At 39.7% G+C, this 61,154-nt stretch overlaps 2 protein-coding genes across 6 annotated transcripts; both read right to left on the reverse strand.

The window, feature by feature from the left end:
• Window positions 1–1,099: 1,099 nt before the first annotated feature.
• LOC109236728 lies at window positions 1,100–34,418 on the reverse strand. 5 transcript variants are annotated; one of them, XM_019402937.1, is made up of 13 exons: window positions 34,117–34,418; window positions 32,354–32,448; window positions 29,473–29,702; window positions 28,664–28,831; window positions 27,300–27,660; window positions 27,078–27,221; window positions 26,109–26,261; window positions 25,912–26,028; window positions 23,801–23,881; window positions 15,067–15,213; window positions 3,027–5,042; window positions 2,574–2,799; window positions 1,100–1,523 (listed from the first exon to the last, which is right to left on the reverse strand). In XM_019402937.1, exons 1-12 carry the CDS (start codon window positions 34,163–34,165, stop codon window positions 2,581–2,583), a joined length of 3,780 nt encoding a protein of 1,259 aa, XP_019258482.1. In that variant the 5' UTR covers window positions 34,166–34,418; the 3' UTR covers window positions 1,100–1,523; window positions 2,574–2,580. The 5 variants fall into 5 exon arrangements, with proteins under 5 accessions (XP_019258482.1, XP_019258481.1, XP_019258480.1 ...); XM_019402936.1 differs by having other exon boundaries at window positions 1,100–1,540; window positions 34,117–34,417; XM_019402935.1 differs by having other exon boundaries at window positions 1,100–1,550; window positions 34,117–34,417.
• Window positions 34,419–39,932: 5,514 nt separating this feature from the next.
• LOC109236716 (neurofilament heavy polypeptide-like) lies at window positions 39,933–41,054 on the reverse strand. The gene is made up of 2 exons (XM_019402925.1): window positions 40,268–41,054; window positions 39,933–40,186 (listed from the first exon to the last, which is right to left on the reverse strand). Exons 1-2 carry the CDS (start codon window positions 41,052–41,054, stop codon window positions 39,933–39,935), a joined length of 1,041 nt encoding a protein of 346 aa, XP_019258470.1.
• Window positions 41,055–61,154: the final 20,100 nt, after the last annotated feature.

Raw genomic sequence — 61,154 nt, forward strand, 5'->3', positions numbered from 1 at the left:
CTTAAACTTTCTTATCCGTTTTATGCACCTTTGTATCCAATACAACAACATTTTCTTTTGCAACTCGATTAAAATTTTTTGGAGTGAAATTTGGCACACAATCCTCCCGCCTCTCAATAATTTTCTCAAATGAACACTCTGTTCGCAACCGCCTCTGGTTCGCATTCCTTGCAGGAGTATCTTGCAACAACTCAAAAGTAGGATGAGTAAGAGGTATGACATTCTCATCACTGTCTGATGTAGAATCAGAGTAGGTATCCCTAATAGCCTTTACAGCTGAGACATTCATTTTCGAACAACTACCCCAATTGTTCTTCGATTCTGTCTTCAATTCTTGTTTTAACTTTGCCATTGTTGCAGATTTTATGGAAAAACAGTTGGAAAGCCTAATAGAAATAATACAAAATAGATATATAACTCAAATATATATACATACCATTTCTACGGATTGTGGATGTTATTTGGAGGGATTGATTGAGCAAATGGATGAAATCATGGACGAAATCTCCGTGAAATATTCTTCAAAATTAAGCGAAATCTCAAACAATTGAGCGAATGGATAAGAAGAGTGGAGCGAAATCTTTGTGAATCTTTGGAATAATTGAGCAAAATCTCCGTGATTTTTCTGAACAACTGGGCGAATTCCGAACATTCATATTATGGTACCATGGAAAAATTCCAAATTTCACGGCAAAAGGCAGAAAGTCTCCGTGATTTACTATTGTGGATAGATTGAGAGAAATATTCATGCCTAATTTAGTGTATATTTTGATAGATTGAGTGAAGATGCTAGAAGGAGATACTATGAAGAGAGAGTGCATCTGATTTCTTTTACGATGAGAGGGAATGTGAAATTGCACAGATCCCATGATTTGTGCCTTTTGCTATGGTAATTAATTATTTGGTTATTTTTATGATATGCTCTAAATGTAAAAAAATATTCCCTTTATGCAATAAATAAAGATTGCTAACATTTTCTTAAATTATTTTTAAAAAGTGACCTGCCATGTATATTTCTCAAACTCGAAAGCTACTGCAGGTACATAATACGCAACAATAGCACTAATAATGCCACAATTCAGACCCAGCACATCTCCACTAAAACAGCACCCGTAATAAATTGTGCTTCTTTTTTTTTGGTAAATAAAGAATTTTATCACCAATTGGTCGTTATGTACATACGGAAAAAAAAAAAAAAAAAGCAGACTGTTGAACATATTGTTCCGACAGCTGGAGCTGAGCAAACATCTATTTACCTGCTACTACAAACTTCTACTACTACCCTAGTGCTAAGGATAAACGTTCAGCATTTCCAATTTCCGAGCTAGCCTGGCTTCATTGATCCCCTGCAACATACTTCTTGAATGATTTGCTTTATAATAAGACCTGGTGCTGAATATTTATGTTGAAACACCCTTTGATTTCTTTCCCTCCATAGTATATACTTGCTGCAAGTGCCGTCCTATAAACTTCTGCTTCAGAGCTTCTCCCCTTTGCATGATCTTCTGCCCACTTTAATTCCTCTGACCAATCCATGGCCCTGTTAACTCCTTGCCAGAACAAGATTTTATTCCAGATATAAACAGCAGTTACATTGAAAAAATTAAGTGTGATCCCACTATTATGTGTATTACAACAATGTCTCAATCCTAAGCAAGTTGAAATCGACTATATGAATTCTTGTTGTCTACTAAGTGTGTATTAATGAGAAAAGAATATGCCCATGCAGGTAACTCACGCCAAATGCATGACCGAATATAAGCTAATCCTGATTTTAGACTCGTTAAAAGAGTACCAATGCAACCCGCCTAAACTCAAGTAGGATAGTTTAGGTCATGACCCATTGCTCAACTAAATTGACTCTACCCATCTTGACTCAACCAAATTCTGAGTAGATTGAATCTGATTTAACCATTTTACCCTGCCTAGATCTCATCCAACGAATCTATTTGACACCCTAGGGTATAAATTTTAACCCATAACGGTAACCAACAACTATGTAAGTTTGACAAGCTAGGATCATGACCTATTCAAGACCCACCCCACCATCTTGACTCAAACAAATCTTTTATCATTGTTAATTAGCTGAACCCACTTTAACCTATTCACAGAGGCGGATTAAGAATTTTAAATTATGGGTTTGACCTTACGAATCTAGAACTTAACCCGGTGCACCTTTAGATAATGGATTTAGAATTTAATATTTGTTTCAATTTTAGAAGTTCTTCACATATAGCTATATTACGTGTCAAAAATACTGGGTTTGGTCGCGCTTGTAGTCAGAACACTACATCCGCCTCTGACTGTGCAAACTTAATCCAACCCTCATTTAACACCTATAATATTCGCCAAGTTTAGACCATTGAGTATCATTGAGGCCCTAGAACAAAACCTAAAAACTCACGATAGACGTTTTGAAAAAACAAGCTCTTCTATTATCGATCTCGTCGCCTTTCCTCTCCAGGTGACTTTCATGTGATGATTCTATCTTGACATTTAGGGGATAAAGAGAACTCGGTTTACAGAACACAAACAAAAATTCTTTAGCAAGAGTAACCAGGGCATGGACATACCCCAATTTCACTTCTCTCGGGAAGAATTTGTCCTCGAAAATGAAGAAGCCTCTGATGCCAATGTGCCGGTACTATGTGAAGGTGATATTCCATGAGCAGGGGCCCGCCTATAAGGGGATACAGAATATTTAGATCTTTCTGTCGAATGTGGTTGCCTTGAAATTTCTGGTGATTCTGATTCAGGAGCAGGAGTTCCCGAAGAATGTTGAACCGCAACCCGTTGGCCCTGTGCATTATAACATGTCAATCTCTAGTGCCATATGATGGTGCCAAAATCACATGCACAAGTTCATGAATTCCAATACCTATACTAACAGAGACTAGTAAAAAATGTCACAAGTTGGAATTCTACACATCCAGTTGAGCACTCAGAAGACACTGAGATAAATCAACGCTTGCAGAGAAACTGTTCATTCAGTTCAATAAGATAATAAGCAATTATAAGGACGGGACCTGATGGGTTTGATTGTATTCCTCATCTGTTTGCTGCTCCAGATGATGATACTGCTGCTGCTGCAGGTGACTGTCTTCCTGTAATTGGAAATGTCCCTGTTGTTGCCATTGTTGCTGTTGCTGCATACTCTGATATCCTTGTTGACGTACTTGGTACTGGTGCAAGAGTAGTTGATAACCATGTTGTTGCATCTGGTATGCAAGTTCTTGTGACTGGCGGTATTGCTGTAGCTGCTGCTCCTGTGCCTGCAGATAGTGCTGCTGTGTTTGCTGGGGTTCCTGTGGTTGCATCTGTTGTGCTTGCTGTTGCCATAGCTGCTGTGACTGCGGTAAATACTGTAGCTGGTTCAGGAGAAATTGCTGTTGTGAATAAGGGAAAGAATGAATTTGCTGGAAATACTGTTGCTGTTGCGATATAAGTGTTTGCTGCTGCTGATACAGCTGCTGACTTGGATGTTGATGCATCTGTTGCTGTTGCATACTAGTGTGGGGCTGTTGCTGTTGCATACTAGTGTGGGGCTGTTGCAGTTGCAGCTGATGCTGCTGATACTGTCCGTGCAAAAGATGCTGCTGCTGGTAATGGTGTTGTGACGTTTGACTCAATGCTTCCTGGTGGTGTGAGGGCCCAATTTGCTGGCTACTCTGCCCAGAATGTTGCGGTGTACTTGGTTGAGAATAAGAAACATGTGAGGAAGAGACTTGAGGGTGGTTTTCAGATAGGGAGATGTCCTGTGATGTTTGATCCAATGCTTCGTAATGGGGATTGGGCCCAATTTGCTGGCTATTGTGCACATTATGTTGAGGTGTACTTGGTTGTGAATAAGAAACAGGTGAAGAAGACACTTGGGGATGGTGTCCAGACATGGAGATCTGCTGTGGCATATTATTCAATGGCCAGCATTGTGTACTTGGGATATTCCCCTGAGAGGTACCTGATTGACACTGCATAGTAGCCTTTTCCAGGACCTGTTGGATCTGCGGATCACTCTGAGAATCAAGCAAGTGCGGTTCTTGTGAAGCAGCTCGTTGTAGCTCCTGTTGCTGATCAAATCCTGCAGGCACCTTTGAACTACCACTTTCAGGAACTGCGACTGTATCATTTACCTGCTGTGAACTTTCAGCAGTAACAGGACCTGGATGCATTTCTGCTGATGCGGAAAACAGACATGTTGCTGGAGATGAACAACCAGCTGGTCCATCTCCATCATTTAGAGGATCTTGCGGTCTGCCCGTGCTTGATGAGGGAATTTGTTCACCACTTTCGAGACCATCAGAGTGCATGGAGGCAAAGCCCTGGGTTTCCTTTTCCTCAGACACCAAGGAAAGATTCTCCAAAGAAACCGGTGTCGGTAGTTGTTCAAGTTCAACATCCTGATCTTGACGGACATTTTCTGAACTTAGATGTTCTTGTGAGGCTTCTGAAACAGAAAGGGGCCTTGAGGGCTCTTTAAAGTCCAGAACTGGCCCTGGAGACTTGGATGCATCATCTCCAGACTGAGGAACGGAATCATAAGAGAAGTCCATTGGTCCAGGCAAATCTTCTCTCCTCTGCTGCCGCGGATCATGACTTAGTTCCATCGACATCGATGTATCATCCTTTGATTGATCAACAGGGTTAAAAGATAACTCATTTTTCCCAGAGCCATCTCCACCGGATAGATCTTCCAGTTTGGAAGATAGCTGTCCCTGTTTATCAGTCGTACCTTTGTCATTATCTACAGCTAAAGACGGCTCTGCAGAAAGCTGGTCTGGTTGCTCACCATCTTTAAACGGCAGTAGATGCGCCTCCTCTCCTTTGGAGTGCTGGATCAAATGGCCAGAGCTTGGTCCTTTTGACGGCTGATTAACTAAGACATTGGAAATGTTTCTCCTTTGTGCAGTAAAGCTGTTCACTGAACTCTTCCCAGTACCTGAGTGTTTCGATGAGCCATTGGTCCTTATGAAGTGAGGAAACAATTTGATGTGTCGACTCCATGCCATTCTTATCTCAGAGATAGAACCACAAAGATCAACTAACTGTTGCATCCATAAATGATTATTATCAGGGACAGGTGAAAGTGGATTTTACACATCCAAAACACAAAATAGCAAAACTGAGTAAATATAATTAAAGAAAGGTAACTTTACTTTATAAAAAACCTAGGGCCAGATTCAGTAGGTACAAGACCATGAGGAAATGTAAAGAAAAACGGGTTAGCATATCTCCTAGCAAAGTGAATCCGAAGTTTCAAGCAAACTAAGTTCTTGATTAAAAGTTGTTATTCCTGTATGCAAGTTGTGAGAAAGCACAGGAGAAATTATATTATTGATGTATTAACATATGTTACAATGAGCCCTATATATATACACACATAACATGTCCTACTCCTAATATATATTGGATTAGGGTTATTTATTTACTCCTATTTACATGACTATTCTAACACTCCCCCTCAAGCTGGTGCATATAAATTATATGTACCGAGCTTGTTACATATGTAGTTAATACGAGGACCAGTGAGGGACTTGGTGAAAATCTCTGCAAGCTGATCATTCGACTTCACAAACTTTGTAGCAATATCTCCCGAGAGTATCTTTTCTCTAACAAAGTGACAGTCAATCTCAATGTGTTTAGTTCTCTCATGGAACACTGGATTTGACGCAATATGAAGAGCAGCTTGATTATCACACACAAGTCCCATCTGACTAATCTCACCAAATTTCAACTCCTTGAGCAACTGTTTGATCCAAATTAGCTCACATGTCGCCATAGCCATCGCTCGATATTCTGCTTCTGCACTAGACCGAGCAACCACATTCTGTTTCTTGCTCTTCCAGGACACCAAATTTCCTCCTACCAAGACACAATATCCAGACGTAGAACGTCTATCAGAAGGTGATCCTGCCCAATCAGTATCTGAGTATCCAACGATCTGCTCATGGCCTCGACCCTCAAACAATAAACCTTTGCCTGGAGCTGATTTTATATACCGAAGAATGCGAACAACTGCATCCCAATGACTATCACACGGAGAATCCATAAACTGACTCACAACACTCACAGAAAAGGAAATGTCAGGTCTTGTCACTGTAAGGTAATTTAATTTACCAACCAACCGTCTATATCTTGCAGGATCGCTAAGAGGCTCCCCCTGTCCTGGCATAAGTTTAGAATTCGGATCCATCGGAGTGTCAACCAGTCTACAACCTGTCATTCCTGTCTCTTCAAGAATATCTAAGGCATACTTTCGTTGTGAGATCACAACACCTGAGCTAGACTGAGCGACCTCAATACCCAGAAAATACTTTAGTTTGCCCAGATCCTTAGTCTGAAAGTGTTGCAAGAGATGTTGCTTCAATTTAGTAATACCATCCTGGTCATTGCCGGTAATAACAATGTCGTCAACATAGACCACCAGATAAATACAGAGACTCGAGGCAGAATGCCGATAGAATACAGAGTGATCAGCTTCACTCTGAATCATGCCAAATTCTCGAATAACTGTGCTGAACTTACCAAACCAGGCTCGAGGAGACTGCTTTAGACCATAAAGTGACCGACGCAAGCGACATACAAGGCCACGAGACTCCCCCTGAGCAACAAACCCAGGTGGTTGCTTCATATAAACCTCATCCTCAAGGTCACCGTGTAAAAAAGCATTCTTAATGTCCAGCTGATAGAGGGGCCAATGGCGAACAGCAGCCATGGATAGAAAAAGGCGGACTGATGCTATCTTAGCCACAGGAGAGAAGGTATCACTGTAATCGAGCCCAAATATCTGAGTATATCCTTTGGCAACAAGACGAGCCTTAAGACGATCAACCTTACCATCCGGACCAACCTTGACTGCATACACCCAACGACAACCAACAGTAGATTTACCTGAAGGAAGAGGGACGAGCTCCCAAGTACCACTCGTATGTAAAGCAGACATCTCGTCAATCATAGCTTGTCGCCATCCTGGATGAGACAATGCTTCACCTGTAGACTTAGGGATGGAAACAGAGGACAAAGAAGATAGAAAAGCATAATAGGGTGATGACAAACGATGATAACTCAAACCGACATAATGGGGATTAGGATTAAGGGTGGCCCGTATACCTTTCCGAAGTGCAATCGGTTGATTAAGAGGAGACAAGTCCGCAGTATTAGCAGGGTCAGGTGCAGGACGTGAATCAGCTGGACCTGATGCTGGGCGCGGACGACGATGATATGTCAAAAGTGGTGTTCCTGTGGCAGGGAGTCTAGGAGGAGCCACACTAGACTCCTCAACGGCTGGAATGGATAAGACTTCTATAGCGGAAGGTGAAGGAGGAGCTATAGTAGACTCCTTAAAGGTCGGTATAGGTAAGACCTCAGATATATCAAGGTGGTCAGAATGGTCAGAAGAGGTAAAGAAAGGTTTAGACTCAAAAAATGTGACGTCAGAGGACATAAAGTACCTACGAAGATCAAGTGAGTAACAACGATATCCCTTCTGAACACGAGAATAACCAAGGAAGACACACTTGAGAGCACGAGGAGCTAACTTATCTTTCCCAGGGGCTAGGTTATGAACGAAACAAGTGCTCCCAAAAACACGAGGGGGAACAGAGTATACGGGTGATTGGGGAAACAATACTGCATACGGTATCTGATTCTGGATGGGAGAGGAAGGCATCCGATTAACTAAATAACAAGCTGTGAGAACTGCATCGCCCCAAAAACGCAGCGGAACATGAGATTCAATGAGAAGTGTGCGAGCAGTCTCAATGATGTGCCTATTCTTTCTCTCTGCAACCCCATTTTGCTGAGGGGTATAAGGACAAGAGGTCTGATGAATAATTCCTTGAGAAGTCATAAACTGCTGAAATTGAGAGGATAAATATTCTAAGGCATTATCACTGCGAAAAGTGCGAATGGAAACACCAAATTGATTTCTAATTTCAGCACAAAAATTCTGGAATATAGGAAACAACTCAGAACGATCTTTCATTAAGAAAATCCAAGTACATCTTGAATGATCATCAATAAAACTAACAAAATAACGAAATCCCAAGGTTGAACTGACTCTACTAGGACCCCATATATCAGAGTGAACTAAAGAAAAAATAGACTCTACGTGACTCTCAATACTACGATGATAGGAGGCTCGGGTATGTTTCCCGAGCTGACATGACTCACACTCTAATGTGGATAAACTAGACAAACCAGGCACCATCTTCTGAAGCTTGGATAAGCTTGGATGTCCTAAACGTCTGTGAATTAGGTCCGGAGGATCTGTAACTAGACATGCCTTGGAGGATTTTAGGGAGTTAAGGTAGTAAAGCCCTTCTGATTCAAGTCCTGTTCCAATCGTCTGCCATGTACTGCGGTCCTGCATAATAAAAGAATCATCAATAAAATATATACCACAATGGAGGGCACGAGTCAAACGACTAACAGATGCAAGATTAAAAGGACAGTCAGGGACATAGAGAACGGAATCTAGAGTGACAGAGGGTAGGGGATTCGCTTGTCCAACTCCTTTTGCTTTGGTTTGAGACCCATTGGCTAAAGTAACAGTGGGAAGAGACTGTGAATACGCAATATTTGACAAAAGTGATTTATTACCAGAGATATGATCAGAAGCGGCTGAGTCCACAACCCATTGTCCAGGAGGACTAGACTGGGAAACACAAGCAAAAGAATTACCAGCAACAGAAGTATTAGTCTGAGCAACAGAAGCTACTTGTGGAGATGTCTGCTTACTTGCTCGATACTGAAGGAACTCATTATACTCCCCTTCAGATAAAGAAAATCCCTGGTTACCTGTAGTCTCAGTCTGAGCAACATAAGCATTTTTGGGTGGGCGGCCATGTAAAGAATGTCATACATCACGAGTGTGTCCAAATTTATGACAATAAGAGCACTTGGGTCTAGATCTTCCAAAACGACCTCCTCCTCGTCTATTCTCCATAGTATGAGATGCCCGATTGTCCACTGATTGGGATACGAGGACAGATGAGTCAAGTGTCTGTGATGACACTTGACTCGTCTATTCTCCATAGTATGAGATGCCCGATTGTCCACTGATTGGGATACGAGGACAGATGAGTCAAGTGTCTGTGATGAGCTCACTGGGTGACTAGGTGCTGCAGCAAGGTGAAGTAATCGAGAGAATAATTCATCAACTGTGGGGACGGTTGGACTAGCCAAAATCTGGTCACGTACTGAATCAAGGTCATTAGGGAGTCCAGCGAGTGTAAGAACTAGAAACATCTTCTGTCGTTGCTCTTGTTGTTTTTCAATACTGGCAGAAACTGGCATCAACGTCTCAAATTCTTCCATGACTGCCTGAACTTGTCCCAAGTAAGTAGACATATCTAATTCCTGTTTCTTCAAGCTTGTCATTCGCGATATTACATCATAGAAACGAGATATGTCATTAGTATATAGATTACGAGCCTTTTCCCAAACTAAATAACATGTATAGAATGGACGGAACAAGGGCATCAACTTGGAATCAATAGATCGCCACAGGATACTACATAACTAGCATCGACCTTCTCCCACTGTGTTTTGGCCTTTTCATCACCTTCGCTAGCCTTTTTTTGTTAAATGATCTTGAACTCCTTGACCTTTACACCACAACTCGACAGATGAAGCCCAATCTAAGTAGTTTGAACCTCCCATTAAAGGTTCTGAGGTAATCATAACACCGGAACTGCCAGAACCCGGGTTTCTAGACCCGAAAGCATCGACTCCCAAAGACATGGTTGGATTATCACCAAATAACAAAAAGAATCAACTGAAAATTCTCTGAAACAGATGAAGAAAACACTGTGTTTGCCGGAAAAGTACTGTAGCTGCCGGAAAAATCAGTGTAGTCGCCGGAAAAACTCAAAGTGGTCGGAATCAAACGAAAACAGGATGGGTAGGGTCGGAATTGCTGTGCGACCAGGCTGTCCTGAAGAAGCTCGGCCAAAAAATGGCCGGAAGAGGCCTCACGCGCCGAAGCGTGACGACGGAGACTCGCCGGAAAATATTTTCCGGCGGCGCGTGAGGGCGCGTGGGAGAGGTTCTGCCGGAGAAATTTTTGTGGTTTGGTCGCCGGAAGCTGATCTATCTCGTGGTGGTGTTGGTTTTTGCACAACACCGACGGATATTGATTTTTTTCTTGCGGACAGTGCTGTTTTGCCGGAAAAAAAAACGGGTTTTTTTTTTACGTTTACCCGGAGTTGCTGGAATTTACGCACAACGATAAATATCTCACGACAGCTCTGATACCATGTGAGAAAGCACAGGAGAAATTATATTATTGATGTATTAACATATGTTACAATGAGCCCTATATATATACACACATAACATGTCCTACTCCTAATATATATTGGATTAGGGTTATTTATTTACTCCTATTTACATGACTATTCTAACACAGGTGGTAATCACAGTTTTGGTTAGTAATAGCTGGAAGTGGTTGGTCTAGAAACATTAAATATCACACAACAATTTGCAATGAACCCATTGTTGAAACTGAAGCCATCCCACATACATTTTGTACTTCCAGATGAGATCTTATTATCTAAAGTAGAAAATCACTATACATGAAAAGAGAAAATCAACTTGTCATGTATGCATACTGAGTATATCTTTTTATATCTCTCAATTTTTAGGTTTTCTCATTGTCTTTAGTACGATCAGGGCTTGGTTTGTGTTGACACAGTCTTCTACCATCCGGACAGAGTACTGAGTAAAACAATTTGGATTTTCTTTCTTATCTGCTTTTTTTTCTTCCTTTTTTATGTTCTTTCATGCCTGCAAATAAAAAGACTTGATTCTTCAAAGAAATTTTGATCATGCACAAATAATGTAATATGCCCTTTAACTAGGAACATTGTCACATAATAAAAAGTCATAGCAAACAATTAAAGTATACCAAGTACGGACCATGAGTAGTTGTAACTCTACTGGACAAAAGAGGTAAGTTCCTAATTCAGTCAAGTCTTATTTGGTCATGGTGTAGATAGGTTTACTGTAACATGCTGCTCTGCATTGAGGAGAAGACGTCATACAGAGATACTTCAGATCATAGTTCACAATAGTGATTCAACAACAACAATAACAACCTAGTAAGATCCCACAAGGTGCCCCTACCTCGAAGGAGTAGAGAGGTTGTTTCCGAAAGACCCTCGGCTCAAGAAGACGAAAAGAGACAATAGATCCGTAACAACAGAAGCCAGAAAAATAATATCAACATCGTAAGAGACAGAAAATAGATGGAAAAGTAATAACAATAACTAGTAATAATAACACAGTACTATGAAAAACGGAAAAATACTGTGAGCACAACATAAACCACTAGCAGTCCAAGCCAAAACACTATTAAACTAGTCCCACCCCCAGTACAAAGTAGAAACACGCTCGACTACCGCCTAACCTTCAACCCTAATGCTTGACCCCCACATCTTCCTACCAAGAGCCATGTCCTCAGAAATCTAAAGTCGCGTCATATCCTACCTAATCACCTTGCCCCAGTACTTCTTAGGTCACACTCTACCTCTCCTCATACCTGCCAAAGCCAACTGTTCACACCTCCTAACCAGGGCATCTAGGCTTCTCCTGTGCACGTGCTCGAACCATCTAAGTCTCGCTTCCCGCATCTTGTCGTCCATAGGAGCCATGCCCACCTTCTCCCAAATATCTTCATTCCTAATCTTATCCAACCTAGTGTGCCCACACATCCATCTCAGCATCCTCATTTCTGCTACTTTCATCTTCTGGATATGTGAATTCTTGACTGGCCAACACTCGGCCACATAGAACATGGCCGGTCTAACCACCGCTCTATAAAACTTACCTTTAAGTTTCGGTGACACATTGTTGTCACACAGAACTCTTGATGCTAACCTCCATTTCATCCATCTCAACCCTATACGGTGCCTGACATCCTCGTCGATCTCTCCATCCCCTGGATAACTGACCCAAGGTACTTGAAACTTCCTCTCTTGGGGATGACTTGTGTGCACGTCCATGTCTGTTTCGCCTGTCACCTCGCTGAACTTGCACTCCAGATATTTTGTCTTAGTCCTACTCAACTTGAAACCTTTAGACTCGATGGCCTATCCCCAAACCTCCAGCCTCTAGTTAACGCCGCCTCGCGTCTCATCAATCAGAACTATATCATCAGCGAACAACATACACCACGGTACCTCCCCTTGAATATGTTGTGTTAGTACGTCCATCGCCAGGGCAAATAAGAATGGACTGAGCGTAGATCCTTGGTGTAACCCCATAACAACCGAAAAATGCTTCGAGTCGCCGCCCACAGTCCTAACCCGAGTCTTAGGTCCATTATACATGTCCTTTATCACACTAATATAAGCTACCGGCACAACTTTCACCTCCAAGCATCTCCAAAGAACCTCCGTAGGGACCTTGTCCTATGATTTCTCTAGGTCAATAAACACCATGGTGCACAATAGGGATTCATTTTTTTTAAAAAGAAAGCTATCCTCTGATAGCAAGACTATGTAGCTATCGTGTGATGACGCCTTTCTCCTAATCACTTTCCATGACTCGTGGGTCTTTTTGTTCGGGCATTATAGTGCAAGGATTGTTTATGCGGTAAATGAGAATGAAGGGACTGCTATATGGTGAATAAAAATGTAGATTTATTATGCGATGAACAATAACACATTCTGATTCTTATGTAGGGATTACTTACTTTCCTCTTATTGCCAATACAAATATTCTTAATTCATGTTGTATCTCGCATAAGAAATATACTCCCTCCGTTTCAATTTAGGTGAGGTAGTTTGACTCGGTACGGAGTTTAAGAGAAAAGAGGGAAATTTTTGAAACTTGTGGTCATAAAAGTTTAAGGGGTAAAAGCTTTGTGGGGCCATGATATTTGTGTGGTTATAAAAGTTTCTCATTAAGGGTAAAATGGGTAAAATGAAAAGTTTAAAGTTGAATTATTTTCAGTTATAGAAATGTGTCATTCTTTTTGGAACGAACTAATGAGGAAAGTGTATGGAACAACTTCAACATAGTTTAGCCTTCAGGCAAGTAACAGTTCAGTTTCCCTTGCATACAGTTGCATTGCAGTCATGCATGCATTGTTTTCATAAAAGACTGGTCTCAGGCTTTTAGGGACGGTCGATGATGTTTACCGGGTATAAATGACTCACTCCCTTGCTTTTGAGTCTAGATACAGAGATAGACCCTGCAACAGACTCCTGAGTCTTTACGCTCCTATCAACGGCAATGGAGAAACTTCCATACTCCCTAGAGATCATTTCAATTTTATGCCATGTCTATTTTTGTTGGGTTGCGTCATTATCTAGTTGACTCAGAATCATATGTGATGCATGCACCTTGTGGGTTGTGGGGACTCAGTTGGTCGGATATTTTCTTGACACAATAGTTCTGTTATCTTGTTTGCCTTTCAGCCAGTTGAGCGATATGACTAAGGGCTCACTTAGTGGGTAGCGACTCACCAAACACTAGTCATGGCTCATCCAAATTTGGGTTGTGACAAGATGATGCAAGGCTGTCATAAGAGACAAACCACATCTTGTAATGAAGGATTATAGCATCCTTCAATTTTGAGCAATACAGAAGCATATGCACCAAAAAAAAAGATATCCAACTGGCACAACTCACCATACAGGTCAAATAAGCATCGTTTATTAACTTGACATGGTCTACGACTACGTCATCAGAATTTCACAACCTTATATTTGCACATTGGCTAGTTAGGAAGATCTGGAAACATGTTGACAGATGTGAACTATTGGATCAGGTTTACAATGTGCCCAGCAGTAGCTAGCTCACTTCCAAACCATTGTTAGTTGTCCCTACATGTTAGCTAGTTAAGTTCTTAAGGTAATAGATGCTAGATTCATGAGTGTGTTGTACTGACAGTTATTCCTATAAGATTTCCACTCCATTAATTATTGATGGTCGCAGCAGCATCGGCAANGGAGATTACAAAACAGAATTAAACCAGATGGAGGATCAAAACGAAACAAAACGTTTGACAGATGAAGAGAACTAAGCTATACAATTAACAGTTATCCGATTTCAGAAACAGTAACTACAGACCTAATCTAAGACCTGACACACTAATTGTAAACCAGTCTAATCTTAACAGCGCAAAAAATCAAACACAAAAGGAAGATGACTCATCTGTACAACTCCCAAAGTCGCATAGCTCTTCAGATTCAAAATTCGACTATTTCTGGTGATATCTGAATGCTAATGATGGCAAATGCCTCATGAGGGAAGTGAAGAGGTCACGTGGTATTAATTTGGTGGGGTTTGGAGAATTTAGGGTTTTGACCCTTGTGGGTTGTGGGGACTCAGTTGGTCGGATATTTTCTTGACACAATAGTTCTGTTATCTTGTTTGCCTTTCAGCCAGTTGAGCGATATGACTAAGGGCTCACTTAGTGGGTAGCGACTCACCAAACACTAGTCATGGCTCATCCAAATTTGGGTTGTGACAAGATGATGCAAGGCTGTCATAAGAGACAAACCACATCTTGTAATGAAGGATTATAGCATCCTTCAATTTTGAGCAATACAGAAGCATATGCACCAAAAAAAAAGATATCCAACTGGCACAACTCACCATACAGGTCAAATAAGCATCGTTTATTAACTTGACATGGTCTACGACTACGTCATCAGAATTTCACAACCTTATATTTGCACATTGGCTAGTTAGGAAGATCTGGAAACATGTTGACAGATGTGAACTATTGGATCAGGTTTACAATGTGCCCAGCAGTAGCTAGCTCACTTCCAAACCATTGTTAGTTGTCCCTACATGTTAGCTAGTTAAGTTCTTAAGGTAATAGATGCTAGATTCATGAGTGTGTTGTACTGACAGTTATTCCTATAAGATTTCCACTCCATTAATTATTGATGGTCGCAGCAGCATCGGCAAACAGATAATCACACATGAAGCTATGAAAATCTTGAACTATTTTTCCACTTAAATAAGAAATTCCCCACTTTCCTTCCACAGCCAAAATGGAGAATAAGAAAACAAAACGATGTAGAACTGAAACATTTAGAGGGGGCTTCTAACCTCCAAAAATAATATAGATATACTCTCTCGATCTTTTATATCCAAACCTTGGGATACGTCTACCGGAGAGATTGCATTAGCTATGACCGAGTCTACTATGCTCAATTGCTTAGTTCCTTCATGCGCCATTGCAAATCTTATCAGTTCCTGCAGAAGTAGAATATATTCATTATTTGGTATTAGTCACAATCTCATGAAGAATAGTGCCAAAAATAGCTTTCATCTTAGAAGAGAGGAGATGTTTTGATGGAAACTCAACTCCTATAGGTTCTTCAAAGGCTATGTGCATTGCCAATTTGTTTTGTTGGTTTGGATTGTACCCTACTAGTAATATTCACCATCTTTTGGATTTCAGTAGTTCTTTGGTTCTGGCTTAATCAGTTATGTATAGGAGCCAGGAATATTTTTTGTAAGCTTAAATTCCAAATCATGTACTTCTTGCATCTTCTTGATGCTTTCTATTGAAATCACTTACTTTATCGGGAAAAAAATAGCTTTCATCTTAGAAGCTTTTTCAGGGCCTTTTCAATTTTTTATCCTTTCAATCAAAAGTCGTAATTTCCTTTTCAAAAAATAATATAGAGATGTGTGTCACTATTGTATGGTGGTCAGAATTCTTAATCCAGATGACCTGCGAAAGTTCTTATTGGAATCACCAATAACACAACAGAATTCTAAGTGCTCAATTGGCGTTTAACCTTCTCAAACTCAAGAGCTCACATATTGTACTACCCTCAATAGAAAACTGAATGCTATTTTCTTTTTTCTTTTCTTTTCTTTTTTTGATGAAATAAGCTGCTTCATTGCAAGCATCAAGAAGATGCAAAAGGATCTAGGGGTGTCGATGGATATTTAAAAATCGACTAAACCGACCGAACCGTACCGCACCGAACCGATTTTTAGGTTTCTTTTAATAAAACCGTTGAGGTAGGTTTTTTATTTTATGAAAATAAAACGAAAAAATATTGAACCGTACCGAATAAATTTACATGTGAAAAATATATTTAAATACTACATTCAAAAATAATAAAGCATTAGATTTTTTCTTGGACCTTGAAATTATGAAAACGGTTACACGCCAACACGTAATTAAACTTAAATCCTAATTTCCAGACCTATTATGGTACTCCTACTAAAACTAAATTATTTCCAACATATTCACTAGTAAGACACAAAGTATTCTAGCGATTATGAGTAGCAAACTATAATGTATTGGGTATGCCTTTCGTATGATTTAGATTTATCTTTTTGAATATTTAATCTTTTATAGACTTTATTCTTGAGTTCCGGCTTTTTTAATATCTTTTCACTCGTTTTATTTATATTTTATTTGTCTTTGCTTATTTTCTTTTATGCTGCTGTAGAATAGATTATGAATCTATACTCTGGCCATCTTTCGTGTTTTCTTAATTCATCACCCTTTAACAATAAAAATGTCTAGAGAATTTTGCTAAGACCTATATAAGTACGTATATTATTGCAAGGTGGAGCTTATGCCCCTTACTATTCCCTTTCCAAAGAAAGGTCCTCCTGAGCTGAGCTTGAGCACCTTACTAGGCATAGGGTAAAGTGACATGTAATAGGTTGGAATGCTATCCATAACACTGCTAATCAAGGTTAGCCTGCCACCAGAGATACTGCAGTTGCCATGTTGCCAACCCCTTCTCCACCTTTTCTATCACTCCATTCCACGCTAAGTAGACTTATACTTTGCTCCCAATGGTAAGACTAGATATGTGGTTAGGAAAGAGGCAGTACCACAACATAGAACATCAGCTAGCTCCTCTAAGTTAGGAACTTCATTAACAGGATAAATCATAGTCTTAGGGCTCGTTTGGTATGAGGGACAAGGAATAATTAATCCCGGGACTAAATTTAAAAAGATGTTATCCCAGGATTAATTATCCCGGTATTGTAGTGATTTTTTATTCCCATAGAAAGGTGGAATAACTAATCCCGAGATAATTAATCCTGGGATAATTAAAAAAATGTTGATATGAAGCCCTGAAACAACTAAAAAAATGAGCAAGGTGAGATTAAGATATCGGACCTGAGTTTTTTCAGCACCACTGAAGATTAGTGTGTCATCTGCATAAAGCAAATTTGAAACTGTAAATTCACTTCTAGGGACCTTCCAACACTAAAACCGTCAAACCATTGTAACTGCCTTGCTTTGTCAAGCAACTTGTTGAGGCCTTCCATAGCAATAATACAAAGAAAAGAGGATAAGGGATCTCCCTGCCTTAGTCCCTTTTTGCGGAGAGAAGAAGCCAACTGGATTCCTATTGATTAAAATTGAGTATTTGACTGTTTTCAGGCCATATTTGATCCATCTAATCCACCTGCTACCAAATCCATTTTCCTTAGCATTGAGAACATGTAGGACCAATTAACATGATCAAAAGTTTTCTCAATGTCCAATTTGCATATGATACCTGGGATTCCACTCTTCAACCTCTCATCCAACACCTCATTAGCAATCAAAACAGCATCAGTGATTTGCCTTTGTTTGATAAAAGCATTTTGGTTTCCTGAAATAAGCTTCCCTATGAGACTTATGGGCCTGAAATCTTTAAGTTCAATCGCACCCTTCCTTTTTGGAACTAGAGCTATGAAGGAGGCATTACAAGACCTGACCATGTAGCAGTTCTGGTGAAAGTGGTTTAAAGCTCCCATGATATCATATATCCCAGGTTTTCTGGAAAAACGCCTTACTTTAACCATCTGGCGGCCCTGGGGATTTATCTGGTGCACATGATTACTGCAAGCACTTCCTCCTCTGTAGTGATGGATGCTAGATTATCAAAGTCTGCAATGGGTCTCCGTTGCTCTTCTTCAGTGTACAATCCTGATAAAAGTTCATAATTTCCTCTTTGATGGTCTCTTTGTCATTTGTGACTTCATCTCCAATCTTCAACCTGCCTATACAATTTGACCTTCTGTGCGAATTGGCCATTCTTTGGAAATACTTGGTGTTTCTATCTCTTTCTTTGAGCCATAGACACCTAGATTTTCTCCAACATATCTCTTCCTCTTTTGCTATTTGTTTTATCTCCATTTTGATTCTCTAACATTTTCTCCTTTTCAGCCTAAGATAGAAGTCTACCTTCAATTAATTGCTCCAGCATGGACAACTCTTCCAAGGCCTTATTTTTCTTTGCTTCCAGCTTGCCAAATTCCACTCTATTCCACCCAAATTCCAGGGCCTTATTAGAGAAAAATCAAGTCTGCCCCTGATCTCATAGCTTTGCCACCAGTGTTTAACTTTGTCAATGAACCCCTTCACTTGTAGCCACATATTCTCAAAATTTAAGTAGGAGGGATTGGCTTCCTAGTCACTTCATTCTAAAAGTAATGGATTGATCATTGTGATCAGAAATCACCCTTGGAAGAGCAAGCTGCTTCATAGCACAAAGCTTTCACTCCATTCTGTAGAGACTAGGAATCTATCAATCCTGGAAGCTTGTTGTTAGTTTGATAGTTAAAAAGTAGTAAATAACCCTAATCCCGTATGTATTAGGAGTAGGACATGTATTATATATATATAGGGCTCATTGTGTCATTGTCAATATTAATCAATAATATTTTTTCCCGTGCTTTCTCACATGGTATCACAGCTTTGGTGAGAATAGATCGTTGTGCGTCATTCCAGCGACATCCGGGAAGAAAGAACTCAGTCACCGTGAGATTTTCCGGTGACCTAAGTGACTATTTGCGTCAAAGTCACTAGTTATCAGTATTGTGCGAAATCCAACACCACCAAAAGGTTCCCAAGAGATAGGCGACCAAACCCCAGAAAAAACCACCTGAAAACACTCACCCACGCGCCCCCACGCGCCTGCCGGAGTTCTGTCGCCGGTGGCGCGTCTGGGCGCGTGAGGGCTGTTCCGGCCAGAATCTGAAAAAGTTTCTTTTGGACAGTGTAATCGTCTTGCAATTCCGAGCCTACCCATCCAATTTAAACCTAATTCCGACAACTTTTATATTTTTCCGGTGTGAAGGGTGATTTCCGGCGTGAACAGTGATTTTCAGAAATTTTTTCTGATTTTTCTGGCGTTAATAGTAATTTCCAGAAGGGTTTCTGATTTTTTTTTTCCGGCGTGAACATTATAATGTCATTCTTATTAGAAGCCTTAGACACACAATCCGTTGGATCGAATGCATTGAATCCAATCCAGATGGTTTCTTTACCGATTATATTGAGTTCCTTCAGTACAAAGCACGTAAGCAGACATCTTCACGATTAGCCACCGTTGTTCCAACAGATAGTAGCATGAATTATGTCTCCCAATCTTCAACTTCCGAGTCTTGGGTCATTGATTCAGGTACGTCTGATCATATTTGTGGTAACAAATCTCTTTTCACTAGTATTTCATATTCTCAATCTCTTCCAACAGTCACAATGGCCAATGGGTCTCAAGCCATGGCAACTGCAATAGGTCAAGCAATTCCACTTCCTTCCTTACCTTTAGACTCAGTTCTTTATGTTCCTGGTAGTCCTTTTAATCTCATAGTCGTTAGTCGCTTAGCCAAATCACTTAAATCTGCTGTTTTATTTCTTGATGACCTTGTTTTTATACAGGAACGCAGTACAGGGCGGATCATTGGTACCGGACGTGAATCAGATGGGCTTTATTACCTTATCCTTGCAAAATCACATGGACTCGCATCTTGTCTTCCTCCAATAACTTGTCCCGTTACTGATTCACCAGATTTATTACATAAACGGTTAGGACATCCCGGTTTGTCAAAACTTCAGAAAATGGTACCTGGCTTATCTCACTTGTCCATTCTAGAGTGTGAGTCATGTCAGCTCGGTAAGCATACCCGCTCCCATTTCCCGCGGCGTCTTGATAATCGAGCAGAGTCACCTTTTACTTTAGTCCATTTAGATGTTTGGGGTCTTAGTCGAGTCAGTTCTACCTTGGGATTCCACTACTTTGTCAGTTTCATTGATGATTATTCCGGGTGCACTTGGATATTTTTGATGAAAAATCAATTTGAGTTGTTTTCTATTTTCTAGACCTTCCACGCTAAAATTCAAAATTAATTTGGGGTTTCTATCCGCACATTTCGTAGTGATAATGCCCTAGAGTATTTGTCTTCCCCATTTCAGCAGTTTATGAACTCCCATGGGATTATTCATCAAACATCTTGTCCGTACACATTCCAACAAAATGGGGTAGCTGAAAGAAAGAATAGACATCTTATTGAAACTGCTCGTACCCTATTCATACAATCTCATGCTCCGCTGCATTTTTTGGGGGATGCAGTTCTTACATCTTGTTATCTTATTAATCGTATGCCATCTTCAGCTATCCAAAATCAAGTTCCATTCTCTGTCCTGTTTCCCCACTTACCTTTGTTCTCTCTTCCACCCCGTGTCTTTGGGAGTACATGTTTTGTTCACGACCTTACTCCAGGAAAAGATAAGTTAGCTCCTCGTGCTCTTAAGTGCATATTTCTGGGTTACTCGAGAACGCAAAAGGGATTGATGTTATTCTCCTGACCTTCAGCGATTTCTTATGTCTGCCGATGTTACCTTCTTTGAAACCAATCATACTTCGCAGGTCCAGTTAATCACTTAGATATTTTTGAGGTGCTACCAGTTCTTTCTTTTGGAGATTCAGTCCCTATCTCCCATTCATCTTCTCCATAGCTCCACCACCTACAGTTCCAGTTGCAGTTCCACCACCTAGTCCAGTTCAACCTTCTACAGTTCCACCACTCCTCACTTATCATCGTCGTCCGCGCCCAGCATCAGGCCCAGCTAATTCACGTCCTGCACCTGACCCTGCTAATACTGCGGACTTGTCTCCTCTTAATCAACCGATTGCACTACGAAAAGGTATACGGTCCACACTTAATCCTAATCCTCATTATGTCGGTTTAAGTTACCATCATCTGTCATCATCCCATTGTGCATGTGTCATCTTTGTCCTCTGTTTCCATCCCTAAGTCTACAGGTGAAGCACTGTCTCATCCCGGATGGCGACAGGCTATGATTGACGAGATGTCTGCTTTACATACGAGTGGTACTTGGGAGCTTGTTCCTCTTCCTTCGGGTAAATCGACTGTTGGTTGTCGTTGGGTGTATGCAGTCAAAGTTGGTCCAGATGGCCAGGTTGATCGACTTAAGGCTCGTCTTGTTGCCAAACAGTATACTCAGATATTTGGACTTGATTACAGTGATACTTTCTCTCCCGTGGCTAAAATTGCATCGGTCCGCCTTTTTCTATCCATGGCTGTTGTTCGCCATTGGCCTCTCTATCAGTTGGACATTAAGAATGCTTTTTTTCACGGTGACCTTGAGGATGAGGTTTATATGGAGCAACCACCTGGTTTTGTTGCTCAGGGGGAGTCTAGTGGCCTTGTATGTCGGTTGCACCGGTCCCTCTATGGTCTAAAGTAGTCTCCTCGAGCCTGGTTTGGTAAGTTCAGCACAGTTATTCAGGAGTTTGGCATGAGTCGTAGTGAAGCTGATCACTCTGTATTTTATCGACATTCTGCTTCAAATCTCTATATTTATCTGGTCGTTTATGTTGACGATATTGTTATTACCGGCAATGATCAGGATGGTATTAGTAAGTTGAAGCAACATCTCTTTCAGCACTTTCAGACTAAGGATTTGGGCAGATTAAAGTATTTTCTGGGTATTGAGGTCGCTCGGTCTAGCTCAGGTATTGTGATCTCACAACGGAAGTATGCCTTAGATATTCTTGAGGAGACAGGAATGACAAGTTGTAGACCTGTTGACACTCCGATGGATCCGAATTCTAAACTTCTGCCACGACAGGGGTAGCCTCTTAGCGATCCTGCAAGATATAGGGGATTGCTTGGTAAATTAAGTTACCTCACAGTGACTAGACTTGACATTTCCTTTCCTGTGAGTGTTGTGAGCCAGTTTATGGATTCTCCCTGTGATAGTCATTGGGATGCAGTTGTCCACATTCTTCGGTATATAAAATCAGCTCCAGGCAAAGGCTTATTGTTTGAGGATCGAGGCCATGAGCAGATGTTGGATACTCAGATGCCGATTGGGCAGGATCACCTTCTGATAGACGTTCTACGTCTAGATATTGTGTCTTAGTAGGAGGAAATTTGGTGTCTTGGAAGAACAAGAAACAAAATGTGGTTGCTCGATCTAGTGCAGAAGCAGAATATTGAGCAATGGCTATGGCGACATGTGAGCTAAATTGGATCAAACAGTTGCTCAAGGAGTTGAAATTTGGTGAGATTAGTTAGATGGGACTTGAGTGTGATAATCAAGCTGCTCTTCATATTGCGTCAAACCCAGTGTTCCATGAGAGAACTAAACATATCGAGATTGACTGTCACTTTGTTAGAGAAAAGATACTCTCGGGAGATATTGCTACAAAATTTATGAAGTCGAATGATCAGCTTGCTGATATTTTCACCAAGTCCCTCACTGGTCCTCGTATTAGTTATATATGTAACAAGCTCGGTACATATGATTTATATGCACCAGCTTGAGGGGGAGTGTTAGTTTGATAGTTAAATAGTAGTAAATAACCCTAATCCCGTATGTATTAGGAGTAGGACATGTATTATATATATATAGGGCTCATAGTATCATTGTCAATATTAATCAATAATATTTTCTCCCGTGCTTTCTCACACTTGTAATGAGTTCTCACCCCTTGACCATGTATAATAAGCTCCTTGGAGAGGGAGATCAATTATGTCAAGGTCCTGAATGACGTCGGGGAAAGATTTCATAGCCTTGGATCTTCTGATGCAATTGTACCTTTCACTTTCATATCTACACACATTGAAACCCCCCCCCCCCCCAATCACCCATTGCTCATTCCAAATGCCTCTGACTGCTGCAAGTTCATACCACAACTTTTCTCTTTCAAGTTTTGTACGAGGGCCATAGATCCATGTCAAAAACCATCTAAATTCTTCTTGTGTGCTCTCTAACATACAAGATATAGTGCAAGTACCCTGCTGGATCCTCAGATTGTTCCACTTTCTCTTTTTTTAAATAAGAGTATTGTCCAGGCAAGCCTGCATGCACCTCGGCGGCCAATGGGGAGAAATCACCAAGCATTATTTGTCTCGTTTGGGATTTGGACACTGGTCTCCAAGTTTTTCACCAGCTTAATACAACTAGACACCTACGCAGCCACACCCTTGGATGCCAAACTAAATGCTACTTTTTTATATGAGCTATCACAATATCTATTTCTTGCTTGGTATAGCCAATACTACAACAACAACAACAACAATATACCCAGTATTATCACACACCGTGGGGTCTGGGGAGGGTAGTGTGTACGCAGACCTTACCCCTACCTTGTAAGGATAGCAATAGATTGCCTATTTCCACGGAGAGAAAAAGTTCCAACTAATAGTACAATATAAGGTTTACATAACAATCTTCTACTCTTTTTTAAAAATTTAGTGAAGTAAGGTGTTTCATTATAAATTAGAAAAAGGTATCAAGAAGATGCTTAGTTACATAGTTACAAGAAACACTCTTATACTTCATAATAGCATTATATCAATCTTCTACCTATCAAAGATACAAAAGAGGAACCTGTGGACCTCACTTCTTCCTGAGTTTCTCATTAAATAACAACTTCCTAAAATTCTTAACCTTACAACATGCTAATTCTACAAGGACACTCATTTGGAGGAGGGAGTACTAAACTTGACATTACCTGCTAGTTGCAGGAAAGTCATCCTAACAGAGATAAGGAAAACATACCTCATAAAGAAGTTTGCAATCAGGGATACGCTTTATTCCATCAATTATTACATCTCTTGCAGCCTCCACACTAGCAGTGATCTGGCACCAATGGAAGGTAGTATCAGATTCTGTCCAAGAAAATGAGTAAGACCCATAGAAAGGGCTATTACCATTAAGTTGTGTTAACTGCAGTGTGAAATGGTTTACAAAGACAAGACCTTGTGCCAAACAACATGCCTCATTCATCCTTTACTGAGCTAGATATAAAGTGACAATATTTTCTCCTGATAACATTTGAGCAACAATCTGCTGGCACAATCTGCTATCTCCCAATAAATGTAATAAATTTCTACATTTAATTATGTGCATAGACAAGTAACTCTTTTAAGCATGATTGCCAATTTAATGACATGAGATTCCAAGCTAATTTAAAGGGAATTTTGCAGCTCTTAGTGCTGATTTAGGACCCCCAAAGCTAGTCTTTTCTGCAGAAAATCTGTATCTTCTCATAGATTAAGCTTTTAGATAAGGTGGTCACTTACTTCAACAAAAACCACACCAACCATCTTCATATTTGGTGTCTTGTCAATCCTATAACCACAAGAGTAGACTCATCCAACAAATCAATAATCAAGAAAGACTTAGTTTCACACCCTAATATCCTTATGCAACTTCAATTTATTAGCAAGCCTGGAAGACAGGTTTCCCCACCACTTCATAATTATTCCACCATCCAGACATTCTTTCTTCAAAGTCCGTCGTGTGTAACCATATATGCTCAAATCTTCTCCTCCATCAAACATAACAGGAGAGTGGTTTGTCAGAAGGGGAATCTGAATCACATTCGGAGCCATCTTCTCCCTGGTGATGGACACAAAATCTATCAAGTCTCGATCTAGATGTTGAGTCCTTCAACCAGCCCAAGTGAAACTAGCACCTGTCAAGCGGAGATTCAATAAAAAAGTGATTATCGATAAACTCCAAGAACTCTCCATCGTTCTAGATACCACCTTGCCTTTGATAAGGTTAAAAGTCCCTTCCTGACACCCAAGTGATATTCCACTCCCTCAAAGCAACCACCATCTCTCCCGAAAGGTCTCCTTGAACCCCTTCCCCGCCAAGACCCATACACTTCCACTCCCTCAAAGCAACCACCATCTCTCCCGAAAGGTCTCCTTGAACCCCTTCCCCGCCAAGACCCATACACTCCCCCGAATCCCCACTGAGACCCATTCCCGATGTTTCTAAACCAAGTTGCTAACATGAAATCACCTTTTTTTTAATCTCCATACTCTCTAACTTCCTCTCCCCGCACAATAATAGGATATCTCCAGAGTTCCCCTGAGCCAATGTATAGCCATGCTCTCCCATCTACCCCACTTCCCCACACGCTTCTACAATCCACTTTGAAACCGCCTCCATTTTCATTTCTAGAAATCAAAGCAAATCTACCCCTATTCTTTTATTCATACCTTGATGGTGGCCCTTTTGTTCGTTCATTTGTCCCCCCGCACATAATATCCATCTACCACTTTTTCTTTTCCCCCAATTTTTCACCTTCCCCACCACCTTTACCCTTCCCATCTCCCATTCCTCCTACAGTATGCCATTATGTTGCCTTTCCCCTTTTGCATGACCACCGAATACCTTCCCCCCCCCCCCTTCCCCAGGGTCATATCAAAACTTTCTACATTTACATCTCCTCTTGACTCTTGTTCTCTGTCAAGTAAGAGTTCATTAAATCCTCGTTTCCATAAAATGAAACTTCCTGGATCTTTCCAAAGTTGAGATATTTTTCTCCGGCTCATTTGGATAGCTTCTTCTCCCTTTTGATGATTGCAAAGGTTGAGGAATATTTAGAATAGGAAAGCAGCATCTCAACCTAAAGGATGGTATGATGAAATATGAAGCTATAAAAGTCACAAATAGGGGGTAATATAATTGAAGCTCCTAACTGATATTCCATAGAGATCTGTCAAGAAAGCATCCATAATTCTCTCTCTGTCTCCTCCCTCCCCGTCCTATCCCAATCAGTGAAGCATCAAAAGATATCATTTGATACTATTGAAACCACTAAACCAACAATTGCTAAATAATTAAGTATTTAAGCTGCAAAGTAGATTGCATACCATGTGTTTGAGACGATAATAAAAAATGTATAGCGTAGGAAGGCATTGAAATTTCTCCTCCTCCACTGCCATTTTAATTGCTCTTTCGTAAATATCACAAGCAGCTGAGCAATTTCCCTGGCAAATTTCAGCAAGAAATGTCTTACGATAAATTCTTGTTCCCTGATTTAAGAGAACTTGTGTAACTTAGCATGTACCAGACGTTTTTCCATATTTGCTCGATTAGTAACATTTTGAATGAAATAGGAGTCCCAATCTATAATAATAGGAGGAAAGGAAGCACGAGCACCATCTGGATCTCCAATTTGCTCCATATATCTAGCAGTAAAAAGATGGATTTCTGGAACATTCTGCAAGAAGCACTTAGAGATAAGAGTCTCTGCTTAAAATTAAACATTATAGTATGTAGTGACCAGAGAAACTCAACTGTATGATTTAGTTTGAAATATTATGTCCTTTTATCTTATGACTCGCTTGTAGTTGTAGATACAAGCGTTTCTAGCACGTAATTTCATTCACGAGTAAAACCTAGTAAAATTTGGTGCAGAATTTGTGCTAGCAACAATTTACAAACTCAACCATCACAAACTTGGAAAGAAAAATTCAACTAAATTAGTTCAAACAAAGCTTACTTTCAACAAGTTGCACTGCTTTAGAAAGAACAGCCTATAGGAAAATAATGTGCTTCCTGGTGCCCTCACATTGAAACACGCACTGTACTACTCAGCCTTCCAAATTTTCATACTTTTCACTTTATTTTTTTTTCTTTTATGAAACCTTTTCATTATTGATTATTTAACTGGGAAAAATTGGTTTCCAGAATGCATACAGGCCAGTAACCATTTCCTCACAAGAACTGGCTAGATACTGCACTTATGCAATTTATTTTTTTTGGGGGATAAAGTGCTCTTATGCAGTATAACAGTGACTAGTGAGCATATTTGCAGATAAATCCAAGTGATCTAAAGCACAAATCTGAGGTTGGCTAGAGAATGAAAAACAAAAATCATTCAGGATTATAACTGATTAACTTTCACATTCACTTGACCAAATCCTGCTACAGCCATAAGACAGACCAATCAAATAAAGAAAAGTGATTCAACATTCAAGTGAAGAGTAAAGTGGTTGTCATTCAGTGCCTGTACAGGAAGTATCTTGAAGTTTACCTTCGAGAAAACTTTCGTTGCTCGTTCTAAAGCAAACATTGCTAGCTCTCGTCCGCCCTTAGTCTCCATGAAATCCACATAACGCATCCAGAACTCAGGGTAGTTGGCACAGGATATCAAGCACCTCTCATAAAGTTTTAGGGCCTGTAGCAGAATAGTTTACTATTTTGGAGCAAAATCAAGCAGGAATCCCTGACATCTTCAGAGAACACTAAAGCATACCCAATCAAAATCATCTTGCTTTTCAATGAAGTCGAGATAATCATGCCAGTTCTTCAGCTCATTGTTGTCAAGAGGAGTTGCCTGGAAATATCGCCTCTGGATGTTTGATTCAAAACTTCTAATTTTGTTCTCTAGTTGACATGCTTTTTGGTATAGCTGATTTCCACCATATTTGTACTTATACAGTGCTTTCAACCTGACTGAATCATCACTAGGATCCTGGATATCCCTAACAACTTGAGCAATTTCTCCACTCGATAACACAACTGTTGCATCTGATAGCTCTTTTAGTTGTACTTCACGGCTGTCATCACTGAGATGTAGAATCCCCTCTTCTAAATTGGTTACAAACTTCTTAAAGCTGGATAATTAATAAGGTATATCAGCATATGAACTTTTTTAGCATTCACAATTGAAATGCTTTGAATCTGAAGCAGATAAGATATAATCCAACAGAATGTGGCAAGAAGTGACAGGTGCTGAAAGACCCATCGCATTGAATTACTCCATTATATTAAAATCTTCGCCCTTGCCTTACCATGAACCAGCTCAATGATGTTAAGGCACAGTTTTGGCTTTTTGGTAGACATAACAACTGTTTATCCATTTTTCAGAAAATAATTTTTTATTAATAATAGGAGCCATGTAAATCTTTTACTGTCCTACAGGGGTGTCTAAAAAGAAATGAATCAGAAAATAACAGAAACATTTCAAAACGCCTACTTAGTGTCACTGGTTGGATAAGAATTAGCTGATATGGCCAATCTGGGTACAAAAATTGCCCCGTCACATATCCAAATAACTTTGTTAGCGCACACACTTTATCAGCACAGAGCATATACCTTTTAGTCATACAGATACCTCTTTTGGGAGTAATCCAATCCATTTAGCACCTGAAATTCTACCGTAGCCAGCAGGACAAGAGTCTTCGTCGTCGGAAGTTTAATATAATCAAGTAATATGACCTACTTTCTGAACATAGATAGTGAAGAACCTTAGGCTCTCAGCAATAAAAGTATGAAGTATAGTGTCACAATCAGAACATCAAGGGCAGTCTAGTATATATATGAGATCAGTTTTCAGCATTCGAACATGACTTACCAGTAATTTTAGGTACTCTTGTGCCACTAAATATGAGGTCATGAATCTGACGTTTTATCTAATTTTTTATCAAACACTTTATATTTATTTTATTTCAGCAGAATATGCATCCAATACTATTTTGATCAAACATTGTTCTCTGAAAATTTAAGAGCAGTAGTGCTGGGTTAAATAACCAGAAAGAATAAAAATTGATTCAAAATAGAAATTGAAACCAAGACGAACCCTCAATGGTAGAATGGAGAAAGTAAAGTAAGACGTACTTCTCATAGTACTTATGCAACTTCTTTGTGGGGAAGCGTAGAGCCTGTACATAAACTAGAGCAAGGAAACCCCACTGCTCCTGCGAGAACTCAAAGGACATGTACTTGTCCCATAAGAAATGACAGAAGTAGTCCTTCCCAACAAGGGAGATTCCTTTGGTAAACAACCTGTCATAAAAGTTTTAAGAGAATATACAGATTATAGGAATTACTATTTATGATCTCACTGAACATGTTCACATAGCTTAGAATTGAATTTTCAGATGTTTTTAATGAATTTCAAAAGTGTAAATATATTGTTGCAACCTTTCACAGGGAGGCTTTCACTTTATATGAAAACAAAAGGTGGAATATGAACAGGTAAAAACAAAAAAACTAGGTCTAACTATATTCTGTATCAAAAGCTGTGATTCAACCAATCCTCCATGCTACTGCAGTTCAGCATTTACAAGAGCTACATTATGCAGGGATGCTACTTCTGTCTATGTGCAAAGCACAGATGGTTCCAGATTCAGATAAAGGAAACCAGCTACGGCAGCTCGATGGCTGGTATAAGAACAGTTAACTAGGAAGAACACTCTAAAATGGATACAGATTACTCATATAGTGGGCCCAATTAGTTTGGGATTGAGACAGCTGATTTAAATGAATGTGAAGCAGTGATGCTCTCCTTTAGCTAATTCAGTAGTGATTTCCACTGTATCTTTGTCCTGTTAACATTTTCATCATTATAGTTAATGACTAACGTGGCAGGTATGTCTGGCATCTTTTTAAAGAAACTTATGGAAGTACAAATTCGAAGGATTTACCTACGAATATCAGATGGATCCTCGAAAGAACTCACGGCAAAGGTACAATAGTCAACCCACAGACCAACAGAAAATGGTGTTGATTCCACAGCACGCTCAAAGATTTCAACAGCTTTTTCAGCATCGCATAGTCGTGCCTCGTGATAAGCATATTTTTTCCAATTCCAGTGGCACAGTGGAAACTTAGACAAAAAGGAGTCAAAAGCCAAGCAAATCGTATTTCTATCATCCTGCAGTATTAGGAACAGAATCACTTGTATTTCCATTGAGTCAAAGCGCACAGGGCAAAATAGAAGAATGAGAAGAATCATTTAAAATTGCATGCAAGGTTTCTTATATCATCGACAGATCTAGATGCATTGGTCAGACGATTTCACCCTAAAAGACTTAGCTTCTACCCAAGCTTTTTGCCAATCCGGAACAGTAAAATAGTTTGACTATTGAATACACCTGCTCCTAATATAGAAGCAGAAATGGTTACAAGAGAGCAGCTCTTGCAAGCAGGTAAGTGCTACATATGATGCATTGGGGCCAAGAGTGCAACCAAGAAGCTTATGATGCAAAGAGAGTCGAATGGCAATGAGTAATGGAGATCAAGGCAAGAGAAGTTAGATATTAGAAGTGAAGAGCAACATATTCTATAAAGTAAATATGATCCAGCTTCAGTTTTCTGGTTTGGTTACTTAATGATGATAAACAAAGCTTTACGTGCTTACATGGTGACTCTGTTACTTTATACTTTGATTACTTTTGGGTGTATAACAAATGAGTCCTAACCCCAAAAAAAAAAGTGTGTTAAGTGGAGATGGACCAATAGAGGGTCCATGGACACTACTTCATTCTTTCCTGCCAGCTGAGTAACCCAGAATGCTTGTTGGGGGTTAGCTAATTACCCTTCCTTTGATGCAGGTTCAGATTCGATGATGAATCCCTCTAAATAAGAGGGGTGATGCATGCAAGGGCAGCTATGAATGTAGTTGAGTAACTTGTGATGCTAAAATAGTAGAATGGTGATGAGTAATGCGGATCAAAGTTGTTAAGTCCCACATTGGTTGAGGAAATTAGTTGTGATCTCCTTATATGGTCTTGGGTAGTCCTCCAGTCATGAGCCAACTTTTGGAGTTTAGTTAGGCTAAAGGTCCATTTCTTCACATGGTATCAGAGTCAAATCCATCGATCCCTGTTATCGTGTTTCTCAATGTTGGGCCACCATTTTATGTTATCCACGCTCTAGTTCTCCAGTCCTGAATCCGAGAGGTGTTAAGTCCCACATTGGTTGAGAAAATGGGTTGTAGTCTCCTTATATGGTCACGGACAATCCATCCTTCATGAACTAGCTTTTAGGGTTGAGTTAGGCCCAAGGTCTATTTCCTCACAAAAGCAAGAGAAGTTAAGAGCAACATATTCAGATATTCTACCGAGTGAATGATGACCCAGTTTTAAAGATGCACGACTCTCGATCAATGGAGAACTTGGACATGACTCATGAAGGAAACTTATAGCGCTTAAAGTCTTTCCAAATTCTAACAATTTAAACATTTTGTCATTTGGACTTTTCTATACAAAGTTTTGTCTATTTCACTAAAACATATGGAGCAGAGTGTGAGAGAACGACTGCACAACAAGAAGGCAGCAGCCAGAACAATCGCACTAGAATTGGAGAATGTCATCTTGTAGTGTAGCTTAGCGCAGGAGTGGTGTTGTACACAATTTATTGTGTTGTTTAGAGAGTTTTTGTTCCTTTTACTAAGCCCGTAAGTTTTCATAGCCATCTATCAAATTATTCATACTTTTATGCAATGTTACTTTGAGAAAGGCTTCTCCCAAGTTCTATTGAAGAAGTCTACTCTGCTACCTAAGATTAGATGTTTGTAGCATTCGTCCACCTTGATAGATTAGGTTAGTTACTTGAATTATCATCGGGCCGAAGCTTGTATACCTTGGTTTGTGATCAACTTCTAAGTAATTAGGTTCGATATCCTTCTACTCCATCTTTACCTTTTGGGCTTTTGATTCAATTGACGATTGAAGTTTCATATACTCCAATTTGCCTTTTTGTTTGGGGTTTTGATTTCTTTCTCTCTCTCTTTTTTGGAAAATGTAATGAAACTTTTATTAAATAATTGCGCCCAGAGAGCACTATGGATGAATAGTACAATCCCAGCAAAATGCATCTTAGTGCACTAGCTACTTTGAAAAGAACTAAGGAATTAATCATTTTTTATTGTAACTGGAGAAATTAATCATCTTGTACAAGCTTCCTGTACATTCTCGTTTTTTAACCAAAAAGCTAATAGAGCTAAATATCTATGCTTTAAGGTACAATTATTTCCTTTTGCTTTCAAAGAGTCGGTGATCTTTTTCCTCCCATAAATCCACCATATAGGCACTGGTATACTGTTCCATAATGTCTTGTCGCCTTTTACTCCTATTCTATTCCAACAATTGTTCTGGCATGCATCATTTAACCTTTTGCGCTTTTGGTTCTATTGAGAGTTGGAGTTTAATATACTTCAACTTGCCTCTGATCCTTGGGTTCCACATCTATCAATATATCACAGGTGTCGGGCAAATGCTCATCATAAGTACCACATCTAGTCTAGGCATGTTGTGCTTAATTTCTCTTGTACAATCATCCAAAATCCATGACCATAAAATTGCCAAACCTACCATTGATCATTTCAGCGGACACATCCAAGCACAAGAAAACATGATATTTTGCTTATTGGACTTATTATTGTCGTTCTTATACAAACTAGAAGATGCACTATGGTAAAGTTTAATATGACATGATTTAGAAAAAAGACAATATAAAGTTGTATCCCTCATCAAACATGATAATGAATTTGACCCATACGAAGCCAAGCAAATTTCCACTTACATGGTAGGTTTTCTCAATCTCTGATATCAGTGAGGTCCAAGAATCAAGGTCTTCTGACCCTCCAGAAATCATCTCGTTAAGTCTTTCATGATGAACTTCAATAAAAGAAGCCATGAGTCTGTATTCAGAATCAAGCAATGCCAAAACATGAAAAAAGAAAAATTGCACATGTTGCATGACTAAATGAAGCTAGGTATAAGAAAATTAGAGAAAGGATACATAGCTTAGTCAAGCTTCCTGAAGTTTGCAATAAAAGGAAAACCCATGGAAAATGAAAAATTAAAATGGTGAGAAACTGAGAATATCATTAATGTCAAACTTAAAAGGAAAAGAAAAGAGAAACAAACGTGTGAATAAAGCCTTAACATTTGCCTTCTTTGGTTCTCAGTTGCAGTCAATGACTGTTACTCCACGCAAGAAAAGACAAGCCACCGAGAATATCACATTTGATGCGTATGCACATGACAAAATTGTCGATCTACAGTGAGTGTGTTTCTATCTTTTTTTCTTTTTTACAAGTTACATTTAATGTATCCATTAGAGCATCAAGGCATGAAAATATCTTAGAATGGAGGTTCAGATTCCAGCTTAATCATATCATATATTGGACAATGAACAAATGAGTGCTTCCCTAGAGTAGAAACCAAAAAACCATATTTCTATTAAAATGGATCAGCCAAATAGAAGAAGGAAGATCATCTAAAACTGGTAACAACCAAAAGCATCATTCACGGCATTACCCCTACCTTGGGAAGGTAGAGAGGTTTTCTCCGATAGACCCCCGGCTCAAGGTAAAAGTAAAAGAAGCAAACACAGCACGTAGTAACATCAACAAGATAAGGTGATAAGGAGAAAGGGTGATAAAATAGTCGAAGCGAAAGGATCAACATATAGTAAAAGAAACCTACAGATTATACATGAAAAATCCAACAGCTGTGCATTATCTCCTCAAAAAATTATACAAACACACACACACATACGAATTACAACATTTCATGAACATCATAATTATTCAAGCTGACAAAAGGAGAAAGTTAGAAACAGTCTTCAAACAGCTTGTTTTGTTATTTCTAAACAAAGCATCCTTTATGATAAAACTTGTTCATTTCAGAAAGGAATAGGCGAAAAATATGAGCTAAAATTCTAGTGAAACTGGAACCTAATATGGTCTCCCACTTCATTCCATTTCAATCTTTTTTAATAAACTGGAACCTAAAAATAGTTTCTTATTCCGTAGGGGATGAATCATTCCCAGCAACCACAAGAACGAGGACGAAAAGTGGGATGTGCGGATTGGGCGCACGTCAACGTTTCAAAGCTTGCCGCTAATAAGAAGCCTAGCATTTAAGTGGGAGCAGGATAGAGGGACTGGCCCATACTCTGTCGAGTTTCAAACATATGGGGAAATTGGGATTGGGCCAGCTAACTCACAAGGGATTTCTGGATCATAATTCACGGAAAAACAATCACAAGAAAGATTCAAATTGTATCCACATATGCCATGAAAAAATATACATGAATCGACTTATCATCAACTATATGACACATTTTTTGCTTGTCATATCTATTTTCATTAACATGAATATTATTTAACCAAACAAATTTGAGATTCCTTTATCTTCCTAAAAGTAACAGGTATTATGTTAGGTTTCAGCAGGGGTTGGGGCAACTAACTCACACGATATTTTGGTTATCAAAAAAGAAACAATCATAAAATAAGTTCATTTTCTGATGGAAAATTCTAGAAAGGTTGAGTTATATACCTTCAATGGGAAGAGGTCCCTCAGCAGCATTGTGATTCTGTACCTCCATAGCTGGAGAACTCTGTTGGAAGCCGCCAACAAGTTCACCTAGGGTTCACGTTCGATGAATGTATGCTTTTGTACATACACACGCGGAAGAAGACCGGACTACGTGTCACCGGAGAAAAAGATGCAACGGTCTCCTGAAGCCGGGAAGTGTTGCTGCACACTTCTGTCCGTTACTACTAATATTTAACCCTCGTACATTTGAATTGGATTGGATTAATATCATTTACTTGATAAAAATAAATTGATTATAGTTGAGGAAGTGCAATTAGCATCCAAATTCTTAGTGGTGGCTGAAAATTGTTGTAATTACATTCGAGAAATACCTTCTTTTTTTTTGTTTATTGGTATTTATATTTTTCTTGTTTTATATTTTTATACAAAAATATATTTGTGAGGATAACATATTGAAAATGATTTTATATTTGACCAATTTTTCTTATTCATCAATAAAAAAATTGTTTTATTAGGGTTAACCGAACAATACCGAACCAATTATTAGGGTTGTTTTAATAAAATTGTAATTTTTTATATAAACTTATAATCGTACCTGGGTAGGTTTTAATTTTATAAAAATAAATCGAAAAGATATCGAACCCTACCGAATAAATTTATATATGAAAAATATATTTTATCTACTAAGTTTAAAACTAACAAAGTATTAAATTTTTTTTTGGGGGTCTTCGGATTATGGAAATGGCCAGAAGTAAATAATCAATATCCAAAGTCCTAACTTCCAAACATATTCTATTACTCATATCGAAACTAAATGAGCTCCAACATCTTGAGTAGCTAGCAAGCCACAATGTATTCCAACGATCTTCAGTAGCAAGTCACAAGGTATTGGATATCTTTTCTCTCGTGTAATTTAGATTTCTCTTGTTGGATACTAATCTAATAAGCTCTTTTCTTGAGTCCCAACTTGATTAGTATCTCTCCACTCGTATGATTTATATTTCTCTTATTTTTGCTTAATTTTTGACTTCAACTTGTTGTAATTACATTCGAGAAATACATTTATCGCATTCTAACTTCGACTAGTGACTCTTGCATGACGTTTTTTTACAAAAAATTAACCGAACCATATCGATACCGAAGATAAACCTAGATGATTGGGACGGTTTCAAAAGGTCTAATTTTTTGTTATAAAAAATGGTATAACCGAAAAGTTGGTATGGTACGAATTTTATAAAATAACCGGCCGAACCGAACTATTGACACCCATAGCTCCCGCTATGCATAAGGTCCGGAGAAAGGCCCGACCACAAGGGTCTATTGTACGCAGTCTTATCCTGCATTTCTGCAAGACAATGTTTCTACGGCCCGAACCCGTGACCCCTGGTCACAAAGCAACAACTTTACCGGTTACGCTAAGGCTCCCCTTCTTGATTATAATATATATTTGTAATAACTCTTATTAATTTATTAAAACTAAATATAATTCATAATTACTTTTAACAGAAAATATGTATTTTGAATACATGTACTAATAAATAGTAGTACTATTTTACATTTCTTAGATAAACATCTGCATCGATAATGAAGAGAAACCTAGATGATTGGGACGGTTTCAAAAAGTCTAATTTTTTGTTATACAAAATGGTATAATTGAAAAGTTGATATGGTAAGTTCTATTATCATTGTAAGGAGGAGAACTTTTCTCGTAAATACATGCTACACTCTATTCAAAGCTTAATATAATTTTATCTTTTTGTTTACTGATATCGTTGCTATTATCCCCGGAAGCCTTGTTCCCAGAATTGCTATTTCTGCTATTTTATCTTCATTTCAAGGCTAAGTGTTACGTTTTTGTCTAATTCATCTATTATCTTAGGATCAAATTAATTCATTTGTCTATAAATCACGTATAAATTCAACTATACCGTTTTACGGATAAACAGTTAGGCGCCCACTGTGGGCCTTAGACAGTTGTGTAATTAAGTTGGTCCTTGCCTCCTTTACTAACGTGTTTGGTTGTTTGTTCTTAATAAAAAATCATAGAAAATGGTAAATAATGGTGTTAACAACACACACAACCTTGAGGCCCAAGGAAATCAGCCTCAGCACGATGATTCAATGGGTGATACCCGCAGTGAGGGGAACGAGGCCACGCCGGTCCACGGCAAGCGGTACCCGCGACATGTTCGAGAAGCGACTCCTGATGATGTTGAAGAGGAGCACGTCGTCAAAGCGGTAAGGGTCCTGCAGGAGCAACAAGAAGCCATTTTAGGCCATCTCACACGGCAAGATAATGTTATGATAGAGCTAAAGCACGCGTTATCGGGTGCTTCCAATAATGCGAATGGACGAGGTCCAGTTCCTCCCGGTGCTCCTGCAAATCAAACAATGCAGAGGGTCGACAACAATACCCCGAGGGGCGAGGTCGGCTTCCATGGGGCCGGGGGTAGCGAATCTGGTCACAACAACGAGGGTGATCCCTTCAAAAACGAACTCATACGATTTATGAGGGAAGTGAATGCCCGCGTGGACCAAATTCCAGGAGCACCACTAGTGCTGAAGGGGCCAGACTCAAAGAAGTACACTCAATTGCCGTACATACCAAACGCCGTATCAGAATTGATCCCGAAGCGGTTTAAAATGCCGAACGTACCGAAATATGATGGGACTTAAGATCCTCAGGAGCATATCACCACCTATACAACAACGGTGAAGGGGGACGATTTAGGCCCCCACGAGATCGAGTATGTTTTGTTGAAAAAATTTGGAGAGGCTCCCACGAAGGGAGCCTTGACCTGGTATTCGCTTTTGCCCAAGCATTCCATAGATTCCTTCGAGATGCTCGCGGTTTCTTTCGTTAAGGCCCACACCGGGGCCAGAAAGGTACATGCCTGAAAGGCCAATATATTCAGGATTGCACAAGGAGAGTCCGAGTTGCTGCGGGAGTTTGTAACCTGGTTCCAAAAGGAAAGTATGTTTCTACCGGTCGTTCCGGATGAATGGGCGGCTGAAGCATTCACAAAAGTTTGAATCTGAGAAGTTTCGATGTTTCCCGGAAGTTGAAAGAAAGCATGCTCGAGTTCCAAGCGACAACTTGGGCGGATGTTCACAACCAGTTTCCGGCATCGATTAAGGGTCGGTTCTGGGAAAAGAATAAAGAGAAATCAAAAGACGATTTCGACATAGATCGATGGTCTTCGAGGAGCGGTTTTAATCCCTATGAATGGGCCGAAGAACGCGGCAGAGGTTTAAGTTCGACGGATAGGTTCGTTACCGATAGAAGAACTGATCGCGGACGGAAAATCACCCGGCTCAAAAGGTGCAAAAACCACGACCTACCATGTAGGATTTTCAACTCCAACTCCACTAGAACAATGAGCCAAAATGTATCAATCACAAGACTGTAATTAAATACTCTCCAGTACTCCTACTACTCCTATTTGATTCAAAAGTAACTCTAACTTGTAAAACAAAATACTCACTCCAACTCACTAGTTGTTTATGACACTTGATTACAACTCAATTTCCTAAAAGACATTCACTAGACTAACTCGGGAAGAATTCAAGACAAGTACTCAACATAAGTAAACTCTTTATGACTCTGTTGTTGATGTGTAAAAGGATAATTCAGAAATCCAAAGTCGATACTGTTTAAAACGCTAGTTGAGATTTTCTAGGAGTCCTATTCATAGTCAGTTTCCTCTTTGATAGGACTCCTACTGTTCCAATGATTCTACAAGCTTTGGGACTTTAGTCTCTGACTGATTATCCATACCTTCTTGAGCAACGACCCTTATCACTTATAGTAGCCAGTAGCCACCCTCCGCCAAACTCGGACCTGGGTAACTTTGAGATATAGTTATTGTCTTGTACAAACGTACAAGTATCATTCATTAGGAGTTGATTCTTTCTCCAGAGGAGCAGATTCTTCAGAACAGTTAAGCAACTACGTTGAGGACCTAGTTCTTTGAACATTTAGCCATACTATGTTAATCATCAAAACTTCAATATTCAACAAATTACCCCTTTTTTATGATAACAAACTTTTTACACAGCAGAACCACAACAAAACTCGATAATCACCTCAAAGAACCAGATAATCACAACAAGCACTATTGACAGACATGTATGTTCACAGCAACTTCCAAAAGAACCAGATAATAACAACAAGCACTATTGACAGACATGTATGTTCTCGGCAACTTCCAACCCTATCTTCCCCATTTTGGCATCATCGAAAACACACACAAAAATGTTAGACATTTAAGCACAGATAATGTAAGATTCAAATCCAAACATGCGACAACATAAGCATAAAAAATGGCAAATAAACTAGGTTGATGATCCAATAGAGTACAAAGTAGTAAAGCAGAGCAATAGGAGACATTTAAGTAGTGCCAAAAGAAGCCCAGGGCCTTGTCTTCATCATTAGAACAAGATAAACTAAGCATACTGCAAACTACTCAAACGAAAAAGAAACAAAAGATAAGGCATCACTAGAAAAGCAAAAGAACTAAGGACACTGGGAAGGAACAGGTTCAAGGGTGAGAGGCAGAGGGGGTCAAAACTTTCACAAGGCTAGCAATCTGTTGAGCATGGGCCTCCCTATATCTTTTGAGCTCTTCCCTGAGTTGCTTTGTTTCCTTTCTCGGCTCATTATTGTCTTCACGAAGCTTGGCATTCTCTTCAAAAGTCAACTCCAACCTCTTGCTGAGTTCTGCAACCCTGCTGCTCCCCGTTAAAATTGTAGATCATGTGGGTCCTCTAGCCTTGATCTCCTCATATCCACACTGCTTGAGGGTAACAACATCCAAAATGTCATTGTGGTTTCCAAACTTAAGCTCATGTAAGGCAATGTTGAGCTTGTCAAATAACTCAATCAACATAAAACCATATGGCATAGCATGCTTTGGTTTGGAAGTATTTGCAGCTCTTGCCATGTGCTGAATCATCAGGCTAGGAAGATTGATAAGTTGACCAGTGTCAAGCAGTTCCATCACATCCATGTCTAGTAGAGTAGCTTCATGCCTTCTCTCAGACCTCTGAAGAATGGAGGAGTTGGCAAAATGAAACAATAGTTTGTGAAAAGGTGTCATATCACTCTTGTACACTTTCTGGGGATCATCTAGTTCAAACTTTTGGGAGAACTTTCTGGTGACCACAATGCTAGTGTCAACATCATTGTCTATGGCTAGCCATTTCTTTTTCAAGTAATTGTCAAATCCCAAAGAAGGGATATTCAGAAGCAGTCCCAGCTCCTCAGCATCAAACTCCATGTCAAAGCCCCCTACCTTACTCTTGACTACCTTCCCATCAAATGTGAAATTTGTATAGAACTCCACCACAGCAGGAACACATACTGGGGGGGGGGGGGAAGCTTTGACAAACATGTGCTTCCACCCCTGTAGCTCAAGTTTCTCAACCAGTTGAGCTATCCCATTCTCATCGGTGTTCGCAAGAATCTTCCCATTTAGCACGTTTCTATTCCTGAACTCTATGAGTCGATCAACAGCAACTGGCACACTCTTTCTTGTCTTATCCCAACTGACCCTTGCAGAAGAGGTAGCATGTTTGGTGACTTTGGCTCCCTTTTTCTTTGGTGTAGCAGACTTTGCTGGCAAGGCAGAGTCAGATTCATCTTCTCCATCCACCTCAACAAGATGTTCCACAATTGAAACCTTCTTTTTTGGCTTCTTTGCACTTTTGGACTCCTTCATGATTTGTGCATCAACAACCTTTCTTTTACTCTTTGTGAGGGTAGTTCTGGTAGGAGGAACCACTCCTTTCCTTGTTGAGACTGCTGACTTTGTAGCTTACACAGTGGTCTTCCTGGACCTATTCCCTACCTCAAATAGTGACATATCATCCTCATCACTACTAACTTCTTCATCTCCAGTGAAAGGAGTTAACAGAGACCCAGGTTTTTGAGCCCTTGTCTCTTCACTAATTTCTTCTGAAGGGGCTATGACAGTGTTTCCAATTGTCATGGAACCTTCAGATTCCTCACTCACGTTCCCCTTTTTTTCCTCACTCTCGTCATCACCTCCTTCACTTTCACTTACCTTTTCTTGATCCTCACCCTCACTTTCAGAAACCTCCTATTCTTCGCTATGATTTTCTTCTTCTGCAGAATCATTAGCATGTTCACCTGTCTTATCCTCTGTATGAATCTCCTTCTCATCTCCAGATACTCCCTCATTCTCACTTTTTTCTTCTTCATTGGCTATGTTTTGAGCCTCATGTTCCTCATGGCTGTTCACAACTTCTTCTTCTTTTTCAGCTTCATTATCTTCTTCATCCTCAGTCCAACTAAAATCAAGGCTATTAGAAGCCTTATTTTGCATCGGTTCTTTACGTCCTTCCTCCTCAACTACAGGCTCCACAGCTGTTGGATCTATCTCCTTTCCCAAATCCCCTACACCTTTTTCTACAGGGAATTTCTCCACTGATGGATTCTCACTCGTTGGTGGGAGAGTATCTAGGGGTGCAACATCTATAGCAGACACCAAAATACCTAACTTGGAAGTAAGATGTGGTACCTGATCAGTAGTGACTGACACTGATTCCCCCTGAATCACAGATTCCTTGGCTACAATGTTACCCTGCGTAGCAGCCTCAGGCACTTTCTTGACAAATTTTCTTGGAGTAGCTTTGACCTTTGTTGACTTAAAGCTATTTTTTGCAGGAAGCTCAGGTGAATAGGTAGTTGTTTTTGGAGGAGAGCATACAGTGGAGGTGGGAATAATGGGAATAGTATGAATAAGGGATGCTGATGTAGGTATAGTGGAGGATATCGAAGGAGAAGGAGCAGGTGTGGGTGTGGGTTCTCTTGACGACTGGGCATTTTTCTTCGATTTAGGCTTCAAGATTTTGGTTTTTGCTTCATCCTTGGTTGATGATTTAGCTTTAGAGGGTGTTTGACTGGCTTTAGGCATGATGATCAGATGAGAGATTTGAAGAAGAGAATGAGATAATTATTTCCTGATAATTGCTTTTGATTCTTTCTTAGGGGTTGAGACAAACAGTGAGGTTGGAGAAGCTGATCATAAGAGCCTTTTAAAGGCGTTACTCCTAATTTGACTGGAAAAGAGAAGGTGACCGAATTTGAGTTCTAACGGGACTCCTTTAACGGTTACTTTGATGTTAGAATTTTAGGAGTAATTGATCTTTAATTGCACTAGGATTCCCCCTTACTCTATGACTGGAAGATGATTGGAAGTGATGCCAACAAAATTGAAAGTCTGAGCATAGCAATAATTTTAGAATATAAAAAACCTAGTGACTTAAGGCAGCATGGCACGTACCTAAGTCAAAGAACCAACTCCATAGCAACTCCTTAATTGTTTCTGCTATAAAACTTCAGCACTTCGTATTAGTATCATGCAGCACAGTTATCAGCCATATTTTCAAAGCAAGTGTGTGAGCTTAATACAAGCACAATGTTGAATCAAACACATTGTACTTAATTATCTACATCTTATTATGCCTTTTCAAACCAATCACTGGGATTCAACTTAGTGGGAGGAGTTGATTAGACCTAGTTCTAGTCTATTTCTTTCAAAGTGATCCCTACTTGGAGCTTTAGTAAAAATATCAGCAATTTGATCTTCAGTTTTGCTAAAGTTAATTGAGATATTCCCCTTTTCAACATTGTCTCTGAGAAAGTGATGTCTACTATCAATGTGCTTGGTTCTCTTATGCTAGCATGGGTTTTAGCAATATTTATGGCACTAGTGTTATCACAGAAAATGGGAATACAATCAACAAATATACCATAGTCCCTTAGTTGTTGTCTTATCCATAGCAATTGAGCACAACAGGATGCTGCTGCCACATATTCAGCCTCAGCTGCAGATAAGGCCACTGAGTTTTGCTCCTTGATTCCCCAAGACACCAGACAAGAACCTATAAAATGAGTTGTTCCTGAAGTGCTTTTCCTGTCAACATGAAAACCTGCATAGTCTGCATCAACATGACCAACTAGATCAAAGTTATACCCCCTAGGATACCATAGACAGAGGTCAGGGGTCCCCTTGAGATATCTTAGTATCCTTTTGACAGCCTTCAGGTGGGATTCCTTGGGATTCGCCAGAAATCTTGCACATAATCCCACACTAGACACTATATCAGTTCTCTTCTTCATCAAGGTCCAGCTTTGTTGCAGTTGCAATGGGTGTGTCAATGGTCTTAGAGGAATCTATGTTGAACTTCTTCAGTAGTTCTTTGATATATTTCTGTTGACATATCATGGTTCCAGTATGTGTTTGCTTGATTTACAGCCTCAGAAAGAAGTTTAATTCACCCATCATACTCATCTCAAACTCATTTCCCATCATCTCATCAAATTCCTTGCACATTGCTTCATTGGTAGCCCCAAAGATAATGTCATCCACATACACTTGCACAATCAGAATATTCTTCCCTCTGCTCCTTAGAAATAGAGTGTTGTCCACCTTTCCTCTTTCAAAGTTGTTGGCTAAGAGGAATTTTGAGAGCCTTTCATACCAAGCTCTTGGAGCCTATTTCAATCCATAAAGAGCTTTATCCATTTTGAACACAAAGTCAGGAAATTCTTTACTTTCAAAACTAAGAGGTTGTTTGACAAATGCTTCCTCCTTCAGATAACCATTCAAAAAGGTACTCTTTACATCCATCTGGTATAAAGTGAACTCCATGTGGGCAGCAAAGGCTATCAGTATTCTTATAGCCTCCATTCTAGCTACAGGTGTAAATGTCTCATCATAGTCAATGCCTTCCTCTCGATTGCATCCCTGAACCACCAGTCTGATCTTGTTCCTTGTGATATTTTCTTGTTCATCCAACTTGTTTTTGAATACCCACCCGGTACCTATGACAGTTATGTTCTTGGGTTTCTGTACCAAGTGACATACCTTGCTTCTCTTAAACTGATTTAGCTCCTCTTGCATAACTATGATCCAGTATGGATCCTTTAGAACTTCTTTAATGGTCTTAGGTTCAACCTGTGATAGGAATGCTGTGAGTGCACATAGATTTCTTAGAGAAGACCTGGTTTGTACCCCTGCATTTGGATCGGAGATGATATTCTCAAGAGGATGTGAGCTTTGATGCTTCCATGGTCTGATCTGTATATCCAGAGAACATTCATCCGAGGAGTGACCTAAAGAAGCAGGTTCAGTAGGTGTGGCTTCATTAGTCTGGTCAGCAGTTAGAGTAGTTCTTTCTTCTTCTTGTTCCTCATGATCACTGTCAATTTCCTTGTGTTTTTCAGCTCCATCTTCATCGGACTCCTTTGTATCTCCATCACCATTGAACCCTATATCATAATCTTCATCTTGCAGACCTTTCTCAGCCATGTTGTTAGATTCATCAAAAATAACATGAATATTTTCTTCCACACACATAGTTCTTTTACTAAAAACCTTATAGGCCCTACTATGTGGAGAGTAACCCAAGAAAATTCTCTCATCACTTCTGTCATCAATCTTGCCTAGAGATTCTTTCCCATTATTATGCACAAAACATTTGCACCCAAAGGCTCTCAGGTGAGTGATGTTGGATTTTCTTTCACGAAGTAACTCATAGGGAGTTTTCTCAAGAATGGGTCTGACCATGCATTTATTTAGCAGGTAGCAGGCAGTATTAATTGCCTCAGCCCAGAATTTTTTAGGCAATGCACTGACAATCAACATGGTCCTCCCCATGTCTTCTAAGGATGTATTATTTCTTTCTACAATCCCATTTTGTTGTGGAGTTCTAGGTGCAGAGAAATGATGGTCAATGCCAAGTGAGCCACAGAACTCAAGAAATTTTTAATTTTTAAATTCAGTTCCATGGTCAGTTCTTATACTTAAAACATTACATGCTAGCTTTTGTTTGATCATTCTGACTAATACACAGAAAACATCAAAAGTTTCATCTTTGGATCCCAAAAATAAAGTCCAGGTATACTTGGAGAAGTCATCAACAATCACAGACACATATTCTCTTACCTCCACTGCTCGTTATTCTCATTGGTCCACATAGGTCCAAGTGAAGGAGTTCTAGAGGTTTAGAAGTACTTACAAACCTTTTAGATTTAAAGGATGACCTAACATGTTTCCCTCTAACACATGCATCATATACTTTGTCAGAGGTAAACTCAACTTTAGGTAGCCCAAGGACCAAGTCCTTTATTGCCAACTTGTTGAGTTGAGAGAGATTGGCATGTCCCAGTCTTCTATGCCATAGAAATGGATCATCTTCCACTACACTCAAGCATGTGTGCTCACTCTAGGGAAGTGATATAATCGATATCTTGTAGACATTGTTATGTCTCTTACCCTTTAACACAATTTCATCAGTATATAGCTTTGTGACAGTGCAAATTTTGGAATTGAATTTTACCTCGTTTACTTTGTCGCACATTTGAGAGATGCTAAGAAGATTGTTCTTAAGACCTACCATATAATACACATCTTCTATAGCATGAGAGAGTGACTTTCCAACCTTGCCAATACATGTTATCTGATCGTTTTTCCCATTTCCAAATGACACACTCCCTCCTTGGAAGACTGTCAGTGAGAGAAAGTTTTTCTTTTCTTCAATCATATGTCTTGAGCATCCACTGTCTAGATACCGGTCCTGATTGTTTTCTCTCACCTTAGCCTGCGCCAAAATTCACAAGTTAGTTTTGGGAACAGAGACAAGCTTGGGTCCCTTTTTGTTTAAAAAATGATGAATACGATTCTTTCTTGCCCAGAAGGGGAGAGGGTTAGAAGCTATTTTCTTTTTAACCTTAATCCACCTACTATGGACAAGAAAAGTAACCTTTGGCTTGTCACACCTCCTTTTTACACACCCGAAGGTGATATAAGAGAGTTTTTCCACTTTAAGTGACATTATTCGAAATGGAATTATTTATTTATTAGAGTCACCACTTGGGATAGTTTATTTGGTGTCCCAAGTCACCGGTTTAATTTAAATCCCAAATCAAGGAAAATTTAGACTTTCCTTTTGGAGTCTGCGAACCAGAAATTCTGAATAAGGAATTCTGTTAATCCGAGGGAAGGTGTTAGACACCCCCGGATTCCGTGGTTCTAGTACGGTCGCTTAAACTATCATAATTGGCCTATTATCTGATTTTAATACACGTTTTAGCCTATGGTATATTTTAACTTTTTAAGCCGCTTTTAATTATTATTTGTTAAGGAAGATTTCAACGTCATCTAAAACTCGTCTTTGGACCACGCCACATGAAATGCACCCGCAGTTCCGCGACACATTTTATTTAACGTTGTTGAGATTTGGATTTGGGTCACATGAAATGCACACCCGAGTTTAGGAAAGTAACTTTTAAAATAGCGCGCCTAAAGCAACTACGCACTTACAACTTTGCGAGGGCCATGAAAAATTCAACTAAATGGCACGCCTCGATTTCTAAAGGATTTAAATTAATTAAGCAAGGCCATGCATTTTTGAGATTTTATTTGGCACGGCACACCTCAATTCATTTTATTAAAAGGATTTCTAAACTTAGTTTTGAGGGCCATAATTTATAATTATCTAATATGGCTCGCCTCAAATCTACTTTAAGAATCTAATTAATTAACATTAAAGGAAATTGAATTCTACTTCTAATACTATTGTTCAAACTAATTAAAAGAAAAACGGCCTTGAAGAGAACATGGTCGAATATTCGAAAGAAAATGGTTTGGGCCATCAACAACATTGAGATGGGAAATTAAGAGACAGGCCCAAATAATACAAAGTACATAATTCCAGTTTTTTTTTTTGCACGTGTCTTCAAACTTGGGCCCCAGATGAGCCCAAATCTTTTCAAGAATCTGAGATTAGCGAGTACGGGACTCGACCTCGAATCCCTAAGGCACCCAAACAGCGTCTGAAAAATCACAGGGTGCCAATGTAAACTCAAATGGCTATCAGCAAAACACCAATGTATATGCAATCAGTTTTCAAATCAGCTTTTAGCTTCTTAATGGACGATTATATGAGATTTTCAACAATGGCATGATTTTGAAAACAATTGAAAATTCAATTCTTTGAAAACTATACAACATACAACTCTAACTTTTAAAGCCCTAAGCTAAACTGAAGATCATGACATGGAAATTTAAACCTCAATTAAATCTCATCTTAACAGAACCCGTAGGATAGACATTAAAGAGCCATGATCTTAACACAATCAAGTCTAACTACATAGCATTCGAACAACAACAGACAATTCAACATTGGCCTACATGTTACTGCAAATACAACCCAAAGCAATTCTTTCATCTAAAGCCAAATTCAAACAAAACTGATAACTGAAAAGAAGAAACAAGCCGCTTAAAGCTTCAACTTCATCCTATTCATAATCAATGTACTAATAGAAACATTTCAAGAGCTAAATACTACAGCTAACATGAGATTGAAGGAAGAAGAAATAAAATTGAAACAACAAGTAATATCAGCTTTTCATATTTCCAAATCCACACTCTGTATTACACTTAAGTGAAGTCCATGGTTCCAAAATTACCTGAAAAATGCCAAAAGAAGAACAAAGAGAGTGAGGGAGTTATCAGCAGCAACAAGAACATCAATGTAACAGTGTTGGAATCAGCAAACTAGCCCCAATGAACCCAGCTAAAACACCAAACAAACAGTACCCCAAACGAACAGCTCATACCAAACTTTTGAATCTCAAAATCAAACCATTTTTCACCCCAGGTGCAGAATTGGAGGTTTTCAAGAGGTTCTAACTAATGAAGAGGATCAGAAATTCAAAACTAAGCAGAATTTTTGAGCAATTTTCCACAAAGAAATGCAGGGAAATCAGTGTTTCTTCAGAGTTTTCAGTCGTTTCAGATTTTTTTTGCAGAATTTTTATCTCTCATTCTCTGACTTGAAACTCAAGTAAGGATGCCTTTATAGGCAAGCTTTTAGGGCTGCAATAATGAAAACAATTTTGCACATTGATCCTTTTCAGATTTACATTTTTGCTCAAATGCCCTTAGCTTAAAAACTCAGCTTTCACATAAGCCCCAAATGCACCTTCCCAGAAGCTTCCTAAATCAGTTACAGATATATTCCCTAATCCAAATTCTAAAATTACCCCTTAAGCACCCTGTTATTACCCTTAAACCAAACGGGTATGGGTCAAATTGACCCAATTTTTCAAAACAGTAAGACCTGGGCTAACCCCTTTCTTTGGACCCAAGTCCAATTTAGGATTTCAACAGAAGAATCGAGAAGGTAGAAAATAAAGGGCAATTCGGAGTCCATTGGACTTGGTGAACCAAACGTTCTTAACAGCCTAAAACTAAAGGGAAAAATTAAATGAAAACTAAACTGATGAATCCAAACAAAACTAAAGAAGATAACAATTAACATTTAACCTAAACTAACAGAAACACATGCAAGGGTGATTTCGAGAAAACAGAATAAAAAGAAGAAAATAATAAAAATTGAAAAGAAAAAAATACAAAAAAATACCTATCAAACCAGGTGAACACACGGTCTTGAACCATCTTCGAGGGGAACTTCGATTTTTGACCGAAATAGACCTTAATCGTGTGTTCTCGACTGAAAACACACTACTAAAGTCGATTTCAACCTCAAATCTTCTATAACCTCGCCAATTTGATTTTTTGGGATATTAGGGTTCATATCTTCCATTTAAGATTCGCCAAATTCGGGAAAGATTCGAAGGAAAAGAGTTGGAGATTAGGGAAGAGGAGGGTGTGAGGTTTCTAAGGTGTTGATTTGGGGAGATTTGGGGGTGGCGCCGCCGGCTTGGGCGGTGGGAAATCAAGCGGCGCTAGGGTTTTGGGGCTGTGGTCTCTGAAGAGAGGGGGGAAGTGAGAGACGAGTTTGAGAGGGGGGTAGGCTTTAGGACAGTTAAATATCAAAAGTGACCCAGTTCGGAGCCGTCCGATTGAAATAGATCAAAGGCTAGGATTGGGGCTCAGGGAAACGGGGTCGTTTGGTCTTTGGTGGGGTTTGGACGGGTTGGGGCGGATATTGGGTCAGTTTTAACGGGTACAAAGGGTGAATTTTGGTTTGGGCTTGGGGAATTTCAAGATTTGGCCCAAAAATCTAAATTCTCCAATTCTTTTCCTTTTCTTTTACAATTTTCTTTTTAATTCCTTTTTCTTTTTTAAAAACAAAACAAGAATAAAATAAAACCTAACTTAATTCCTAAACCAAATTATCCTACCAAATTAAATTAATTAACTCTAATAATTACCGCAACTACTTAAAGCCCAAATTAAAAGAAAACTAACAAAATTCAAAGCTAAAAATTAAACAATGCAAAATAAATTATTTTTTTGTGATTTTCCATTTTTGTAAAACACTAATTTACCAATTAGTCTAAAAAATGTAAAATGAAATCCTAAATGCAAATGCAATGTATTTTTTTTTGTATTTTTATGAATTAAATAAAATTAAACATGCACGCAGAATGCAAACAATCAGAAAATTCTACAATTAATCCTAAAATAACAAATAGTTAAAGGAAAAAAAAATCTAATTTTGGAATTCTGTAGGAGTAACTCATGTGAGGCAAAAATCACGTGCTCATAGTTGCCCCTCTTTGCTCGGAGACACGAAAGGTTTTCGGGCAAAGATAAAATGATCAATTATGAGGGAATTTTGGTCGTTTGACACTCCATGAGAAGCATTTTTGAAAAGAGTCTGACCGAACCTTGCTTCAAAGGTTGCCTACATATTCTTGGCTATAAAGGAATCAGGTCAGTGTAGTTCTGGAAGTTTTGGTAGCTGGGACTACCAGGAAGCTGTGATTTCACTGTTGCTGTTGCTGCTACTGCTTGCTGAACTCCTTATTACACCAAAATGGAAAATAAAAAGCTAAGCTAGCTAATCCTATCAGCTACGAGTTACAAGATTCCTATCTATAAATCTCTTGAAGCTTGATCTTGAGTCTTAGCTGGTTCTTGCTGTGGACTCCGATCTGAATCTTGATGCTCGTCATCTGTAGGTGCTGATTCCTTCTTCAGCTTTGGATCAAGTCGGGACATGCGAAGCTTGTGACTTCAATCATATCTTGAGCAGTCCGCATCCTTTTCCATTTCAGCACTTTGAATTCATTTCTTTTTGCTCTTTTTCTTCTTTTCTTTATTTTGGATTAAAACTCATTCTTTTGGTCGTCTCGGACCTTGTGCCTCGAGGCCAAACCTGCTCAGACACAAAAACAAACAAATGAACGAAATTTTTCTGCCCCAGTTTTCACTAGGAAAATTTTGTGAGTTATTTGCAACAAAAATCTAAACTATTTTTCATTGAAAGCATTAGAAGTTAGGATTGTGTATCCTTGGGGGTAGGGAGTGAAGCCCTAAATTGGGAGGATTGCCAGGTTATGCTGGAAAGATGACCGAGTTATGCCAGAAAAAGAAAAAGGGTCCTCGGGTTATGCCGGAAAAGAAAAAGGTCCTCGGGTTATGCCGGGGAGGTCTACGGGTTATGCCGGGAAAGTCATCAGCCCGGGTGGGGGCACGGGTTATTGCCGGGAAAGTCATCGGGTTATGCCGGAAGAAAAGAAAAAGGTCCTCGGGTTATACCGGGGAGGTCCACGGGTTATGCCGGGAGAATCATCGGGTTATGCTGGAAGAAAAGAAAAAGGTCCTCGGGTTATGCCGGGGAGGTCCACGGGTTATGCCGGGAGAATCATCGGGTTATGCCGGAAAAGAAAAGGAAAAAAAAGTCCTTGGGTTATGCCGGGGAGGTCCACGGGTTATGCCGGAAAAGTCATCGGGTTATGCCAGAAAAGAAAAAAGGCCCTCGGGTTATGCCGGGGAGGTCCACGGGTTATGCCGGGAAAGTTCATCGGGTTATGCCGGAAAAGAAGGTCCTTGGGTTATGCCGGGAAGGTCCACGGGTTATGCCGGGAAAGTCATCGGGTTATGCCGGAAAAGAAAAGGTCCTCGGGTTATGCCGGGGATCAATTAAGAAGTGGACGCTAAAATGGAAAAGACTACCAGGTTATGCTGGAAGCAACTAGGGGATGGGGCCCTATGTTGAAAAAATGTAGCTAGAGATTGGGGACCCTAGGCTACCATGATTGATTTTTTTTTCCACTTATTTCATGGAATGAGTAAATGCGGAAAAAACTTGGAGGGGACTTCCCTTTTTATGGACTGTTGCTGCAAAGCTATTTCTAGCACTTGCGCACTTCTTTTTCCTTTTTGGTTGCACCTGCTTTTTGCACGGTTGCTTTGGATTGCACCTGTTTCAAATTTTCAAATAAAGAACAATTGTTAGTTTGAAACGGTGGTTGGTTTTGTGGCCTTGATTGTCTCAATCGCTTGATCTCGGCCCAGTTTCTTTGATGAAGATCTCAATTGCAACTGTTTGTTTTCTGGGGACCGATTTCATTTCAGGCCCTGAGAACCTCTGGTTTTTTCGGATTTTGGCATGACGGTTGATTGGTGGAACTCAACCTTTTCGACATTATTTTGCCTTCGTAGGCCTTTCCTTTCTGACTTCCTTTTCTTTTTTTTTTCTTTTTTTTCTTTTTTATTTTTTCTTTTCATTCATATTTTTTCTTTTCTTTTCTTCGGAACATTGGGGAACTTTTGGCTGCTCAAACTTTGCTGCAACGGCTAGTCGCGTGGGACTTAACCTCTTCCAACTTTATTTCGCCTTTGTAGGCCTTTCATTTTTGGCTTCTTTCTTCTAACTTCAATTTCAGAGCATTTGGGGCACCTTGGCTTTTCAAACCTTTGCCGAGACGGTTAGCCACGTGGGACTCTATCTTTTTAACTTCATTTGCCTTTGTAGGCACTTCAATTTGATTTTCTCCTTCCAAGAATTTTCAATTTCAAAGCATCAGCTACCATGTCCGGTCGAAGTCGACTTGATGCCCCTGACTAGGCTGGGTGCCTTTTGCATATTAGCTTGTATCAAACGAAAGCCCTGTAAATCAGTCTTGCCATCTCTTCTTTGACTCAGCTTTGGAACAGAGTTAGACCGAAAGGGGTTCAAAGAAAACAAACAATGGAATGGAGAATGAGTTTAAAACAAGAAGTTTCCCTTTCGGGGAAAGGAAAGAAGGACTTATCTGGAGTACATGCGGACTTCAATGAACATGACATGCCTTTTGGACTGGATGTCTGATCTGTATAAACCGTCCGACTCTCAAAAATTCATCACAACTTTTGCCTCAAAATCGAGAAACCTTGCTAGGACTATGTCGATGCCGATGGGTGTGAAGATTCTCTTTTCAATCAGGGGCGCCCTTTGCGGGTTTTCACGAGCTGACCTCTCTCTTCTCACCGTCGCCTTATAGTGCTCTTTGCGAGTTTTCACTAACAAGACTCTCTCGTTTTTCATTTCTCTGCATACCATCACCTTATGGTGCCCATGTGGGTTTTCACCAATAAGACTCTCTCATTTCATTTCTCTCATTTTGTTGTATCAGATCCAAGTAGCTGCATTTTTCGATCCTTGGACATTCTCGCCGATTGATCGGAAGGACTTGAAAGGATTTGGGTAAAAAGGATTTGGATTGAGTTACAACTTTGGAACCTTTTGGGGGGGATCATCGCCGAACCATTATAAAATATGCCCCAGTTTCACTTTTGGAGGACTTTGGATTTTTGTTTTGGCGTGACTGAACTTTAGATAGGCTGCCTACGTATCCTTTCGGAATCAAGTCGAACGTAGTTCAGGAAACTTTATTTTTGATTTTCTTTTGTTTTGTTTTCTCTTTCTTTTTCCTTTCCTTTTTTCTCTCCTTTTTTTTTCATTTTTCATTTCAATTTCTTTGTCTTTTATTTCCCCTATTTCTTTTTTTTTTGTATCTTTCTTTTCTTCTCTTTTTTTTTCCATTTTTCATTTCAATTTTTTTTTCCGACAATACTTTCAGGTTCCAAAGAGGGTAATCAAAAAAGAGTAACCGGCTCAAAGGGTTTGCAAAGGGTCGATAGTGTTTGTGTAGAGAGAATAAAAGCTTTCTTCATCTCAACCGGAGAACATTTATGTTATATAGAGGATCCAACATAGTACCTTTTGGCTGCATTTGTATTGACAGTTGTTTCAGGACATTTCCTTCGATGTGTCCCAAGTACAATGCACTCTTTTGCAGTACTCTTGTTGCAATGTATGGACCTTTCCAATCTGGGACCAATTTTCATTTAGGTTTTCCAACCCTTTGTTTTATTTCCTTAAACTTATCTTCACTGCAACCTAATTCTTGATTCATTATTTTGAAGTATGACAGCGTCTTAGGATCTGGGCATTAAGTCCGCAAGCATGTCATGTTATTGAAATCTGCATTTAACAGAACTAAAAAGAGAATAAGAAAAACAAATGACAAGATTAAGAAAAGAGACGTTCCTTGACAAATGAAATATTAATTTCATTTGATTTTTGATTTTTGTTTTTTTTTGATTGATTTTTTTTTAAGATAGAAGGGTTTACATCGAAAAGTAAGACAATAAGGTAAAACATCCGGATCACACCCTGAGATAATCCGGATGCAAAAAGGATAGCAAAACTAGTTACCGAGACTCCCGTCTGATGGGGAACTTTCATGCTTGGCGATCACTTTTTGGCTTTTCTTCTGTCTCGAAAATGGCTGCAATGGCCTTCAGTGCCGGATCAAATTCCTCAGCTTCACAAATCATTCCGACTATTGGCTCGATGTTGTGGGCAGGCAACAGATTGTTCATCACATCAGGATCTTCTTCATCCCGAAGAACGATTCTTTCAGCTTCAATCAAATCCTCAACTGCCCTTTTGAGGGTCCAACGGTCCTCTGTACTGTGTCCCAGTGCTCCAGAGTGGTATTCACATATAGCATCAGCTCGGTGCGAGGGGACTCGGGGTTTGGCCGGTTCGGGGCCACTGGCTGCAATAGATCTAGCCTGATTAACTTTTGGAACAAGCTTGAATACGATTCACCAATAGGGGTGAACTAATTCTTTCTGAAAGGCTCTCTTGGGCGAAGATTGTATTGGGGATCATTTGGTTGGGGATTATATGGAGCTTGGTAATAATGGGCATTTTTGGGAGGTGGAGCTCGGTTTTATGTATAATATTGTGGCCGCGGGTAAGGTTGCGCATTCATCACCGCATAGGGAGGCGGTGCCACGGCATAAAGAGCATCTTGAAGGGGATAATAGTGTGGTGGGACGATAGGAGGCACATATGATTGGTTGAATGACCTGCGGGCCCCCCCTCGAGCTTGAGACCATCATGACTCCCTCTTCACTCCCATTTCTGTTTATCAAACTCTCCGAACCATTCTGAGCAGACTGTGATGTGGCCTTAAAAGCAGCATGACTCAAGATCCGACCTGTTTTTAAATCGTTTTCAACCATTTCCCCGATTTGATAGCCTCAGCAAATGGCTTACCCACAACAGACATCATATTTTGGAAGTAGTCAGCCTCTTGGGCCTGCAGAAAGACAGTGACCATTTCAATTTCATCCATTGGAGGCTTTACCCTGGCAGCTTGCTCACGCTATTTGACAGCATATTCGCGGAAGCTTTCCGCGGTTTTCCTTTTCAAATTGGACAAAGTGTTCCTGTCGGGAGCGATGTCCACATTATACTGGAACTGGCGGACAAAATCTCGATCCATGTCATTCCACACGTGCCAATGAGTAATTTCTTGATCCGTATACCACTCAGAAGCGATTCCGGTGAGGCTTTCCCCAAAATAGGCCATTAGTAGCTCCTTTTTTCCACCAGCACCCCTCAACTGGTTACAGTATCGTTTCAGATGAGCGACCGGGTCTCTATGCCCGTCGTACTTTTCAAATTTTGGCATATTGAAGCCAACTGGCAAGTGGACATGGGGAAACATACAGAGGTCAGAGTATGAGACACTCTTTTGGCCACTCAGACCTTGCATGTTTTTCAAGATTAGTTCCAGGCTCTTCATCTTCCAAGCAATTTCCTCTTGCTCGGGATTTTTAACAACCTTTTCTTGCTCCGCTGAGAGATCATATTGCGGAGGTTGAGTGAAAGAGTACGGGGTCACATATGTTATTTCTGGTTGAAACTGTGGACCCTTAAAGATGAACATTGGAGGCGGTGCCCTTGAAGCCAGTGCCTGGGGGCGAACCACAGAAGGCATGCCAGGATCATTGGAGGGCATTGGAGGGTGCCCGCTTGGGATGAGCGGGTTGGGCACAGGGGCGTTGGTAACCTCACCTGACCTGGGGATCAATTCAGGGAACCCAGGGATCGCACTTGGCGGTTCCCTACCATTAGACCAGGCGTCCCACATTTCCAATATGCGACGACGCAACATCTTATTCTCTTCAGCAGCTGCTGATTCTAGCTGCAGAATAGCCGATGACGGGCTATCCTCAGGACCGATGATTGGTAGATTGCTTGCGGAGGCCATCTGTGCCTTTGGATCTTGTGGAGGAGGGGAAGCTAGGCTACCAACAAACCAACCACCAAAACCTGGCTATTTTGCACATCCAACAACCTTGTTAGTAATGAAACATTTAACATATAGGAAATCGCACGTTGGGATGCAATACACCTAACAGTTAAACGCTTCTACCGTGTGTTTGAACGGTTGCATGTTTTATCCCGGCCTTAACTAGCCCTTTTCATTCTGTACCTCTTTTCTTCATTTCTACCTCTCTTTAATCACTCTTGATTTTTTTTCATCTCGTTTTTGTCGCTCTTTTATTTTTGGCACTCTTTTTTTCTCTCCTGTTTGTCACTCTTTATTTCTTGTCGCTCTCTTTTTTTCCCCACTCTTTTCTTTCTTTTTCACTCAATTTTTTTAGTTTTTTTTATCACTCAACTAATTTTATGGCTATGATCGAATCCGATGGGGATTGTCTATGTATCATGACGCCGCATGAATCAGATCTTTGCGTAGTTCGGGAAGATTGGGAATGGAGTAAATAAACTAACTTTTTTTGTTTACTTTTCTAAAACTCAGACCATGAAAGCTTTACGGCAAAAGAAAATCATTTTTTGAGTTTTGATTTTTTTTTCTTTTTTGGAATTTTCGAAAGAAATGCTTTAAAAGAAGAAAGGAAATTTTTTTTTTTAATTTTTGAAAGAAAGACTTCTAAAAATTCCTTTTCTTTGGGAATTTCAAAAGTAAAAGAAAATACTTTTTTTTTGAATTTTGGATGTTGCCTCTTAATTTTCAAAAGAGGGACTTTTAAGAAAAATATTTTGAGTTTCTGAGCTTTTATTTATTTACAAAAGTACTTCTAAAGAAAAGCAAAAATATTTTTGGACTTCAATTTTTCAATTTTTTATTTATTTATTGACATTTATGAAAGGAAGACATCTAAGGAGTATTTTTTTTGGATTTTTGTTTCTGATTTTTTTTTGGATTTTTTTTTGAAAAATACTTCAAAATGAAGGAAACCCGTATTTTTGAATTTTGATTTTTATTGATTTTTCTTTTTTCGTATGAAAGATATTAGAAAGAAGGAACCCATTTTTGAGTGTAAAAAAAACTTTTTTTTTTTGAATTTTCTAAGGAAAGATTTCTAAAGAAAGAACTGAAAGCAAATATTTTTGGATTTTTTGAAAATTGGGGTCGGAACCGATGAGGTTTGCCTACGTATCTCACATCCGGTGAGAATCAGACCCGCGTAGTTTGGACAGTTTTGACGGAACAAGGCAAACATGGCACTTGAAAATTTTGGCTCATTTTGAAATGACTTTTTTTTTCAGAATTTCGGCAGAGTTTCAGAATTTTCTAAATACGTACCTCACTCTTTTTTTTTCATTTTTTTTCGATTTTTTTTGATTTTCTTTCCCTATTCTAGAAGCCGGTCAACATGCAAGCCGGAACAAACAGATGCGCAAGTAGCACGTAAGATGCATCAGGATGGTCTTTTCATTTCAGGTACACCTGTCCTAGACAGACCCAACCCCTGTGTTGAGTCTTCAAAGTCAAATGCACATGATGTAAACAAACGTTCCTACTAGGGATCCGGCATGAGGTTTTGTTATACTAGGTTTAAAACCTGGGTATATTGTTCTAGACCTGGCTTACCCGAGCGGACAACTCGAGCCGAGGTGAGGCAGCGTACCGGGAATACAGAAGCTTCACCGGCTTTGTGTCACGACCCAAACGCCGATACGGTTGTGATGGCGCCTCTCGTGAAGACAAGGCTAGCCAACCATCCCATTTCGCCTTTTCAGAATATTTAAATATTGGTGCACAGTTTTAACATAATTAAATAACCACAATCTAAACAGATATTTCTTTATTAAGTGCGGAATACAACCCAAAGCCCAAACCGGGGCGTCACAAGTCACGCGCATCTATTAGAGTATAACTACAACTACAAGGCCTGAAAAACATTTCAAATAAGACTAATAAACAAAAGGGAGAAATGCGGTGCTGCGAACGCTGACAGTCACCTCACCAAACTTCGATAACTTAGCCTTCGACCAGCCCAAAACCCGCTACCGGGTGAACAAATACCTGCATCTGCACACGAGGTGCAGGGAGTAAAGTGAGTACTCCAACTCAGTGAGTAATAAGGGTAAATAACAACTGAGTAGTAAGAAATCACGTAAAGCAAACCGTCATGTTGTATAGAAGCAGTGTAAAAACCTTTGAGAGAAGCAGTGAAGCTGTGAAATCTTTACAAAATATCTTAGCTCAGTTTAAAACCTCTTATGAAAATGACTATTTCAACAGTCATACAAATGATTGCAAAACAAATAGTGCAGATAAGCATAGAAGTCTGCCCCTCGGGCACCACACTCGATTAACAGATGATGTCAGGCAATCCGGTAGATATCACATGAAGTAGCACAAACAACAGATAATGGCAGACAAATGAAATAAAGTAAACACATAGAACAGTACCAGTACCGCTGCGGCGTGCAGCCCGATCCATATTAATCGTCGATGGCGCTCACTGGGGGTGTACAGACTCCGGGAGGGGCCCCTTACGGCCCAAGCGCAATAACAAGCCATCTCGTGGCATCAATCTAGGCCGTCGGCCTCATATCAATATCAGTATAACACTGCTGCGACGTGCAGCCCGATCCAAGAGTTTCCTCACAATACAGGCCCTCGGCCTTACCCAGTCAAAGATCACACAAGCCACTCGGGCAATAGTAAAACATGATGCTCAGTCCAAAATATTATTGGAAATATCATTTCAAGTGTTAAAGCAAAATAAACTTGGCTGAGTTCAAGTATAAACTCAAAACAGTGAGGAAATATCAACAACAATCCCCGAAGGGTTCAAATAGCTGGCACGAAGCCCAAATATGGCAATCAACCCAAATTATGATGATAACAAGTAAATTTCAGTCAAATACGCAGTAAATTCATCAATCGGGACGGACCAAGTCATAATCCCCAACGGTGCTCTACCCCACGCTCGCTATCCGACGTGCAAGTCACCTCAATATAGCATTACGATGTGCAAATCCGGGGTTTCAAACCCTCAGAATATCATTTACAATCATTACTCACCTCGAACCGACGAAATCTCTAGCTCGCGATGCCTTCGCCCCTCAAATCGGCCTCCACGCGCGTCGAATCTATCCACAGTCAGAGCGAATACATCACAATATGCTAAGGGAACAAAGCCCAAGCGAAAACAATCAGTAACGGGCACAAATCCTGAAATTACCAAAACCCGAGCCCCGAACCCGCGTCCCGGAACTGGACAAACTTTATACCAAAATGTTCTTCATCATCTCACGAGTCTGTACATATAAAGAACTCGAAAATCGGAGTTCGTTTGACTCCTCAAATCATCCCTAGAAGGTCTCATAATCCCAAGCCCTAACTCCACCTTTTTCTACTGATTTTCATGTCTAAATCCATATAAGATCACATATTTAACAAAAAAAAAATAGGAAGAAATCACTTACCTAGTGTTGCTTGGTGAAAATCCCTCCTTGAGCTCTCCAAAATCGTCCAAGCCAAATGAAAGGAATGAAAGAAATGAGCTAAAACTCGTGTTTAAAACAATCTGCCCAGGCTTCATCGAGTTGTACCTTGCGCTGTGCAGGTTGTACATCCTCTTACTATTTTCCCCTGCTGTACACCTTATGTTAAAACGCCCATAACCCCTTGTGAAAATATCCAAATGACAAACGGTTTGAAGATTTAGAAACTAAACTCGAAGATCTTTCATTTGATAGGTTGTACACCATATAACTCTTTATATATTCCGAGATATGAGCTTCTAAAGTGCATCAGAAAATTCTGTCCAAATTGCTCCACCAGCCATCTTCGATCCATCATAACTTTCTGATAGAATATCCAAATCATAAATGGTTTAACTTTATGGAAACTAGAATGAAAGGGCTACAACTTTCATGTTTTGCAATTTTTCTGATTACTTCTATATTGCAAGATATGAGCTTTCAAACTGGACTCCTCGCACCAGAAATTTCTGGTGCACAGCTGAAGCTAAAAAAAAAATGTGCAATTTTTCTAAAGATGATATAGTCCGTTTAACCACCCAAAACTCACCCGAGGCCACTGGGACCTCAACCAAATATGCCAACATATACCATAACATCATTCAAACTTGTTCCAACCTTCGGAACGCTCAAAACAACATCACAACACCAAATTTGCATCGGATTCAAGCCTAAGAGTTTCAAAATCTTCCAAATTACTTTTTTGATCAAAAACCCAACCAAATCACGTCCGAATGACATGAAATTTTGCACACACATCCCAAATGACACAACTGAACTACTGCAACTCACGGAATTCCATTCCGACGCCTATATCAAAATCTCACCTATCAACCAGAAAACGCCAAAAATATCAACTTTGCCAATTCAAGCCTAAATCTACTACGAACCTCCAAAACTCCTTCCGATCATGCTCCTAAGTCATAAATCACCTCCCGAAGCTAACCGGACCATTGGAACTGACATCCGAGCCCTCTAACACATAAGTCAACATCCGATTGACTTTTCCAACTTAAGCTTCCTTAAAAGAGACTAAGTGTCTCAAACCTTACCAAATCATTCCGGAATGACTTCAAATTTTGCACACAACTCACATTCGATATTACGGACCTACTCCAACTTTCGGAATCGGAATCCGACCCCGATATCAAAAAGTCAACTCTCGGTCAAACTTCTCAAAAACCTTCAAATTTCTAACTTTAGCCAAATGACTCCAAAATGACCCACGGACCTCCGAATTCACTTCAGTTCGCGCACCCAATACCAAAATCACCACACGGAGCTATTCCCAGACTCGGAATCCCAAACGGACATCGATAACACTGATATGCACTTCAACCCAAACTTATGAAATTCTTTCAAAAATGCCAACTTCCACAATAGGTGCCGAAACGTTCCCCGGGTCTTCCAAAACCCGATCCGGACATATGCCCAAGTCCAAAATCATCATACGAACCTGCTGGAACCTTTGAACCCTGACTCCGAGGTCGTTCACTCAAAAATTCAATCTTAGTCAATTCTTTCAACTTAAAGCTTCCGAAATGAGAATTCTTTCTCCAAATCAACTCTGAATTTCCCGGAATTCAATTCCAACCACGCGTACAAGTCATAATACCTGAAGTGAAGCTGCTCTTGGCCTCAGACTGTTGAACGACGCGCTAAAGCTCAAAACGACCGTTCGGGTCGTTACACTTTGCAACTTGTCCGAACCTCGTTCTAAAATTGGGATATGACTCTAACAGAAAAGAAGTCACACGAAGTGCACACTTCCCAGATGATTTAGAAGACTCAGAGAGAAGAGGGTTTCGTAGCAATTTATATACAGTTCACAAAATATCAAAGCGGTAAAAGCGGCATTTAGCATATTAGGCTCAAACATGTACAAAATCAGATAATAAATAAAGCCAACTACAACAGCTATTCTAAGCTCGAATTCTTGAACCCTGAACCAGAAGTTCTGGGTTCTGATCCCCAGCAGAGTCGCCAGAGCTGTCACACCTCCTTTTTACACACCCACAGGTGATATAAGGGAGTTTTTACACTTTAAGTGACATTATTCGAAATGAGATTATTTATTTATCAGATTCTCCACTTGGGATAGTTTATTTGGTGTCCCAAGTCACCGGTTTAATTTAAATCCCAAATCGAGGAAAATTTCGACTTTCCTTTTGAAGTCTGCGAACCAGGAATTCTGAATAAGGAATTGTGTTAACCCGAGGGAAGGTGTTAGGCACCCCCGGATTCCGTGGTTCTAGCACGGTCGTTTAAACTATCATAATTGGCCTATCATCTGATTTTAATACATGTTTTAGCCTATGCTATATTTTAACTTTTTAAGCCGCTTTTTAATTATTATTTTTTAAGGAAGATTTCAACGTCATCTAAAACACGTCTTTGGACCACGCCACATGAAATGCACCCGCAGTCCGCGACACATTTTATTTAAAGTTTTTGAGATTTGGATTTGGGTCACATGAAATGCACACCCGAGTTTAGGAAAGTAACTTTTAAAATAGCGCGCCTAAAGCAACTACGCACTTTCAACTTTGCGAGGGACATGGAAAATTCAACTAAATGACACGCCTCGATTTCTAAAGGATTTAAATTAATTAAGCAAGGGCCATGCATTTTTGAGATTTTATTTGGCACGGCACACCTCAATTCATTTTATTAAAAGGATTTCTAAACTTAGTTTTGAGGGCCATAATTTATAACTTGTCTAATATGGCTCGCCTCAAATCTACTTTAAGAATCTAATTAATTAACATTAAAGGAAATTGAATTCTACTTCTAATACTATTGTTCAAACTAATTAAAAGAAAACTGCCTTGAAGAGAACATGGTCGAATATTTGAAAGAAAATGGTTTGGGCCATCAACAACATTGAGATGGGAAATTAAGAGACAGGCCCAAATAATACAAAGTACATAATTCCAGTATTATTTTTTGCACGTGTCTTCAAACTTGGGCCCCAGATGAGCCCAAATCTTTTCAAGAATCTGAGATTAGCGAGTACGGGATTCGACCTCGAATCCCTAAGGCACCCAAACAGCGTCTGAAAAATCACAGGGTGTCAATGTAAACTCAAATGGCTATCAGCAAAACACCAATGTATATGCAATCAGTTTTCAAATCATTTTGGGTTATGCCGGAAGAAAAGAAAA

This window comes from Nicotiana attenuata, unplaced genomic scaffold (genome assembly GCF_001879085.1).
Source record: "Nicotiana attenuata strain UT unplaced genomic scaffold, NIATTr2, whole genome shotgun sequence".
NCBI lineage: Eukaryota > Viridiplantae > Streptophyta > Magnoliopsida > Solanales > Solanaceae > Nicotiana > Nicotiana attenuata.

Excerpts from the sequence above, each read along its gene's own strand:
- LOC109236728 (XM_019402937.1), bottom strand. The coding sequence starts at position 34,165 with ATGGAGGTACAGAATCACAATGCTGCTGAGGGACCTCTTCCCATTGAA. Across the intron at positions 32,449-34,116 it reads GGGACCTCTTCCCATTGAAG|TTCATCATGAAAGACTTAAC; the intron begins GTATATAACTCA and ends CTTTTATTGAAG. Across the intron at positions 23,882-25,911 it reads ATTATCGTCTCAAACACATG|ATCACTGCTAGTGTGGAGGC; the intron begins GTATGCAATCTA and ends CATTGGTGCCAG.
- LOC109236716 (XM_019402925.1), bottom strand. The coding sequence starts at position 41,054 with ATGCCTAAAGCCAGTCAAACACCCTCTAAAGCTAAATCATCAACCAAG. Across the intron at positions 40,187-40,267 it reads TCATACAGAGGATAAGACAG|AAAAGGTAAGTGAAAGTGAA; the intron begins GTGAACATGCTA and ends GTGAGGATCAAG.